Source organism: Rhea americana, unplaced genomic scaffold, assembly GCF_003343005.1.
Source record: "Rhea americana isolate MKP2758 unplaced genomic scaffold, rheAme1 scaffold_2, whole genome shotgun sequence".
In the NCBI taxonomy this organism is placed as follows: Eukaryota; Metazoa; Chordata; class Aves; order Rheiformes; family Rheidae; genus Rhea; species Rhea americana.
In genome coordinates, this window is record NW_028186149.1 from 11,819,688 (window position 1) to 11,891,776 (window position 72,089).

The window sequence follows — 72,089 nt, forward strand, 5'->3', positions numbered from 1 at the left end:
CCCTGCATTTTACCCTGCAACATCCTTAGTACCTCAACAGGTTCAGAACTGGATTGTTAAAGACTAAGGTAATATGTTTCCTTTTGATGTTATTTTTGCTGGTACCTCTCCATTGCCCTCTAAAAAGATCTGTATGAAACTTTATTCAGTATGCTGAAGTACTATTTTACTTTGGATTTAGTAGGGGATGCATATGTTGAAGACTTGCCCAAATCTGGATTTCAAACTGAGTAGCTCTTAYAAGCTTATTCAGTTTAGAGTCCCAAAAGTCATTCCATCTTAAGAACTTGTCATGATTGACATCCTGAATGCCCAACGAACCCRCCAGGAATTATCCACAGCTTCATTAGACAGCATGGTAGCATTGTTAATGTTTCACAACTTTTCTGAAAAATTAGGTATCAGCAATAGTTTCCAAAGTTGCAGTAACACATAGTTTGCCTTATTTGGCTGATAAATCAGATGGTATCTGGTGTCTCCTTTACAGAAGCAAAAGAATAGAAATGTGAAAGTAGATTGGTTATGTTTTAATGCATAAGCAGCTCTATTCACTTGACAGAAGGTTTTCATTTATGTTTAATTAAGTATCAGTGTTGTTTTTTATCATGTAAGTAATGTGAAGAGAGTGCTGATAGATAATGTTYGTTGCAATTACTGTAAGTAACTTCTTGTTTTGATATTTCACTTGCAGAGGGTGCCATGTGCTTACTTGTATTTCATCCCTTCCTCCTCCCCCCCCCCCCCAAAAAAAAGGGGGGGGGGGCAGGAAAATAGACCTTATAGTGGTATGTTTGAAAATTTACACAATCAATTGCAAATGGTCCTTCCATTTTGGCAGTYTTTTAGGTAGGGCTTAACTTGAGTGGCACTGGAAGAAAACCAGAATCTTCCCACTCTCCATGTGACTCCCATAAATAACAACTCTATTGAGGTTGCTAGCTTTAGTCTCAGATGCTCATAACTTTTTCTAAGTGAACCATTTTTGTTTTTCCAGGAGGAARAAAAGAAGGCTCTGACTAGTTATACAATTTTACCCATTTTTCTCAAAATGTTTTGAGTAAATTAAGATAATCAATAAAAATACTGTGTCTTCTAGCTCTGCCAAGTTAGAGAGATTTTTGCTTTCCAGAAATTAGAATGATCCACAGGATGTTATTGTAAGGCTTTTAACTACTGAAAATAGGAATGTCCAAAATCTTACTCTATAATTATATTTATTAATATTTATTGGCACTTTATTGGTATTTATTCATTGATAGGCTGACCAGTTACTTAGTGGGATTTCCCTCTGAATGTAACAAGGCCCACTTAATCAGATTCTGTCTTCCCTGTGATCATATGCAGTCTGAGGGGAAGGTATGCAGTGAAGTTGTTGATTATTTTGCAGCCATGCACGCTTCTGTGATTCCATACTTTTTGGCAGAGATAAGAGTTAAGGAGGAAGATAAGTTCCTCTTCTGGCAAGAGGAACTTGATAGGTTCCAATCAAAAGTAGTAGTAGTGATATCTCAAAAATCGTTCTTTCACCAGTTACTTGTTTTTCTTGGTTTGCCTTCATACATAGAAACTTACTAGTAGATGATATGAGTTCTCATCAGTCATCTCTTAATAAGCCTAAGCAGGGTAAAAAAGAAAATTGTAATTAATCTGTAGAAGGTCAGACCAAGACTCTCAAAGCTCTCGTGCTTGCCACTGTTTGATTTGGAATCAGCTAGAGTGGTTTCTTACCAGGTCTTCTGGCTATTGAGACTAAGGGGGAATTGAAGTTCAAGGTATGTAAGTGTTGAGAAGGCTTCCATTGCTGTGAACCTTTTATCTCTAAAATACCAGAAATAAAGGTCAGTGGGAAGAAAATTTGTACTGGAGAGTCAATTTTGATGGTAATATTGTTCARTACCAAATGCATTGTATTCTTTGGATCTATGCCACAAACATTTCTGTGCTTATGTTTTATGTGTTTATTAGTTACAGTAGGCAAAAGGGAAGAAAAACTGCAGGGTCAAATCTCCGTGAGTACAGCTTTGGGGAATTCTTTGAAGAACAGTGGCATAGAGAAGTCTAAACTATATATTTATTTAGGAGAGTGTGGGGTTAAATGTCAACACTCTAAGGTGACCTGTCGTGAGAAGCTGCTTTAGTGGTGTTTCACAGCATGAAATACAGTGACTTGAAGCATTAATTTTTAATTGTTGTTTGCTACCCTTTAAAAGCAAATCAGAGATAAATATGTTTACAATTACTGGATGTTCTTGTCTCTAATAAAAGAAACAACTTTAAGTTGAGTTAAGGATATTTGCARTGGTCTGCCTGTCAGATGAAAGTGTTTGTTACACTTTGGGAATGAAATATTTTTAAAATATTGTTGGACTGTGGAAAATTTGGCCTTGGTGCAGTACAGTAGAGCTAGCATTCTAGCATTATTCTAGCTAGCATTATTAGAAAGGAAATATTTGACAATTCTGCATTTTATTTAAAATTCAAACTTCTCAGAATAAAGATATTTTCTATTTTCAAGCATCTACTTTATGTGAAAAAAAGCAAAATTTGTATCTTCAGCACAGTTTGTAACTTATTTTCTGTGCTGGTAAAGGACATCAGTATTTTYTTTTGATCTTGTGAAAAATCTTTGATCATTTCTCTTTGAGAATAAAAATACAATTGCAAGGTTATGGCTTTGTGCGGCTACAGTATTAGGGAATTACACCACTTCTCCGTTGTCACTCACACTGTATGCGATACTGACATAGTGCAAGCTGCATGATTTTGTTCAGGTTTTTACAAGTAATGGTGTATTATATTCATGCTCACTTCTAAAGCTTTACTCCAAGTTCTGTGGTGTTTTCTTTATAGAATCAGGAGATTTTTATAGAACATTTGGAATCTTATTTTATAACTCTTAAATATTTTTCTTAAAATGATCTTTTGCTTCTSTGCTTGTATGGATAAATAGCATGTGAAACAACATCCAGAAGATGTACCTCATAAATAGCAGAATGGCAATGTTTCATTTTAATTGATTTTTAGAGAGAAAAGTAAATAATTTCTGTTGTCCAAATACAAATGCCAGTTAAACTACTAATAAATAAATTCACCTTACATTAAACAAACTGGATATAAATTATAATCTACAAATTAAAGCCTGTCAAAGAGGCAAATAAAAGACCTGAGTGCTTGGCTGCCAGTTCACTACCAATAGTGTCAAGCATATCACTTGGGCTTTTAGTTAGGAKGTTTATGTGATGTGGCTTGTTTTCYCTCTGAAAAATCTGAGGTACTTAGCTGTRTTTGTACAACATACTAGAGATGAAAGACTTCGAGTACTTTTAAAATTTACGGTTCTCTATCATAGTTTTGGAAACTTATAGTTTATTTGATCTTAAACCAGCAGAGGGCATTTGGTGTTCTATTTAAGTGCAGACTAATGTAAATTTTGTATATTCAATTTTTGTAATACTGGATATAGAAATTCTGTCTGTGCTATGCTTGTGATGCCTGTATATTAATACATTTACCTGTATTTGGAGCAGGGCTTACTTAGTACAGTGACTTATTTGGAGCACGTAACAAACTTTTGAAATATCTTCTTACGCTTTCCACAACTTCTTATCTTGGGGCCTGTAGTAGCCCCTCTATTTTTAAGGAATTTAGTACCAGTTTTCCATTCTGGCTCATGTGGAGGACATAGATATTTACTGATTCCATCTTTCCCCTGTTCTTTAGACTATCTAAAACTGAGCGGTCGCTGGGAGCAGAGGGGTGAGAACAGCTGGTAGCCYGTAGCCGAGCGTTGCGGGAGAGGAACGCTGGTTCGGCTCGCGATACAGGCAGAGGAGCTTGCTTCTCTGCACCGCGTGACTAAGTGTTTCGTACTTCAGTTTTCGTACTTCGCACACTCTGTGGGAGCTACTGCTCTCCTCGGATTTGCCCTCTGTCGTCTTTCATTTTATCCTTTATGAGAAAGCATTATCCCTTCCAAAAGAATAGCTTTGGTTGTGCCTTTGTGGCTATATTCCACAGTTGAACCTTAATGTCATTAATCAGGAACACTCCACTGTGGAGGAAAACAAAAGTATTAATTTAAAATATTTGGTTCAAAGTGTGAAGCAGGTGGCTTTTCTTTTTCCTCCAGMGAATAAGCCAGTGATTTAAAATGCTGACAAAGTTCCTGAAAGAGATGTTAGAGTAACTCTAGTTAGACTGGAACAGTATTTATCTTCCTGTTTTTGTCTCTTACTGCRTAATATAGGATATGATAGTCAAGTGTAGCTAATATTTATAGTCAGGAATTTCTCTTATAGTCGGGAATTTCTCTCTTACAGACTTCAGTTTTGGTCTTGGGGCTCAGCTACCCCAGCCTTCTCTAGCTAAGACTGCCTCCGCAGCAGCTGCTTAGCTGCTGGGGCCTGTGCTGTTTCTTTGAGRGACAAATTTTTAACGTCATTGTTCTGATGTGAAATGATCCAAAATGAAACAAATTGTTTTGCCTTCAACCCATTCAGATATTTAGCAAATTTCTTCATTACCTCTCAGAGAAGCTGTGAAGAGATTTCCATTTCAGGTCTACTGTAACCATAGCCAACCATGTGCAACAATATGAGTCATTTCAGGAAAATTTGCAGACAGTAAGGGCACATCTTGAGGGCATATTTAGGACCTTGCCTAGTCTGTTGCTTGCTTTTGTTTTTGCCATATTGCTTCTGTTTTTCCTGTGTTGGTGGCTGAAGCCACAGCATAAGGATACAGGTTCCTGAAGASTTTAATTCAAGTGGGCAAAGGGGTYTTTAACAGGTGAGTGCTCACAAGAGAGGAYTTTCTCATAAAGGCCGTGGTAACTGACACCTCGGTRTTAGGAGGCTACCTGTGAGATCTTGCTGGTAGTGTATCCCAAAGCTCAAGCTAGTCAGTATTTTAATAGTGTATTGACCGAAGTGCGTGTAGGGCTATGTATTGTATTGTTATGCAGGGAAGCAATTACGCAGTGGTGCGGATGTACTTGATACCATGCAGCAGTTCCTGTGGTGCATTTGCTAGACCTTCAGAAGAAATTGGGGAAGCCCTTTGAATTATGTATCCATTTATGTGAAATAAATATGTACAACTGAACAAAATAGTTTTAGTTAAGTAAAACCCCTCAGTGTCAGGTATTGCTTTGTTAGTTCCATGGCCTGATGGTGGGATTTGCGCTTGCCATCCCACTACGATCAGGCAAGGCACCCTTCTGGTTGCAGTGTTTTTGTCATTTTATATGGGGCCAGGCAGTACTTGAAAACAGCACTTGGGTTCATCTAGACGTGCTATTGCTGCAACTTAATCATCATAGTTAATAGGTCTGAAGGCAAAAAGTCTTCCACAAATATGTAAATCTTCAGAAAGAAAATAATCCAGTAGCTGTATGCATACTGGTAAATGGAAATATTTCCTAAGCCCAGTTGATAAATAGAGAGAATTGATTTCCCATATTTTTAAGGTCTTAAAACYTGTGAACAAATTTGATTATATGTCTGTTTAACAACTGTTTTGCATAACTGCTTACTCAAGTGCAAACTTTTTTTTCCTTGCTTTTTTGTTGAATATCCTTTATTGTAAGTGTGCATTTCTTCTACTTCAGGAACTTCCTAGTACTTATTGTGATGGATAACCCATTAATGCTCATTATAGATCCAAGTTATTTTGTTGCACAAATTAAGTGAACTGAAGCTTTGCTCTGCTGTGTTACAGATTGTCAGTTACTGAGGTCGTATTCTATGTTTCTCCAAAATTTAATCTTGGATTTTAATTTAAATAARTCCATACATCTGCCTGTTTCTTCCAGACCTCATTTGCCCAAAARCAAGAGCATCTTTGTTAAAACCTTGTAAGACAACTATTCTTATACATAYATAGCAAAACACACTCGCATGAATCTTAGACTGCTTTTCTTCTGCTCAGAAGTAAGAGGATTTGTACAAAGTAATTTCTGATTTCRTGTCAAACTATATTAAACTTTGCTATAAAATAACTGTGTAGAATTAGCTTTTGATCTCAAAGAGTATGAACTAAGCAGATTCTTCAGATTCTTTCTGAAGACTTCTTGTATTTGTTTATGCGCAAAGCAGCTGTTTCAAAGTTATCTTTGCTAAACTTTTGTTTTATTCTGGAGCTGTTGTGTAATCTTTATTCACATTCTGGAAATCTCTGCCTTGCAGTGTGGCCACTATTGCTTAGTCCAGAAGTGCAACATTTCCGTGCTTGCGGTTGAGGAATTATTTGAGGATCCAGGGCTACAGGAGAGAAAGTCATAAATGACTTAGATTTGAACAAGCTGTCAAGCACAGGGTGTGCTTTTGGTGGCAACTTACTTCTTTCTCTCTTGTCCTGTGGAGAAGATAGCTTGGGTGCTTAAGAACAATGTTGAGGACRGACTCTGAGCACCATCCTGAAGGAACCCAAAGAAAAGCAAGCGGGAGGCGYCCCATTAGAAAGGAGAGAGGAATACCGTTCTCTGTTCTCTGGGTGCGAAGGGCTGTCTTCTAACAAGCAGTTGGTGGTGGAAGACCTCACTTGCGATGAAAGGGGTCTGTGTCCTCTTGCTTCTCAGGACTGGATTTGGGATTACACCTATAAGCTATTTGATCTCAAAACTGCACAGAGATGTGTTGATAGAAATGAAAACTTGATTGCTGCCATGGTACATGTGAATGCAAAATTAAATTGTCTTGGATGATGAATTTAGCAAATTTTGATAAGAGAACTGAGAGGGAAAGTGAGCATTTTTAGCTTGCATATTAACAATGAGATGCTGAATGCAAGAAAGGTTTGCTGTTTCTTGGTTTTCTTTGTTTCTCTATACTCTGGTTTCTTTTTGCATATGTTCCCCTTTATGCAAGTGTTTATGCCTTTATGAACCGGTTTCGATGTCTGCTGCAGTTAAGCTTGTGTACAGTAGATGACAGTAGAGGTCTACTGAGCCCAAATAGAAACATGAGCAGTATTTCCATAGCAACAACTTCCTCTTGGCAGTACTATTTTTAGAAGTACTGCAGTCCCAGCTTTCACACTGCTCTCCGAGGCACACGCTAATAAGGGTTAACCTTTTTAGAAAAACTGTGCATGTAAAAGTACAGGAAAACTATATGGTTTTACTCTCTCCCATTTTATTAAACAGTGAAATTATTGTCTTTATTTTGCTTGTATACTTTATGAAAAAAATCTATCTTTCAAAATTTCAGGACAGACATAAAATCTGTAAGATATTAACAAATACTGCTTTTCCTTTTGTGTGTTTAAGAAAAAAAAATGCAAACTGGTGACCTAGTACTGTATGCAAAGCATATAAAAAATCAAAAGTACAYCTGCTTTTTCAAGAAGCCTTTTTCTGCCTTATTTCTACCCATAGTTCCTTCTGAAATATGTATGTCTGGCAAAACCTAATAAGAATTGTGTTTGGTCACATAATTTCTATTAAAATAATTGATTTTTAGATATTAAACAGATGCCTATATACTTTGTCTTTTTCTTTCAGCTTTCTATTACAGTTATTAAAAGAGTGTATATATTTGCTTGTGCAAGTTGTAAAACTGTAAACTATTAAATGCTTATAAATTGTGGCATTTTTGAATTCAAAATATTGTACAATGAAATTATTTTTTCCTCATATTTGCAAATGCTGTATCTTTGTCATATAACTCTCTGAAATGGTTTGACAGCATCTTTCAACTTATAAATATTTTACTGGTCAATAGTAGATTTACTAAATTCAGTCAGATCCACAAGGCTTTAAAARTGGAGGAACCTTCACTAACGTATTATTTTCTATCAAGTCATTTCTCACTCCTATTTTAATAAATAATAAAGTTGGAATTTCATTGGTGAAATAACTGAAGCATAAAGGGAAGGGATGTGCTTTATCAAGCTATATATTTTTAAAGCAAACAAATTTTTCCTTTGAATTCTAAAAAAGATTATTTTAGTATCTCCTTATCAGGCTTCTTTATTTTGTTCATAATCTATGGAAAAATAAATATGCAGAAGATATCTTGGTGTGTCTTTCTTGCTTTTGGCCAAAGGCCAGTGCTGAAAAATGGGACTTCTTTTTAAAGGCTACAAAAGATGAAGAATTCTTATTTAACTCTTGAAAAGAGTATGCTTAAAGAGGTAGGCTGAAATTTAGTTTTGTAAGTATGCAGGAAAATGCTGAATTTCAAGATCAGAATTAAGAACTGAATATTTGTTAGCTATAGGTGATCTGGAACTTATTTTACAGCATGGATCCATTTTTTTTTTTCCCCGAGATCCTGTCAAGGAATACAATGCATTGTCTTTAAAAACTCCTGCGTATTTTTGACTGTAGGATATTCATGATTAACCTTTGCTCAGTGCACGGGAGGATGTGCCCGGTTCTGACATGGGTTCTGAGGGCTTTGTTTCTGTGTGTGAAACTCAGAAGTATGGTATTAGCTCCTAGTAGTAAAATAAAAACATTTCAAGGGTATATAGGTGTACTGTCATATTTAGTGTATATCTATTTTTGTACTTCATTCAAATTCAGGGATTTTTTTGTAACTTTCTYTGAAGAAAATGTTAGATATCACATTAAAGTCATGATAATGTTTGCATTCTTTGATACACGGTTGAAGCAGAAATGTACAAATCCTACTGTTACTCATAGTTACGTGCATCCCCATGGAGTCTGTATTTTAAAGAAATGTTTTAGAGAAATGCTGCTTTGTTGTCCTGTCTATATTATTTGAGAGAAGAAGCGTACTCTCTTTCTTAGAAGTTCATCTTACAGCTTGATTGGTGTGGTGGAATTGCTTCCTAGAAATCAAGAAATGTTGTTACAGTAGAGATAACTGAAAAGGAATTGCCCACATAGCTATGTTGTTCCTGACCTTGTCTCAGCAAGAAGCTGATTTGCAAAATCCCTGCCGTGGTTGTAGAGCAGCGTTTTGTTACCTGCACCCAAGGTTGCGAGTKAACAGTCAGAAGAGTGTGAACAGTTTTGTCGCCTTCTTCAGGTTAAAGGGGACCCAGTGTTAGCCTTTTTCTGTTGCTATCATATTATGTTACTGTTTTAAGTTACCTTGTTGTAGTTTTCTTATTAACTTTTATTGAAATATTATTCACTCAAACATAATCTTACACATGAAATGCATATTCAGAGCTTAATCTGTCTCCCGCATCCCTGGTTTTTTAATGTGCTTTAAAATATTGCCAAGACTTAGGGTTTAGTGTTAAGTGAAAATAAAATTTGTCTGGAAATTGAAGTTGGAATTTCATTGTCTCGGGTAGAACAGAAATTTTGGTAATCAGTTAGGAACATTGAAACAGTTCACTTTTGCAGTGCAAGTGAACAGCTCCTTAAGGCGACTGCCCAGCTAGTTTGGATCGGCGGCGCTTGGGAGCGGCTGGGAGAGGCGCAGCGCGCCCGCCGAACCGCTGCTCGGGCTTCGCGACGGGTGCCGCATCGCATGCCGGCCTGGGGAGCTCCCCGGGCAGCTGGGGCCGTGCTGGGCACGCAGCGGGGCCGTTCTCGGCACTGCCCGGCTGCCGAGAGCCAGGGCGGACCTGGACTGCCCCTGTCTAAGGCAACTGGCTGGCTCTAGTGTCTTCAAGCACAAAGCGTTTTAGATAATACAGTAGAGTTTTTCCTTTCCCTTAAAGCTGCTCTGAAATGAGGTGTTTTCATGTGACAAAGTAAAGTTTCTTAGGCCACAGAGACTCTCTCTAGAGTTTAAAAAAAAAATCTATGAAAGTAAATGTATTCTGATCGGGTCTGATAGGATGTCAGCCTGCCTGCATAGATATGCTCACATGTACCTGATCCAGCTTTTGTAGCACTGAGTTAGTAGGGCAAGGACTGTTTCTGGTGTGGATGAAGTACAGCTGTGTTTTGCTCTTTTAGGAGAGCATACTGGGTTAACTACAGTATTAAAATGGTGACACTATGCAGCTTTCCATCAAAGGTGGCTCAGTATCTTCTTTCAGCTTGGAGTATGAGTARGATGAGCTCAAGTCTCCTTGTGTGAATCTATGTAAACGTTTAATTGTGTTTAAAGTTTTGCACACTGTTCTGAGGGGAAAGCGCTGCTRGCTGGCAAACGGAAATCCGAACACAAGCTGAGCCCCAGAACTTTGCCACTGATGGAGCGTGATCCGTTGTCGATCACTGAGCTTTTTTGGGTAACATACTGCCTATGTGGAGTTGTGTAGGACTACACAACTGTGTATATGGACATGTGTATAACAGAAAAATACTATGTCAATATATGAATGTTACACTGATTTGGAAGATTACTATCTCAGTAACATGAACAATCAGGTGAAAGCAAGCAGGAGGCTTTGCCTGTAAGTATCAGAGAAATAAGGGAGATGGATTACTTCACAGCAAATCAGTGTGGTAATATTTTGTGGTGATGTTGGGCAATACTGATCTGCTTGTCTAGGAAAGTGTGGTACTGTATATCGATACCTGAATAATAAACTGTGGGTGTGACCAATACTTACTTTCTGTGTTTTGCATGTGTGGAGGAGAACTTTCCCTGTAACAGTGTTCACTGGCAGTAATTTGTAAAACTTTGGCAATTAAAAAGAAATTCAGGTTTTCTCTTTGCATATGTTTGATAATCCCTTTTTTGATGCAGATTTTCACCTGGACCAGTTCAGTTCTTTGATCTCTGGGGATGGATATTTCTGCTTTCTGTTTTTGGCACCTAATTGAAGGGTCACAATTAGGCACTTGGGTGCATTCACAACTCTTCAGAGTGCAGTCTTGCCCACCGAGGAGTACCCACATCCCTCTATTGACCATAGAGGGCATGTAGACTTCAACTTACGCAACATGAGGTAACTTTGGTAAATTACATYGCTGAGAGCAGGGAGATGAAATAGCTCGGTTGAAGCCTAGTGAAAGACAAGACTGCTGAACTGTAAAGGAAAGGCTCAGGATGGTGGGGCAGGAGAGAGCGAAGCTGAGCATACCTTCATGGCACGGGGCTTTGTTTGCTGGGGGCAACAGCCAAGGTCAGAGAAGATGTTGAAGTCTCTTGGCAAGCTTCCCTGGATGCACAGCGACTTGCTGAGTGCTGCAGGGCCAGGCCAGAGAATCCAGAGGGGCTCTTCTCACCCTGAGCGTTTCAGAAAGATGAGGCAACAGGCAGGGAAATAGGCATACTGTTTTTGTCTAGCTATTTCTTATGTTGCTACATATAGAGTGGCACAGCATTACACTAGCATAAAGTCTGTGGTTGTATGTGATGCATAATATATCCACGGGGCCTGTTTGTGCTCTTCATAAGGCAAGCTGATCCCCAGAGCATTCCCTAGTCCTGTATTTGTAGTAACAGGAGCACCCAGCTTGCTGAGGTTTCCTGGAAGTCTGCATTGATCCTGGGACAAAGTAGGTAAAAGCGAGGGAGGCTGAAAGTAGAAAAAGAGCTGTAATGGGCTGAGACACAGGGAAGGCTGTGGCACCTTGAGCCTGCTTCTGCAGAGTAGCCTGGTCACCAAGTAGCAAGAGTGCTCAACCAGATTAGCAAAATGCAGTAAAAAATGTAAGTGTTCAGTTGGTTGGTCCCAACCTTTTGGACAGGTGCTGGAGGAAGAATTGCATCTCCAGAGCACATCAAGAGCCAGAGGGCACGGGGCTCGCTCCGGGTTCTGGGGACTGCAGCTGTGCTGAGCCTGCTGGAGGGAGGCTGCTGGCAGCAGCTCTGCAAGCCGCCGTGGTCGGGAACCTGGTGCGGTCTGTGCAGCCTGGCCCTCAGCTTTTCTGTTGCTCTGCCGCGAGCGTAGGCATTTTTGTCATCCTTTTGGGGGGGGTTCTGAAAATGCTGAGCTGTTACGAAATAGTTATGTAATGTCCAAGGAAGGCTATCAGATGACATTTGAAAACTACTCAGTGAGAAGTGTGGTGGTGAAAAATAAGAGATATCTTTAATACRTGTTGACTGTAAAATAAGAGATGGATTGGGACAAGTTATTTAAATATTAAAGATTTATGATTATTCTTAAGTAAGAAACAACATYTTTATATATATAAAAGCTAGATATGTTAGGAAACTTGCCCAATGTGTATGTTTCCATTTTTACAGAAACKAATTTCTTGTACTGCCCATCTTAAGCTTGCACAATTGTATAATTTAAAAATAGAATTTAATACTAAACACTGCTTTCAGTTTATTTCCACTATATTCTAAGCCATGAAGAATAATGCTTTCTAGATTCTTTTTACAGTTTAGAAAGATCCAAACTTCTTGCAAAAAAAAAAAAATAAAAAAAGTTTCGTACACAATTCCACAAATTTTGCAGTCAGAGCTTTTRCGTAAGCTATGTCATGAGCTGGAGACCATGATTGTGACTCTCCTTCCAGCTGCCTTTGGAGCCGGGAGAATGAATATACTATTAGAGGAGGATCTGGCGATGCTGTTCATTCTGGTAGTTCATCACTGAAAAAAACGAATTCTTTTGGTGCATCACTGGAGTTAGAAGTCAGTAAAATAAGTATAATGTAATCTTGTTTGTGTACATTAGAATTATTCAGCTGCTTTTAATCTCGTTTTTCTCAATGTAAAGGAGGAAAATAGAGTTTTTTTGCGATACTAATAGTTTCTTCAGTAGATTTTTGTGAGTAACTTCTTTGCTTGGAAAGTTGCTCTACTGAAAACACAAGATTACTAATGATTATATTGCAGCTGGTTAAGTTTTTTTTTTGTCATTATGGTAGTAGTCTATCKTAACAAGGAGAACTACAGAAAAGTTACTTTCCTTTTTTCATGTGCGGTTGTGGTAAACTAAAAAAGAATCTGGCTTCTGATCTTTATTTCTGACCAAGTTGCTTATTTTTTAATRTAAAATGTATTTTTAATATAAAATGTGAAGTAAATGTTAAAAAATTGTAAAAGCATGCACTAAAGCAAATTTTGCAGCTTTGTAAATAACTATCTTCAGTTGACATGGAGAGACTTTTGACAGTATAAAACAGTATATTATAGAGCTTTTCTTAACAGGAAGTAGAAGAGAGTAGTGGTTAGAAAACACTGCAGACAGGAAGTCTGACRCATGCATCGCTCCTAGTGTCTCTGAGTTCAGCTCCTTTAGGATATCTTCTCTTTGCTTTTCCAAGTAGCYGGTGTGTATAGATGGCAGCTCCAAAGGAGATCCCGTGCAACCAGTGCATAGGGACAGCTACGGCACTACAGAGACTGGAAGGTTTTGCTAATCGGCTTTTCCATAGGCATTCGAAGGGTGGTGCCCATGAACAGAGAGCGGCTCTAGAAAATGAGAGCCATCATTTCTCTGAACTTGCTGTCATATGGGACAAATCAAGTAAGTAGRGTTTTTTGTTTTCTAGATATTTTCTCTTCAGTTTGCATACCAAGTGAAGATCTTGTATATTTATACTTGGATACAAATACTGAGCTGTGATACATTCCAGAGGCAATTTTACAATTTAATACCTAAAGGTGTTAATTTGAAGAAAAACATACTGCATCATGCAGGGGGGAGAGTGGTGCTATTTCAGAGGACTAGGTGGCTGGCAGGAGAATTTAGTCCTGGTCCCTTCTTTTCTGTTAAAGCACCGTTGGCTTGTTTAGACAAGGTTTCCCCTCACCCCCACATAATTTTTTCCTTATAAATTATTTCCTTTCTTTTCAAATTAAATCTGCTCATTCAGCAGAAACAGAAAACACTTTAAAAGTTGTAGTGTTTAAACTTTGAAATGAGCAGACGTTGCTGCACGGATTAGACTTCCAATTATAGGACTCTTCATGGTTTGTCATTTTCTTTTGAGTRATACTTCAAAATGTGCTATATTGTGGTAAACTGCATAAAATTGTGTTCGATTTTAACTATTATGTATTAATTTAGGATGGAAATGCTGATTATCATTAGTTTTGATTTCTTAATTTGCCAACCATTTACGATATGTATGACTTAAAACCTTTCATGGTTGCATTTTGGGTAATAGAAGTGATAGGTTTCAAAAATACCACCACGTAAGTAAATTGTCATTTGATCTTTTTCTTCTTTTTAAACGGTGCATTATTTTGCAAGTCARTTATTGTCTCTGTGGTTAAATATTCATTTTAAAATGTTACAATATGATAATTGATGATAATTTTGTGATAATTTCAGATTCATTGATGGGCTTGGAATAACATAATTATTTCTGTTGGAAATAGGCCTGTAATGGTAACAGCAGTGTTACCATGAAGGAAGACAATGTTAATCTGTCTTGCTACTTTCAATTTAAAATATTACATGAGTGGGAACTGAATCTGTTCTCAGAGGAGATGCCAGTAAACATGGAAGCAAAATGTTAATGCGTTGACCTAAAATAGATTAAATCTAGGTCTCCCAAATGAGGTGGAAAAGGATAGACTAGACTTGTTGGGGAGAGAAATAACGAAAGTGCGTGAATTGTGAGCCTCCTCTTCTCCAAAATATTTTCGAGTCAGTAAAAACAGACATAGGCTTGTTTATTTAGAAGCTCTTTTTATGTAAGTAGCTATCTGAAAAAAACAGCAACACTGAAGCATTTTCATTTATTTAATACAAAGAAAAGATGGTGTTGACCTACTGACATGCACAAATTGTGACCTCTTTGTTTACAAGTCTCTATTTTTTTTCCCTCTATTTAAAGCAAGCTTCCTTGTATGACGTGTTTTGGTGAGGAAATGGAATGTCATATCTTTTGTTGATAAACATGGTGAAAATGCTCGTTCTATGAATGCTATTTTAAGTAGTTACTAAGCACAGTGTTTGCATATAATATTTTTCTGAGCAAAAGTTAGTGAGATGATAGCTGAATTTTGGTTGATTGTGTGAGTTTGGGTTTAGGATGAAAATCTGAATACTTACCCTGAATCTTTGCTCACAATACTTTGCTCCTAGTTATCTCAATGATAATATTTATTTAAAGAAAAAGAAGTAATGTAGGTACCCGTGGACTAAGTCTACATTTCAAGATTCTCATTTCACTACCACTTGAGCTCAAGGAGTGGTAGAGAAGATAGGGAGTATAGCGATGGTAACATTTTTGTGTACTACTGACTCATATTTAGCAAAACACAGCATCCGTGGAAATTTTGTTTTCAGAAAGCAGAAATGAAAGAGAAATAGTTATTTTCTTACCTAACAGTTAAATGTTACGGAATTTGCATCAGGTCATAGAATTCAGGCCACAGATTAAATATATAGGAAGCTTAATGAATAAGCAGTGTTTTAAAAACATGCTGTTGTCTTGCAAGGATATCTGACTATATCACAGCTCTTCTGCCTATATAATTGCAACTTTTAAAATGTTCTTGTTAGGTTTTATGTGAGGCTAAATAGCAGAAGTTTATTTGAAGCAAAAGTACTCTTTAATTCCCCAAAGAAGTTTGGGAAATGACTTCTCAGATTCCTTTTTTTTTTTATTTTATTTTGAAGTGGAATTCATTTGGAAAGAAAGTCAATATATTAACACCTTTGACTATAATGAAATGTTGTAATAGGTCTGTGACTATGTATGTCCCATCCAGAGCAGTTACTGCTGAAGCCACAGCTTTGTTGAAGTGGAAGGAGMTGCTTCATGTTGGGTGGACTTTTTCTGGTTTGCTTTCAATGTTGTCTGTCATCTCGTGTTGTGGGTTAGCTTAGTTTGTCATGTGTTCCAAGGCTGTGGGGTTTTTCAGTGGTTGATTTTGAAATTTATTTCACATCTTTGCTTCCTTATTTTGATACATAAAACAGATCGTTTCTAACATGCATTGGATTCCTGGTAATGTGTGAAACCAAGTGAATTTATTTTGAAAAAATTTTACAATCTAATGGGTCAGAAGTGGCTCAGGATACCCCAGGCCTTTGAATTTATTCTAAAAAGTTGACTGAGTGCATATGTAATTGAACAGCTTAAACTGGTAATCAGGTCAATTGTGCTGCACAGCCAAAGGAAGAAAGGGATATATGGTGTTAGTCATCAGAACTGTACGTTTCCTTCTTAGTTTTGCGTGTCTTGAATATGATCAGCTGCAAATATATGAAGCCTGTGTGGGTGGGATTTTTTTATTATTATTTTATTAGTTGCTTGTTATTTGGAGGATTGAGGAGGAAAAGGAAAGGGGAATGAGGCTGCTTGGTTTTCAATGGAGCGACAGTAAGATCAGCATGGATCTTCCTTTCCTTTATTCTTAAACTGATGCTTATGTTTTCCAAGTCTCTGGAAAATGCAAAAACATGCTAACAACTTGGATAACCAAAATGATCGGGAGACCACTATTGCATTTATTTAAGTACTCGTAGTCTCTGAATTGCAAATGGATGGATGATGAATAGKCAGAGGAATGTTATTTGGTCTCTGAGTGATTGAACATAATACTAAATATACTTTCAAATATTGTGGAATGTCTTGTGGAGATTTAGCTGAATAATTACTAGATATATGTATGTATGGAGAAAAATATATCTGAAATATCAAATAATATACAGAATACGTTGTGTGAATTCATTAAAGCTTTAGAATAACTACTAGTTGGGTACAAGTCAACAGATAATTCTGGTCTAGGGTTGCCATGGAAACAACCAGTGCTTGATATAATTGAGAACATCTTAAAACCTCCTGGTGTTTGCATGCTTTTTTCCCCCTGCCATTTTGAGTTGCTTTAGACGTGAATAGGTAATGTTGGTCAGAACAGAAGTAGTTAACGAGCAAAGCCAGATATCCGTGTCCTGAATATTGATTCTGGTTTACTACTCGTATCTTGTATTTCATAGTTTTTTTTTGTGCCACAGTGAGTTCTTAAGGAAGAGAAGCTCTTTGGATTCTGTGTGCTCTCTGCTTCCAGTTAGGGTGTATAAGGGTATTTAAAGATAGAAGCACTGATTTTGTAGAGATGAATATACTTCATCAACTCTTGGATTAATATTAGAAACAATATGTTTCTGAAAATTAGCTTTTCAACATGAATGGTAAGTCTTTTCTATTACCTTTGACACTATTTTTTGTTTCGTCTTCAATCAGAAAAAAATAAACCTAGTTTCCCCCTCTTCTCTGTATAGTAGACAAATGCATTTGTTGATAGCTGATCTCTTTGTTTTTGTAATTGACTTAGTATGGATTTCTATTAAAAATTACTAGTCTGAAAGATGCACAGTTTTGTATTAATCATTGTTTCCTTTGCATAATGGGTGTTTAGTATTTAAAATTGTATTTTAAAGCTTTATTTTGGAAATAACTCTTCCAAGTCATTAAATAAGGCACAAAATCTGAGACTGAAAAATTTTACAATTGAATACTGTATTACTGTACTGTATCAGTTTACTTTAAAAATTTCCTTTGGCACCCATTATAGGTATTTTTTGTGAATTGACACAAATCAAACAGGCCTTCTCGAATTATTTTAATAATTACCTACATATTCTGAGTTGGCTTTTATTATTTTATTTTATTATTATTCATCTGATTTGATTTCTTTTTCTATGCTTTTTTTTAATTCCTTCTAAATGGTGAGATAGCAGAATAATTGAGGTCATTCATGGAAGGGTGGTGGGAAATCTCTTTTAAAATGAGGTATTATAATAGAACCAGTAAACTTATCAGGCAGGTATTTGCTTTCCAAAAAACCATGTCCACTTTGAATCTAATGGAATAATGAAATAGTTTTTCTAATTTGGAATATCCTTGAAAGTCATATCTAAATATATAAACAATATACTTTTTTTTAGTAACAGATGTCCTTTGAAAATCATTTGCCAAAAGCCCATATCAGTTTTGAAATGATGCCTTTTTGTTTCAAGCAGGTAGTCTGGAGCTTTGTAAAATGACAGAAGAGGATTTGAGGTTGCTTTAGATGAAGAAAAAAATACACAGTTAATTTATGCAGGGGGTTTTGTGTGTGTGTATGTTGGGTGTGTATATAAGATTTTGTTTTATCCTACAAGGACTATTTTTACTAACATTTCACTTCTGTGCATGACATAAGTGAGAGAAGTCATCCCACCACTTTATCTAATATCAGTTTATAATGTGCTTATCTAATAGAAGTGTTTTGAGGTCATCTTCACTGAAATGAAGTATGTTGCTGTCACTTCTTTGGTGATTGAAAGTACGATAACATACAAATATCGAAACTGGTCAATTGTATCAATCAAAAGACATGATTTCAGAACTTTGTGTGCAAATACGAAGGTTTATTGTGTCATGACTGCTTAAAACAAACCTAAACGCAGGCAGTCCTTGGAAGCGCTGGTCCAGCTGTCCTCTTTGTGTATCGTCACCTTGGTCTCGCGTGGATGCCAAAGCTTAGGCAGCCGCACGGCGAGCTGGTCGGGGRCCGGTCTGGCGTTGGTCTGGCATCGCGGGGGCTCCCAGGTGCCGGTCGGAGCGCGCAGAAGGGGAGAGGCGGGAGCTGGACCTCCCCTGCTCACAGCAGCCTCTGCCTTTAAAGTGAGCGTGACACTACAGCCTCGCTGTGCTTCCTCAGCATCACGTGCTCCCGCCGCTCTGCGCGTGACGAGGGCCAGAGTTGGGCCCCGAAGTCTCTCTGTTTCTCACCAGTCGCCCTCTTGGATTTTGCCTTGCCTTTCTCTCTGTTCTTTTATAGCTAGATTGCAGCTTCTGCAGAAATTAGATGGTGGGAGTTGGCTRTATCAGTTTCAAATTTTGCTGCCTGGATAGTTTATTTTTCTTGTATTCTGTTATGATTGAGTCATTTTAAGCAAATAAATTTCTCACAAAAACTAAGTGAAAAAAAATGCAGGTTGTTCTCCTTTCTTTTTCTCCCTGGGGCTTTATTCAACAATATGAGTGTAGTTTTTTTTTTCTTGCCCTCCAGGCTTGCAGCTTCATTAAAATAAATAATAATAATAGTAATAGCTGCAGCTTCTGCCAAGTGTCCATTCCCAATCAGAATAATTCACAAATCAAAAGAGTATTTTTTACAAAGGAAAGGTGAATCTCTACTGCTCTATTAATGAGAATTAGACTATCTTACCACCCTAAAAATTGAAAAGAACTTTTGCTTTTCAATGCCTCTTTGTGGTTGTCTTCACAGCAGCGGTATTGTACCCTTTAGGGGACAAAGTCAGGTGCTGTCCTTGTGAAAGGTTGTCAAGATGCAGGTGAAACCTTAGAAGTCATACATTGTTTTCAATTGGAAATATGATTGTTTTGCCAGCATTTTTTCATGAAGGCCAGATGTGTAAGCGTTTCATTAAAGACATAATAAAAAGCTGTTTGCGTCTCACAGACTCAGTTTTGGGGGTTTCCATGTGGTTTTAGTTGTGTTGTTTTGTTTTAAACAGAATATTCTTTAACAGATAAAACTGGAAGGCCACATAGCTTGCTAACATTCACAACTTTCAGTTTTAAATGGTTTGGTTCTGGTAGATCTTCTATTCACTAGTAACTCCTAGTAACATCAGATTATTATTTGGGCTAGTGCTTTCAAATCCAAAAAAAAAAAAAATTGTGGAGTAATCTGTAAGTTCCCACTCTGAGTACAAGGTAGCAGTTGCCAAATGCATGTGGATAACTGGAGCTGCATGAGGAAAGCAAGGAGTGATGCTAATAGACTCAGCTGAATTATTGTGAGTAATAAAGTGAGTAATAAAGAGACATCATAGCAAAACTGAGGGGAGAGTCAAGCTTGCAGTTCTGCATAAGACGTAACAGAGGAACGACAGGACTTAAATATGAAGGTGTCTCGAAGTTGAAGACCTAGTGTTTTTCTGAGTGAAGCTGGAAGATGAAAATGTAGAGAATGGAACAAGATTGCATGTCTCATGAGAAAAAAAATGATTTTCAGCATTTGAGGTAAATGATAAGTTGGACAAGAACTTTAGAAGTATTGCTTGTCAACACTGGTAGTAAGAGTGGTATTTATTTTCCTTGTGATACACTCAGTTGCTGTGAAGGACTTCAAGAAGCATCTTATTTCCACTGCTGAGAGGACTGTAGAAAGTGGAAGGATGGCATGGCATGTCCAGATGCCTCAGCTAGACGTCTTCCTAAATAGTGCTCATGGGATTAAAGGCTTTTTCCTCTGAAAAATTCCCTGATAGCATTACCAGTTAGCTTCTGACAATGATTAAGATCATTTTTTAGGTGTTGAGCTGGGTCATCTTTTGTCCTGTTTCCTCATTTGAAATGTAACATTTGAAAAAAGTAAAGGCAGCAAGAGTTGGTCTGCTTTGATGTTCCACTTAAAATGCACATACATAGTGAAGAGCCATGAAGGTGTACAGTTTGGAGTATAAGCAAAGAACAAGTTAAAGAGATTTGGGTTACTTCTGATGGAAAGGGCATCTATGTAGTGTGTTGTAATTGTTCACCTGTGTTCAACTGTGACATAGTCTAGTCTGCTGCATTTCAAAAGTGGCTTTTACCAGAAAGATTGTTTTTTTTTTGTTTTTTTTTTAATGTGCCAAATTGTTTACATAGTTATTTGTTGCTTAGTTCCTTTAAGAGTTAAAATCACTGCTAGTATTACCATTGCAGGCCAAAGTTCACAACATGGGTTTCACATCTTTAATTACTGATGTTCTTCAGGGCAATTTTGTAACCTGAATCCTGTTTTTGGAGTTCTTCTCTATCCTCATCTCTAACAGATGCAATAGCTCATTAAGAACTTGTGCTTGCTTTTTTGTTTTTGTTTGGTTTTTGTTTTTTAATTTCTTTTCAGGGTTTATAACTCAATTCTGTGCAAGTTCTGTGTCCACCTGTTACCAAAATAAGCACCGGCTTTAACCTGCCTTTCTCTAAAGGGCCATTTGTTATCAAAATGGATAGTAAATATTCTTACCTATTTTTTGCTTGCCCTAGTCCTGTGGCAAACCAAAGCTTGTTGTTCACTTGATGTATTGAATTGTGAAACACTTATTTACATCAGACTTCCTCCTTCAGGAAGTCAGTCTCTCTGCTATTTAAGGTTATAAATGAACTTCTACAACTTGGCTAGTTACTGTAGGCAACCCATTCCTGTAAATATTGATRATGTGCTCTGTGTGAGATATTTGTGTTGTGACGTGTCAGATTCGACTCTTAAAATGAGATGAGAGGCTGTGTCGCTGCCCTAGGCGGCCAGCTGTGAGGAGGCAGCTTACTGGTTCCAGCGCAAGCATGTGGGAATTGTGCAGTTGTGATAACGTCGGGGCGCAGGCCAAGGAGTTCTGTAGGAAGCCGTCTTAGAAATGGATGCAGTTAAAGCAAGATTGTTTTTACACGTTGTTTACTGTAAATAAAATCCAAGAAGGATATATACAGGGACTTATCTAATATTATTCAGACTCCTTGTAGGAAATGCATGAAAAAAAAAAAGCAACACGAGTTGCTCATTTCTAGTCTTCCTTAAATTGCATCCATGTGGTCAGCAATCCCTGAAGGTGCTTAGTGTGGAGTATAGGAAGGAAAACAGTTTAATAAAACTTGGGTTGCTTCTCAAGAAAAGAGTATTTATGCATGAGTCTATGTAGTACTGTGAGAGCCATTGCATGCTTGCAGGAAATCTGTTGGTGAATATGCAGATCAATGCCCTGCAGATTCTTGCTTCCAGTTTCTAATAATCTAACCCTAAAACATACCCTCAGTGATAGTAGGCCAGTAATATGCTATCCTGTTTTGTCACTGAATTTTTAAGAGGCAAGGTGGGGGCAGTAATACAGAGAAGAAAGTTACTGCTGGCTTGTTAACCAGTGTCTCATAGCGCAGAGGGATGGATGGCCTCGCTAGAGGAAACCTTGTAGAAGGTTCGGTGAACGTTTTGCTTTTGCTATGTGCTATTGACTGTAAGAGAAAAAAATAATCTGATTTGTTCTTATATTTAGCTGATAGAATTTGCTAACAGCCTTCACGCAGGAGTGTAGCTATAGTTACAAGGAATCTTATAGTAATGCCCTAGAAAATTTTGTTCTTGGAACTCATTCTTAAAATTTATTCCTTTTTTCACATGGTTGCCATGGAAATACATGCACTGCAGAAACAGAGGTGTTTAAAATTACAAAAGAAAATTTAAAACTGTGGGAGAATTGTGAAAACTAATACTTGTTATATTTCACACAGGAAGTCTTCAACATGAGAATCTGTGGCAGTTGAGACGTTTTAGATTACTTGCTGCGTGAAATTCAGCTAGAGCTGTGGAGGCTGTTACTGCACAGATGAAGCTTAATTCTTAATTACCCACAAAACCCATCAACATATGATAATTGAGAATTCTATATGTTAACATTTCTTCACATAACCTTTTATGTATGATGCAACTTTCTATATAGGGAGCATTAAGTATTACATTTGTAAGTAATTGTATTAAACTTACTGTATTAATTTTAAGCTGATAGAATGAACTGTTCTGAATTGAAGAATAATAACTTAAAATAAGAATTATTGTATAGGAGTATTTTCAGTAGCCCAGTGCAGTACTTTCATGGCCGTGTTACACAAGGCTAAGCTGGCACTGCTTCAGAAAAGGAGCAGTTCTGCCTGGCCCCGTGYGTTTGCCTGTTTCCACCTCACGTTGTCCTCTCCCTCACCCCAGCAGCAGCATTCATGTGATGAACTGGGAATTGGTTTGGATTAAGACTAGTTTTCTTTTTCCTTTCTTGCTTCTCTGCATTAGGTTTTAATCTGGCTCAATTCCCTGACCTGCTTTGGCAATCAGCCACAAAGGCGCTTTTGCTCTTTCAAGGAAGGTCACGATACAGAGACAGGAACAGACGACTGTGGAAGGACAGGATTGCTTTTTTGGGGAGCAGTTATTTGTACTAGCCCATATTGAACATGGAACTGCAGCCTAACAAATCAAATTGCTACTTCGTGGACTTTTAAGCCTCAAAGCATGTTGACTGTTGCAAGAAAGGAAGCAGATTTATGAATGCGTAGTGTCTAGCRGTCTGGAGTAATTCCCTTCAAAGCACACTTCAAGGACAGGAGAAAGGTACTGCAGAGACCCCTTTCCTTAAGGCAAAGCTTAGTTAACATATYCCAGAACTAACTGGATGCCAGCTGTGTTACTAGAGAACTGGAAGAAAAAATATCTACGGTAACCACAGAGAGAGAGAGTGCTAATGATCCCCTCATTTGGAAGGGAGGTTTAGGCAGGAAAGAGAGACATGCCACCGTGAAGGACCGTGTGAACACGTGCAGCTATTCGCTTTGTCTGCAATAAGAAAGTCTTGTATATTATCAGTAAATTAGGATTTGAATAATAAACCTCAATCGGTTCATACCTTTTTCTTTTTTTAGCAGAGAAGAAGAGAGTCTTTATATAACAGAAAAATGTAGCATTYATCTGTGTGTTTCTTGGGGGGAAGGGGTCACTTTTCTCTTTTTATGAAGTATATTCATCTGTAAATYTTGATGAGGCTTGATTCTAGATTCTTTTTTAAAATGAGAAGTTTGGGGGTTTTTTTTAAATCTCACCTGTATATTCTTTTTATAATCATCTATTTTTAATTTGAATTCTTAATGGTGGATAATGGTTGAAGCATATATGCAAGTATGTGAGTATGAGCAGGTACCATTGAGCAGAGCTAGGAAGACTTGATTGTGTTTATGACTGAGTAATTATTAATGTACTACATTGAATATATTTTAGTGAGTTTTCAGGGATTCACACTTTAAACACRCACAGTAAACAGATGCATGTTAAGAAATACTTCAGCTTTTCTTAATTTGCACCTTAGAAGTAATAGCCTGTAATGCTGAAAAATAAAAATAATAATAAAAAAGAATTCTCCACAGAGAGTTCTTAACTGCTGCAAATAYGCCCTTGTAGGATGGACAAAATACTGTCTAGCTCAAAAGTTCAAAATTGTGGACAAGATTAAAATAAAATTTTACCTACCTTCTAGATCTTGAGTTCTAAAATAGAAGTCTTCTCATCCATTATCATCGCACATTGRAAGTTAATTCCTAGGTTTTTTGTTTTTTGCTTTTTTGTTTTATTTTTAAAGCTCAAGGAAGATTCTTACCCACTGCAGCTGGTTAGGAGTTTGCTCTACTACTACATCATCAGTTTTTGTAGTCATTAACATTTAAACAGAAATACAAGATCAAAACCTCGCTGTTAAAGTGAAAAAAAATATAATAATAATAGATCAGATTCTAGATTGCGGCAGAGTCTATCGATTTTGCCTATCTGACTCTCCTGCTGTTAGAACAGGAACAAGATAAAATTATCAGAGGTCAGTTTTTCACCGCAGAGCCAGTGYGTTTCACTGCCGTGTTAAAAAAGCGTCACCTGGGCGGGAACCAGGCTTCAGACTGCATTAGCCTCCCCTGTCTCCCTGTTTGTTTTGTGGGAAACGCAGCAGTTCGCTCTTTTCGATGGTCTGCTGCAATGATACTATTTTTGTTTCAGTTTAAAAATGTTTTCTAGCTAACAATGTTAACTGGAACTCAAGYTACTTCCTTGAGTATACAGTAATGTTTCATTCTCAGCCCTCTTCATTTTTAAATGCTGAACCGGATTGAGAAATGTCAGTGTAAGTCACAAGATAAGAAATGTGCAAAAGAGAAACTTAAATACATTTAAGAGAACAGGTGAACAATATAAGAATGAGCCTTGGAGCTTAGAGCCACGTTCTCCCTCGCTTCTGACACAYGGTGGAGTAACTGCAGTATTCACTGAGACAGCTAAATACACCTTAAGGCTGTAAATAGTACATGTTTTTATAAAAATGAAATACACAAATATATTTACCAGAATCTCTTTGTACATCCTCCTTTTTTTCCATTAAATTAAATTTGGAGATTTAATTAAATAGTCYGTTTAATTCCAGATTTCAAGTGATTATATTACAGTTTTGGAACTGAAACTGAACTGTATTTTGATAAAGGGCATTTTAAATACCAAGCAGAGACTGGCATTTAGCAAGGCAGATGGGGGTTTGTAGTGGTGCCCAGTGTTTAGTCTTAATCAGTTTAGTTCTTGCTTTTTTGCCATGAGTGCTGTCCAAATACTTCCCCCCCACTCCAAAAAATACACACACACACGCGCAAAAAAACTGGATTTCTGGCTCTTGTGGGAGATGTGCTTGGGAATAACAAATACAGTGCGCATGTGAGGTGGGAGAAAAGCAAAGTAATTCATGTTACCTGTGCAGGGCTGCTCCCTCTGCAAGACCTTTCCCATGTTAAGTGTGCCTCCACTGCAGCAAGGCCTGAACCCTGCAGCTATGCTGGGATTCACTCGCTCTGAAAGTGTGTTAGGCTGGAGTACTCTCTGTAATAATCACGTACGCTATTTTTGTTAACTTGTTTTTATAATCTTGCTAACTTTTCGTGTAAATGCTAACCCATATAACAATAAAACAAAACTATTGTATGGTTATATTAATAACAAAGCTCTGTTTGCCACACATCTCTTTTCAGAGCAGAGCAACAGGTGTAATCAACAAGGATGTATTTTTTTTTTTTTAATACCTCTTTGTATGCTAGCTTTACTGAGGAACCGCAGGATCTGGAGTTGAGGTTTAAGCTGTGGGCTTCCACCTGTYAGAGAGGAAGCGAGGAGCAGTGATCCCTCCAACCTGGAAGTGCTAGCCTTGAGTTCCAGGGTTTTTTTGGCAGGGGGAGGGTTCACCCTTTCCCTCCCAGGGTGCTCTTTTGAGCTCATTTTCATTACACTGTGACCACATGGGTTTAGTTGCGTGCAAAATCAGGTTTGTCTGAACAGGAGCTTTTGGCCAGTAACGGTCAAGATAGGTAACAAATTCTGTGTAATGGAGTTGCAGTGGGTGTTTCCAGGACTGTCCTGACTCTTAGTGGGTGGGCTGAGTAATTCAAGTGGCAAGATTTTATTACATATTTTACATATTTCTGTCCTGCTCTTTACTGCCCTTAAAATCTCTGTTGGTATGCTTTCCTGCTTATCACCATTTTCCCCTTTGAGTGCAGCTCTCCTTAGGCCAAGTCTCGCATCGTCCGTGATACCCAAGGGAGCATCTCACATACTCCTTGCCCAGCTGCATGTGCACCTGTAGATTTCTTTTTACTAAACTTTTACCTGAAACAGGCAGTGGTATTAAAAAAAAAAAAAAAAAAAAAAAAAGTTATTTTAAGACTTTCACTTTTAACTCCCAACCTGTTTTCTTAAGACCTTTTCCTGAATCTCCCCAGATTTCCTACTACGTGCTTTGGGTGTTTGCATTTCATAAACTTGCTTCTGCTGCTGGTGATTCTTCTTGCTGGCCATGAGAAGAGAGGTCAGTGGTGTGTGTTTGTGCGTTGCCAGTCCTGGCACCTTCATGCGGCCTCAGCTGTGGCAGCTGGGTGCTTGCTGACCCCTCCAGTGGCCCTCCTTGTGCCAGGGGTGCTATTGCTGCTCTGCCCTCTGCTGTCAACAGCTTGCTTTCTTGGGCAACAACTTTTCCTCCTTTAGTTTCAACCTTCTTCACTCCAACTCTACTGTATCGTGGAAACCAGGCTGGAGAGCATCTGTTTGCTGATCTCCGCATGCACTCCTCGCATCATCATCATCTTCATGCTGCTCAGCCATACGAGTGATTCTTCGTTCTTCAGTGCTTATGGGAATCTGTATACCAAGATCTGTTTCCTGGGTTCTTTTTTTAAAGTCTCACTAAATTAAATCATTCGTTTACGACAAACATAAAGTTTTCAAGAATGTATTCCAGCTTGCATACAGTAACTTCGCTGGGGAGGGTTAGTCTTTCCCAAGGGACTTTGCTCTGTTGCGTAACGGGTCTAGAATTTGATTGTGAATTATTTTGAAGATTGCTTACCATTTCTGAGCTAGCTACCACATGCTATGCAATCTGTCACATGCTGTCTTTGGAACAAAGTGATAAGCTGTTGGAAAATCACCTGGTTACAGGTTTTATTGTGATCCAGCATGGTGCGATGAAGATAGCTATAGTTTTGTTAACAGCAATTCCACAGATATTTGTTGCTTGGAATAGACGCATTATTAAAGAGGACAGCTTAATCTCTCTTGAGGTTTTGTAAACTGTGTTTATTTCTGTGATACATCATCCTTTTTCATACTGAATTTAGCTGCTTCTTTTTTTTCTCTTTTCATTTGGTACTTTCTGCTCAACTGTTCTGTGATTATTTAGCATGAGTCATTCTGTCTGTGTGGGAAAGGTCTGCTTTACTCTGGAGTTGGCTTCTGAGTGGGGAGGGGAAAGAGGGGGGAATATATTTGTGTTTTCTATGTGTTTGTTGTGGAAATGCATAAAACTTTTTTTTCTCTTTCTTTTCTTCTCTTCATCATCTCATCTGTGTGGGTGAATGTTCCTGCAAACCTTTGGGGAACCTATAGAGACCTTTGGTATGCTCATTCTTTCATTAGAGCCCAAAGTCACAGATACTAGCAACAGTTTAAAGACCAGAAGAGCCAACAGAAGTCACATCTTAACATAGTGGCTAAAAAATGTGCACTTGGGGAAAACTTTTAAGTCATCATTTAATGCTTCTTTGGGTCATCACAGTGATGCTAGCAACCACTACCAACCAGTTAGCATAAATTTTTTATCTATACCCAAAAAGTAGGTATAAAATGTTATCTTGTAGCAAGAGCGGATGTTTGGAGATTCGGATGTAATTTTCAAAAGCATCTGTCCTTTTTCAGATTCGAAGTCCCATTTTCAGAATGGGACTTCAGTGCACAGTTGCCTAAATTGGCTGGTACCAGGCTTTAGGAGCCAAGGGGACTTCTGAAAATGAGAGCTAGGCTTCCAGGACGCTTACAGGTTACAGGTTTCTTTAAAACTTTGAGCCCTTTTTCATTGAGGAGAGAATGTAATTACTCTAACATACATCACAGAATGTGAAGTGTTTTTTAAGATGGAGATTTTAGCAATAAAAAAAATATGCCTTGAGGTAGATTTATTTTGAAAATACATGTTCAGTGCTGCTTTGGAAGAAAATGGACAAAAGTAGAGCAAGGTAGAAGATCTGTGTTCTTCTTGATGTTATAAAAGTTTTTTTTCTCTTACTTCAACAATTTGAGTATTTCCAGCTGGATTCCATTTTTTTTCATAAACAGCATTCTTTATCCCCTAATCAGAACAGAGACGGAGATGATTACATGTAAATGGTGTAGTATATTTGCAATTAGATTTCAGTGTAAAAGATGTGGAAATTTAAAATATTTTTTTCATTTGAACAATGGAAGTTGCATGAGGGATATTTAAGACTGAAAATGTACTGGAATAACATGATTATTCTTTGTATACTCAGGGGAAAAAATGAAACAAAATTATTTCATGTTTTTGTTGTGCTCTACAGTGTTAAAGCAAAGTTAATGCTCTTATCTAAGCTACAGCTGCTTAAGTTTGAAGGCTCAGCTTTTTGTGAGTCTTAATGATCATCTTAATTTTTATCATGTCATTTAGATAATGTTCATGTTACTTTGACAGAAACTAATTTTTAAAAAGCCATAGCAAAGTCATGATCTCTCTTCTCCTAGTGGAAGAGGGACCATCAGTCATTACTTTGGCCACTCTTAGGTTCTCTTTTTGTAGTAGGAAATTATTTCATGCCATAGGAAATCCTACTCTTTTCTAAAATGGGAATCACTAAAAGTCATTAAATGAGTAACCTCTGCAATTTAAAAACAATATAAATATTTTTCCCACTTGGGATAAATGTATCAAACTTTATACTGATTATTGCCTAAATCCTGATAACTCTCAGTGCATTTTCATATCAATCCTGATAACTCTCGGTGCATTTTCATATCAATTTAAAATAATTCCTTTGATGTAAACTGTGTTTTCTTAGTCCATGTATCCCTAAGTTAGAGGTAATAAATATGTTCCTCATCTCTGATATTGCTTCTTTCTCTATAACTAAAATTGCTGACTGGGTATTATATTTTAAACATAAATAAATATATTTTAAACAATTCTACCATAACTTCTGACAGTTTTTCTGAAATTGCCCTTGTACTGATACTTCTCCATCAGAGCCCATGACAGTCGGAGCCATAAAACTCCCTTGAGTATTTTGCTACAGTTGAGTACCTCGTCCCCTAGCACAGTCAGAAAAGCAAAGCAAAAAAATTCATGACTGGAGCCTGCTCCTGGGCTTCTGTTGTTTTCAGCGCTACTGAAGCTGTACCACTACTAAGGCAGTGACCCAGGAATTTTTCAGAAGTCTTCTCTGTAGACAGAAGTCTTCTCTGAGAAGAGAAGCACTAAAATACTCCAATTCATCAGATAATTGTTTACAACCAGTCATAAAGCTAAATTTCGTGAGCATCAGAAGCTAAAACGCAGTTACTAAAACATTTATTTCTAGACTTTGCCTGGAATAATCTTAGCATGTTTCTGAATATTTTTAGAAATTGCTTATGGTGAAATATAGTCCAGAAAATCCAACATTATTAATGTTATATTATGTGAAATGATTCAGAGAATGCACAACTGGTATGATGTTTTATTCTCAATTTTGTGACTCTTTCAAAATCACAGCAATGCCTGAAACCCTTTCGTTTATGACTGTGCATTAAGTAATCTACACTGACCTGCTTGATAATCGGTATTCAAAAAAAAATAGAACTATTGAAAGATTATCTGAATAAAATATATTGTGCACATTTTAAACAGCCATTGCTATTATTTCATTGCTATAATCTCAATGCAAAATTAATATTAAAAGTATTTGTTCTTTGACTGTGGGCATATCTAATGTTCAGTGTTGTTGTAGCCCTTTGTTTTGTCTTTGCTTGCAGTAATGCTGTGCGTATGGTACCTGAGCTTGCAAACAGCCTTTAAATAAAGGTGATGGTTGGAAAAAGCAATGAGAACAACATAATGATCAATCTGTTATAAGAAAAAGTAACTCCTAATGAAAAAAAAAAAGTCTCTCTTTGTGCCATGGTGATTTATAAATGTCATTTATCCTTTTAAGAAAGTTATATCACCTTAAAGCCTGCTTGCATGTACAGTTTTGTGAGTTATTAGAGTTGAAGTAGTTTAATTTGTGTAGAGTGACATAGTTAGTCCAAAAAGCTTAGACATTACCTTGAGACATTGTAGACGTTTTAGAGACATTGATGCTCACCTTCATGAAGAATGAAGTTGATGAAGTTTGTATAATTTGTTAAAGAAGCAACTCCATCATATCCATGAAGTACATTAATAAGAATGTAATTTTTTGTGTATTTTCAGTGAAAGAGTTCCTAGCCAAAGCCAAAGAAGATTTTTTAAGAAAATGGGAGAGTCCCCCTCAGGTATAAAACATTTAAGCATTCAGTAATTTCCTCTGTTGCAATTTTTTTTTTAAATAATATATTATCAGTCTGTGATGAACAAGACAGAAAGCTAAGTTAAGTTTCATTCAATTTTCAAGAGAGTTTCCATTTTGAATGTCTGTGTTGTCACCGAAGTTATGATCAGCAAAGATTCATATTTCTTATCTTGATTTGAACCAGGAGCTGGTGAAATAGTCATACTGAACAACAACTTGCCTGTACCCAGAACGATGTTTACAGTCAGCCTGACAAGGCTCAAAATTTATTGATATGTTTCAGCTGAGTCTATAATACTAAGTTTTGGCAAATCTGTAATTTACCTTGCTAATAATTGCCTGATAGTATTAAGGAGGAGTCTACCACACGGRSTGTGAGGACAGGTTAAGGAACTTGTGAGAGGGAAATATTTAAAAATCTGAACTTTTTTTTAAATCAGTGCTTGAAATGCTATAGTAATGAGTAGTTGGGAAAATTTACTTAATGATGTGATGTGTAAACAACTTGTATGTATTTGTCTCTAGAACTTGGTTTAAGGATGTTGCAGGCTCTGAAATGCTTATTTGTGATTATTTATCTGTATGTTAAATTCTTGAGCTATTTACAGCTAAATTCTTATGAAGCATGTATCATCTTTGTTGATGAATTACAGTATTGCAGAATTACCTTTTCTGTTTTAATCAGTATAGTATCAAATCTCTTACTAAAATTTTATAGGCATGAAATTACATTAACATTGCAGTTGGCTCTAGGTTCTCATCTGTGATAAATGCAATTTTACCCAACCCTTTTTCATAAATGATAACATTGCATGTAGTTAAAATTGTCTTTGGGGTACTAGTTTATAAATAATATCATTATATCCTTCTACATATAGAACACTGCTGGCCTAGATGATTTTGAGAGGCAAAAAACTCTTGGAACAGGATCATTCGGGAGAGTTATGTTGGTGAAACATAAATCCACAGAACAGTATTATGCTATGAAGATACTGGACAAACAGAAGGTTGGTGTAATTTATAGCGTTTTTTTTTTGGTGCAAGTGGTAGTTTTAGAAGCAGAATGTGTAGAGTTTGCAAATGTGCATCTGATCTGACAAAAAATGTTRTATCGTTCTTTTTTTCTGTGCTGCCACAGTGAACCTTTCCTGCTTTTGTGGTGCTTTTTGTTTGGCCTTTGAGTTTCTTTGATTTTGTAATGTGTCGTATTTTTTTTCCTCGCTGCTGGGAATTTTAATTCATTTTCTTTGTTTTTATTCAACAAATGAACTGACTGCTTCTGTGGGAGCTGATGAACTTAGGAAAAAGGCTTTGTGGGTCCATGTATWTGTGTTTACTGCTATTTTGGATTATTGAGGCCACAAGAAAGCACTATTAGAATTTGTTGAATGAGCTAGGATGAATTTTCCTGCCATTGTTACTTTGCTGCACTTGCAGCACAGTAGAATGGATACATATAGGAACATAAGACCAAAGCAAATAAAATAGAGAAAGCATTATCTTTTAATCTTAAAAAGCAGGTAAACCGCTCAAGTTGAAAATTAACTTATTAACTACATATTTATAAGTTTGATGCAGACAAAAGTCTGGTAACTGTGGCTAAATTGTGTGTTACGTTTATTGTATTTTTGTTTATTGCACTTGGATGATAGTCTTATTTTAAACAGTTGACTTTCTTTTTTAGCCAGCATATTCAGTAAGTTGAGTTGTGTACAATTTTTACCACAGCTAGTAGCATTAATGACAGGTAAGAGGCTATGGTGAGTAGTGTCCTAGGCATTAATAAAATACCAGTTAAATTCTTTGTTTAGGTTTTGTAAGCTGGCCTGCATATTCTTTAGCAGAAAGTGTTGGTTTTTTGTCTTTTGGTTTTTTTTTTACACTGTTAGCACATGACTCAAGAATTTTGGAAGACTATTTGAATCTGGAGTTCTAAAAATTTTCATTTRTGAACTGTAATTTAACAAATACTGGTTGCTTGAATCATTGCTTTTCCATTCTCTATCCAATAGGGTATTAATTTTTTGTATGCACAAGTACTTAATATTCCTGTTGCATCTATAGTGATTGCTTAGATAGCAAAAGATCCTCAATTTCTTTTTAGAATTGTTCTTCTCTTTCCCTCAATGTGCATTAATGGCTGTTTAGAAAGAGAAAAGAATCACAGAATCATGTCACCACAGCAATGCACATATCTTGGGAGGCCTCAGAGCAAACAGCTATCACACGGTAGATACTAGCTATGTTGAAGACTGAAATGCTGCAGTCTGAATCTGTATTGTTACTCCACTCCATTTTTTTTCCTGAAAGTGTATTACTCTTTTAGTTAAGTAAGCAGTGTCATTAGAAGTTTAAATTTTAAATAGAATAGAATTTTGGAATAAGTACACAGTTAAGAAATTTATTTAGTTTTTAATAGTTTTGACAAGTTTTTCTGAAGTGCGTTATTAACTCAGTTTCTTAGGTCCTCAACATAACTTTTCTTACTTTATAGGGCACTTATCTGAATAAATATATTGTGCACATTTTAAACAGCCATTGCTATTATTTCATTGCTATAATCTCAATGCAAAATTAATATTAAAAGTATTTGTTCTTTGACTGTGGGCRTATCTAATGTTCAGTGTTGTTGTAGTGTTGTTTTACRTAACAAGTTAAGTTAAAAATCATATTACGAAAATACTGATCTGGCAAAGTGGGCTTTAAAAATCAGAAAAGGTTAAAATGAAATTAACAGCACTGCATTGATTTGAACTCTTGCACTCATGCATTTTGACCTTCCTGAGTAACGTTATATAACGGAGCCGTAGGCAGCAGCTTAATCAAAGCAGTTTCCCTGAGTGGCCGTTCCAGTATTCCTTAAACGTGATTCTTCAGCAGCTTTGTCTCACTTGCTGTCCTTCTGTACAAGGAGTGGTCTGGTGTCCTGGACCTGGAATAACGTGCTGTGTGATTACAGACTCCTTTAAAAGCGTAAGACAAAAAGCCAAAATAAATTTGTCTATTCAACATCTATTCTGGCATTTTTTGACTTTGCAAATCTTATTTTTTGCAACTTTAGCTTTCTCCTGTGGCAATATTTTCTAACTCCTATTTTAAAAGGCAGAAAATACCAAATTAGCTTTAAAAGGAGTGCCAGCATACTACAGCTGCAAGACTGACAGTCCAGGCCGTTTAGGCCGTGTCGCCTGCACTTTTCGTGGTGTGGCTGATCGAATCCTGACAGAAGCTGGGTCAAAAGCAAGGAGTGATGAACGTCCCACTGCTGCAGGGAGAACTCACTGCCAAATTTCATTTTTAAACMTTTTTTCTTTGAACTGTTTTTCAGGGGTGGCTGAGTCTTTCAGTGGAACAATTTAGGAGATGGTGTTATTCTTCAGAAAACTGCCATAAAAATAGTCAGATTTAAAATATGGGCTATATGTTTTATGATGTTAATTAAACTCATTGCTCAGTCTAAAATAAATTGGAACGCTATAGCTATAATATCTGGTGAAAACAAAACTCACAGTCTTCTATTAGAAAATGAGATGCGTTTTCATGCTGAGCAGATGTCTGAAGTGTTTGTTTAAATAATGCATTGCAAGCACTTTTTCAACTCACTTTGGCTGACATATATTCATATCTATAGATGTGTATATTATAAATGTATGCATGTATTAACTTCAGTTAATTTATTAGTAAATGGTTATCACAATTTCTACAATTTGGATACGACAGAAAATATGGAGATGTTTGAAATTAAGASAACGTGAGGAACTGCCTATAACTTTTTCATTTACATTCTACTAGAAACAAGAGACAGTGTGTCAAGCTTTAAAACCACGTAAACAGTGACATATTTTCCTGTCTGTTTAGTTTAGGGAGGATGTCCGTGCATGCCGGTTACGAGGCTGGGTTTGCYGCAGTGCTGGGGTTGGGACCCGGCTCTTAGGCGCCCGCAGGCCCTGTGCTGCGGCAGCCCTGGCCGCGGGCCCCGCGCTGCAGYGCGGCCGCAGGGACCAGCGCGGGGGGCCGAGGGCGCCTCCGTCCCCAAAGCCACGGCTGGCCCTCACGCAGCCGCTGAGGAAGCGGGACGTGCCCGTGCCAACGAGCCTCATCGCAGGGTTTGCCTGTCTGCTGGCTCTCAGTGAGGTTTAACTAAGAGCCTGGCATGGGGGAAAGAAATGTCTCTTTAGCCTAGCTAGCACATCCTTGGGATTCTTGGAAATAGCCCAGATTTGCTTGAGCATTCATTCTTCCCTTCCTCCCTGTTTTTGGAGTTGCTGTGTTGCTGTTCTAGTTTATCTTAGGAGACTATAGAGGAGGTCCAGCTGCTGTATTACAAACAGGAAAAAAATCTTAGTGCTGTTTTATCGGAGGAAAGTTTACTTTCTCTTTTTAATTGTGAGAACTGTTCTTTGGCCTTTATTTCCTGTCAGTCATTCCCTGAAAAARTACACGGCTATATTTCTCTTTCAAAAGAGTCTACCAGTTTCAGCAGCTACATTCTCTGGRGGATTCACTAGTTGGTGATCGTAAAGGAAGGATCTGTCTAGAATCACATTAAAATAAGATGTTAAGCCTGAATGCAAAACGGATGGGCCAGTTCTGCGTCCCTTTCTTATCCGATCTTATCCTCGGTTCATCAGGGTATGAAAAAATAAAAAGAAATGCAGCGTATGTCGATGTAGCCGGCAGCGCTGTGCGTAGGGTTGTTACTCCTTCCTTTGCCTGCCTTTGTTTAGCCCGTCTGTAAGGTAGTGCTGCTTGGCGAGTTTCGKTACGGAATTGCTTTTGGAAAGAAAACTTGGTTAACCAAAGCTCAGACATATATAGGTACTACCTTTTGTCCCTAAAAGAGAGTTAATTTTAAACACAGTTTCAGTCAGGGTTGGTATATCTTGCCAATCTGTCATTTATAGCTGTTAGATTTGATTTCCAGATACCAAAAACCAATGACTTGTTTTGATCAGCCTCGTAGATTTTCTTGTCTCTTCTATTCAAAGTTTTTTTTAAAAAAAAAAATAACAAAACCACCTTGGGTCTCCTGCCACTCTCAAAATAAGATATAGATAAAATGGGTGATAGAGATTAAGTAAAATGGAGGAAAAAAAAGAAATTACGGAACTGATTACGACAAGAAACTAAATTCTTAATTGCTGAGGAAGAGCAGTGATCAGAATTCTGCTACTTGCCCATGGTAGCTTAGCATTCTAATGAATACCAAGGAAAAAGTAGTATATCATTTCTTTCCTTTTTTTTTTCCTCCCACGTAGAGAATTCCTAATTAAATGTCTGACATGGTTTTCTGTGTTCTTAGCAAAAGGTCCAAAGATCAAATCAATTTTATTGCACTATCATCTTGCTGTAGAAGCATTTCCATAAGGAAAGCAAGTAGTTCTTAAGAGTATGTAAAGAAATATTTTCCTAACTGATTCTTTTACTCTGTATGGTGAAAAAGACTATTCCTAGAGTCACGTGCAAACCATATTCCAGGAGTACAACTCTTGAGAATGTTGTTAGACTTTTTAATATTTTCTTAGTGCTGTTATTAAAGCGGTAAACCTAAAGTTTTTTAGCTCTCTGTAGAGTTAAGAGCTTACCTTCAAGTAATTGAATTACACTGAAAATTTAATAAAAATTTATAAAATACCACGGTTAAAGTGAAGATTGTGTTTTCCTTTTCTAGGTTGTAAAACTGAAACAAATAGAACACACGCTGAATGAAAAGAGAATATTACAAGCAGTGAACTTTCCTTTCCTTGTAAGACTGGAGTATTCTTTTAAGGTAATCATTATTTTGAAAGTAGTTGTTTGAGTTTCAGGGAGATGCATGCTCAAACTTTGGCATAATACGTTAACTGGACGATACAACAATTTCACAGAAATTGAGCAAGAATTCAATCAATAATTTATTTAACATCCTTTAGAAATGGTTAATGCAAAATTAATTTTCCTATCCATTATAGGTTATATAAAAATACTTTATCCTTTGTGTCTCATCTGGAAAACATTATGACATGTCTCTAAAAATTCATGCTTTGGGATGCTGCTTCTTCAAACCCTCTCTTGTGCTTCTTCAAACCCTCTCTTGAAGAGCACTGTGAATTTATAACTACTGAGGAAAATAACATCCTAATCTGCCATAACTAAATCTGGAGTTCATGAGTCAGTTATTCCTCATAGCTTTCTGGAGGATTGCGTCTGCTCTGGCTGCACTTCAGGAGGCCTCACCTGGAGCAGTGGTGGATGAGCCCTGACAAATCTTGTGCAGGAAGTTACCAACACCAGTTTTCTTTCTCTGTTGGAGGTTACAGTCTCCACACAAAAGCTGGCAGAGCAGAACACGTGTTCACACTCTCTCTGGTTTAATGAAAAYTCGTGTGTTAGCTTAAGATACTGGTAAAGACAGTGTTAGATTAAGATACAGGAGTTTGTGCTGAAACAGCTGAGGGGCTGGCATGTATTCTCCTACACTGATTATGCTGGTAACTTCAGAGGGMTGAAATTCCGCTGGAGTTTGGTAACGTTTTATATTGCCACAACATCTTATTTTGTCTTCAGAACTYACAGGTCGCTGCCCCCGTGCGATTTAGGTTAGATGCCTTATTTTAGACAGCATACCCTTATGTGACTGCATGAATGTTGTCATCATTGGCTTAATCTGAGGGGAAAAAACAAAACCCAAAGTGCATTTCTGACACATACGGTTCAATTTTGAAATATACTGCAGAGATTTGAAAGACTAAAGGGAACATCTGAGAAATAAATTTTACTATCTTGATGATTTGATGATATCATAAATTACTTCTCTTCAAGTTATTTAACTACTGAGGCTTCTTAGCAGTTTAAATTGTATGCACTTGAGTGGATGTGCCTGCATGGATGTACATGCATATGTGTGGGTATGAGTATGTGCTCACATTTGGATCAGTTATGGGTCAGAATCTCTGGAATAGCTGGCGTCTCTGCTGTATCCTAGAATGACTGCCAAGATCTGTGCGCCAAAACTTTTTGGGGAACTAGTTGAGATGCACCAATTGTCATGMATCTTTCAAAGTTCCTGCATGCACACCAGATGCACACACCATCTCACCAGATGCTAATCAGGATATCTTCAAAACAGAACCTAAACACTCAAAGRTTTTCCATGTTTTGGAGGAAATTGRTTGTTGTAYAGCAGAGAGCTTTTAGGCAGTATTCTAGCTTTGAGAGAAACTGAAGAATATACTTTATGGTTTGTGAGATAAATATCTCACRWSACAYGAGACATTTGACAATCTTAATGACCATCTTAACCAGGAAGGAAAGAWCTTTGAGATTAGCTTCTATTTTCAAGACAGTGTGCACTAATTAATCTGTAAAGAACTTGAGTATTTTGCTAATTAACAGTGATATGTGTCCTCCAAATTTACATAAAAATATGGATTTGTTAAGATTAGATTATTCCTTTTATCAAGTCAAGTGTGCCTACACTTTTTCAAGAATTTCTACCTGTGTTACTTTATATTTGTTAAGGTAGTTAAATGCCTAAAATCTTTCATTCTTTAATAAAACATACTGGGCTTCAACACTRTTTCAAAGAGATTATAGAATATCCAATATATCATATGTATTTACTTGCTTCCTTAGGATAATTCTAATTTATACATGGTAATGGAGTATGTCCCTGGTGGTGAAATGTTTTCACATCTAAGAAGAATCGGAAGGTTCAGGTAAGAGTCTTAATGATATTATTCCTTTAAAAAGGATTTACATTGCTAATTTCTGAGGGGAAAGAGGGTTTCATAAAACTGAAGTAATGAAACTGAAAAAAAWTTTAAGGGGTAAGTGCTTTTAATTTTGCCCTTTCTGAATGGACTAAAATAATCAGGCAGTGGAAAACTTGTAATYACTTTTATTACTCTTCAGTTAGTTAATGGTGATCTTTCATGACCTATGCAAGATACAATCGTGGAATTCATATTCATAGTCGCTGAAATTGATTACAGTTTCTAAAATTAAAAATTTGATTTGGTAAGTTTTATGTTGTGGAATACACTCACCTTGATTTGCACAAGGGATAAAAAAGAAAAACTTAAGAAACTAGATTTAGAAAATAAATATTTTAACTACAAAATGCTCACTATATGCTTTGTGTGTATGTGTGTATGTTACACAGTAAAGGAAACGGTTGAAAAATATTTAGATATTCCGTCCATGACAATTGTGTGGTTAACTCAGTACCTGAGTATAGTGTGGGGATACTTAATATTGTTTTACTTCTTTGCAGTGAACCACATGCACGATTTTATGCAGCTCAGATAGTGCTAACATTTGAGTACCTCCATTCATTAGACCTCATCTACAGAGATCTAAAGCCTGAGAATCTTTTAATTGATCAGCAAGGATACATCCAGGTATGATATTCTTCATATATTTAGAGAGAGAAGCCTTGTCTTTTGTTGTACACTAGGTAATTCTAGCAAATCTGTTTAAAATAAAGGTCTGTTGAAGYTGGTTGGCATGTTAGCTTATATTCAGGGAACATTAAAATGCCCCATGGCTTAATAACTGTTGAAATTCTTGGATTGAACTTTCTCTGACTAAAATTAAGCATGTTTGGTGAAGATGTCTACATTTGAGCAGGTTGTCAGGATTTCCCTCATGGTTTGTGGAGAGAAGCACGCATCTGTGTAGCTCTGTTCATCTGACCTATTTTACACATCAGCTTTGGAAAGAGGTGAAGAGTGTCCTGGGTAGCCTGGGATGACCARCTTAGATGCTGACATCTATAGTGTAGTACCTAATTTCAGTCAAATGACTCTCACCCTCGGAAGGTCTTAACCTTCTCAGGARGTCTGGAGTAAGAGCTGAGTTGAGCAGAAAAAGGAAATTTCCCTGTGCAAGGAGCCCGAGTATTACATGAGCAGAATCACTCCAGATGATAGTCACAAGTAGAGAAGCCAGGCAGCGAAAAGCACAGGCAAGCACTGCCACRTGACTTTGAGAAAAAGCTAAGGAGGGAGGCTTTTGGAGAAAGGTACTGGATCTCTGAGCAAAGGGCTCTCTGCCTTCATATGGTATTTTTTTTTTAACTTAATAAATTAAAAATTTTAAAAATATTTTGTTTGGGGAAACGAAGGTTTGTATGCATTCTTAATAGATGCACAGGAGCATAATAAAGAAAAACCTGTTTCTGATCAATTTTCTTTGAAAGAAACAACCTGCAAATCCTCARATATAGATAGATGTATTAACCTCATACAGTACAACTATCAGAATCAAATTGCAAGACATAATTTCAAGAAAACTCCCCTAAGGCATCATTTGCATATGCCTTTGGTATGTTAGCTCTGCAGTCCTTCAAACAATGGAAAGGAAAATTACTATTTAGGCAATTTTGAGACATCAGCCCTGTGATTGAAATTTTTAAAACAAAAAACCTCGATGCTTTTTATCCACTCATGACCTGAAAGTACAACTAGAACTACAAATGATTAAGGGTAGTTTTCTATTGGAATAAGAAAAAGGATTATTTGCAACTAGTATGCTTTCAGTGAGTTTTCCATGTGACAGATTTGCAAAAAGGTTATGTATTAATAATCTCATGCTGATGATCTTGAAATGGAAAAAATAGCTTCTAGATTAACGTGTGTGATCTTTTAACTGGCAACACATCCCATCTTGGGGGGATGGTGAGAACAGTTGAAGTTGTGGCATGTTTACTTACTTGAAATTCMCAGTCATCTTCCACATGACAAAATGCCTTTGTGGTACAGTTAAGCGTGTATCTTTCCTTTTGCAGCTTTTTGCTTTTTGAAATAGTTTTTACTGAGTAATGCTTGAGGAACTTGTATGTGTGGTGAGCAAGTGACTTCATGTGGAGCTCGGTTATGGAATAGTTAAAAGTAGGGGGGGTTGTTTGTTTTTTTGTTTGTTCACGTGATACATTCTCTGAATGTAGTAATTGGCAAGGTACTGCGTATTTTGTACTCGTGCTGAAAACTAGAAAACTTGTTCTGAAAGACTTAGTAAATATTAATGTCTGTGTAGACACCTATGTTCAGTAATGTTCTGATCGTTCTCTGGTTGCTGTTTTTACACTGATTTGCACTGTACCTGGTGCTAGTTTGTCTACACTGCTGTTCAAGACTCGGGAGATGAAATCTACCTGTCCAAATTCAGATGTCTTCAAAGTAGTGTCTGTATTACCTGTATTATAATTATTTATCTAAATTCTCTGTATTACTAGTGGAAAGAAACATGTAACTCCAGGGCATGATTCATTTTTCCTAGTATGAATAGCTAAGATCAGATGARTCACATTCTAGAAGTTTCTGATTCTTTCCATTGACTAGGAGAGTCTGGATTATGATTAGAAATGTAGACATTCACAATATGGATATGTCAAATCAAGGGAAATCAATTCAACTCTTGGTGATAGGATGATTTTTCCCCTTTTAAATATTCTAGTTTGCAGCCTTGTTCACTCTCTTTGCATTTACTTGCGCCTGAAGGCAGCAGGTAGCTTGTGTTGTGCAGTGGGTACCATGCCTTATGTGCTCCATACCAGATGTGTGCAGTGGTCTCCTTTTCCTCGTCTTCTGGAAAGAAGTGAAAGTAACGAAACCTTAAAGGTGAAATGTTGCTGATGAAACACTTCTGTCATCATCACTAAACTGGCTGGTCAAGTTGAATGTTTCCTAAGCTAAAATGAAATATATGGGAGTTGTTTACAAGAAAGCAGAGTACCAAGACTGGACTTTTCAATAATCACATGTGCGCGAGAYCTGCCCATATTATGAGATGCTGGACAGGATTCTGTCTCAGGATYGTGAAGGACATTTTGAAGGACTCAGAAGACAATATAGAGGATTTAAGATTAACTGTAAATCCGAGAGTGAAAGTATGTCTGCAGATTAGGTGTCTTCATTATGCAAGACAACTCGGCAAGTAAGGGAGGACCAAGAACTCCTTACGATGGACCTGGAAACACAGTGCTCCTGCCTCATGATTGGACTTGCATCTTTTAAATCCTATATTCAGTCAGCTAGTAGCACTAGCTGAGTGCTATGGAGGATGTTGGTAAGCATCWTTTGGCATTTATGTATGTAGTTGATATTAACAGTATGATAAAGACTGGCTATTTATTTTTATTATTTTTCCCCCCCCAGGTTCATACTGGATTCTGCTTGGTAGTCTGTTTGAATCCTGCACCTCTCTGAATATGCTCAAAATCTCAATTATAAGAGAGAGCATTTCAAAATTGCAATGCCTTGAATGACTTCTGGTTTACAGCATCTTCACATGACACCTCCTGATCTTCCTTTTAGTTCCTATGTTCTCAAAATGACAAACAGAAAGGTGCTATACAACAACAAGCACTCTGAAATGTCTTGCGGTCTTTATACAGTGGAAGCCCTTCTTCCTTCATTGTGCCCTGCCTTTTTCCTTGCCAAAGTCAAACAGAATAATTCATAATAAACRTTTTTATTGAGAGAAGTGGGAAGCATTAATTTTTTAATTCCTAACTGTAAAATAAAATTGCATTCAGAACAAAATAAAAGTATAGGAGGAATAGAAATAATTTTGTTAATGCAGTTGGGGAGTACTGTGAATGTGTAGTTATTCATAACTTCCTGCAGGATTGCTGACTCTTCAGCATGCAGCAATACATCTTTGTGAGGATGGGCAAACTACTACTGACAATACATCCGACAGGTGGTCTTCCCACATGAGGTTAGCTATTTGCCACTACTGACCAAAGACGGGCTTTTGTATTCATATATTGATACGGAAGCTCCAATTTGATTTTTGTAGAAGCTCCATATTTTTCTCTTTGAATTTTGAAGCCATTTCTGTCTATCCCATGTGTGCAGTGTGTTCTTCTCACATAGACATATGTGAGATAATCATAAACGCAGAAATGATTCAGTGTTGACTGAAGCAGGTCTATATTGTGAGCTTGTCACCCTCTCCGTTTAGTCGCAGGCTTGATTGCTGCTGTTTCTGCAAAAACTTCAATGAAAGCCGGCTTGTTTTGAATTTGGCTTGTTTAACTGTGATTATGTGACATAAGTGTGTCAGAGACRTCAGCCCAGGTTATTGCATAATTAGCAATGGTTGTTGTTGTGGTACAGTGCGTTTTCCTAGCGAATGGTTTGAAAATGATACCAAGAACAAAAGAAATGGATCCTGAAACAAGCATAAACTTTATAGCTTGAAYTCAGTCCCAGATTTCACTTATATTCTGCTGGTTTTCATATGTATTATGCAGTATGGTACGTGAAAAATTCTACAGAGGATGATGAGATAGTATGGAAAGTACTGAGAACTTTTTCCAGAAAACATCATGGTTGGAAKGAAGAATTTATAATGGACAAGAACTTGCTATTTGTGAATACAATTACTTCTTAATTTGCCAGGAAGCATTACTTTACTTCATAACACTTCCCTGGAAGATATCCCCACTTTTCAGATAAACAAGTTGGACTCTGGCGATGCTGTCGAAGATACTCAGAACCAGAAGTTCCTGGAAGACCTCTATTCTGTTGTCTAATTCCCACAGTAATTTTCCATGTAAACTTTATACACTTACGCAATAAAATTTTCCAAATTTACAAGACACACTGGTATCTTGACCCTCTTTATGATCCATTTGTTTGTCAGTTAAAGGAGAAGATAAATATCTTGTTCACATTCTTCAAGCTTTTAGCAATATAAACATTGAAAAGCATAAGAAAAAAAATAATATAACTACAGTACATAGACAAATAAGACATAGTTCCCACTGATTTTTTTTTTTTTTTTTTTTTTTTGAATTATAAATAGCAGCTTACGTGACCTAGGGAATACCTGGTTTGCATTATTTGTTTATTTGTTTTATCATGAGAAACCTTTAACAAATTTCATCTGAATTCAAATATCAGAAAATTGGCTACATAAGATGCATCTAAGTGTATGATAACATACAATCTGAGAGACAGGTTATTTCTCTGTATAAATTTGCTTTCTGAATTATTATATTTTATTTTTTAGTTTCTCAGTAAAAACATAACTACAGTCATTTCCTTTTTTTTCTGATGCCAGGTCACAGACTTCGGCTTTGCAAAAAGAGTAAAAGGAAGAACTTGGACGTTATGTGGAACTCCAGAATACCTGGCACCTGAAATAATTCTCAGCAAGGTACTCTTTCAGTTTTGTGAGTGATAATTGCCTTGTTCAGGCCATGCATTCTTATACAGCTGACAATTATCAGCAAACTATTAAACTCTGAGGGATAAACAATTGCTGATACTTCTGAAAATCAAMTCTTAACTAATCAACTCTTACTGAAGTATACCAAATAGAATTGATGCAAGTATTTTCTAGTATACTAAAAATAACCCCACAGCAGGGGGTTTTATACAACAATACAGAACTCTGTATGCTTGCCAATAACTTGTGAAGGAAAACAGGCTTTAAAGAAACTGCAGTTAGATTATTTAATTAGCATCCTTATCATAACAACAGGTCAGAATGGTCATATTCTGAAGTGGTAACAGATAGAACAGAGCTCCAGAGATAACAAGAACTGCATATTGGATGAATCAGAAATAATTAGGTAATTAATTGCAAGAGTTTTAAAGCACTGTGCATGAAATTGAATATGAAAAAGTATGGTTTTGAGCATAAAGTACATGCAGTCTAAGCTTACATCTGTTTGTATATAATACTTSCACTAAGATGTTTGAACAAAAAAATCTTATTGTAATATAGCTCTTGAGTTGCAACTCTTCATGATTTGCAAAGGAAAAACATCTTTACAGATTATGGAATTACTTCTGATATTATGTTAATTTGTGCATTTAATATATGGTTGAATTAAATGCCCTTTGCAATTCCTTAGAAGTAAATAGAAAGTACTTTTACTTGAGGAGAAAATGTTGATTATTTGCAGCTTTTGGAGTTGAATTACCTTTGACCTTATTCAACTAAAGCAGAAGAAAAAACTGTAGTGTTTCTACTACCATTTTTCTGAAGTACATTCTTCAGAAAAGGCTGGAGGGGAGTTGTTTTTTTGTTGTTGTTTTTACGCTGAGTTTGATAAAAGATCTTAGGGAAGGAAGCWGTGCTTTCACATGTGTAATTGCTGGGGTTGGATTTTTTTTTTTGTTGTTGTTGTTTCTGTTGTTTTTTTTCCCTTTTTACTGTTAAATAGGATTTACTCAATGACTTTATGCTCAGACTTTTTAAGATCAGATCATAAATGGATCAACAACAGCTAATTAACTAGATTTTTAAGCTCACATAGATGACTAATTTACCAAAAATGAAAACTTCAGTGTACTGATACATGAATAATCAATTAAAAAGATGATAGTATGCGGTATAGGAAGTATTCTTATGTTTAATGATGTTTCTTTAAGCTTTGGAAAAAGTTTTAATAGTTCTGTAACAAGACTATTTGAAGAAAGAATTGTGCTCATCTCTGTGACATAGGGTGCCTTGTCACACCTGTGTGAAGACATTGCTGAAATTCAGCACAGCAATATGCACAAAATCTTTTAGGATTACTAGTGAGTTAAGTTTTAAGTATATAAGCTGCTGGCWTTTGAGAGCTTCAATTTGTTTTGAGCTAGACGGTAAGTTCTRTATTAAACAGGCAAGAATATATTTATATTTCTTCTATTTTACAAATATATTGGAAATCTTAAACTAAGTTAAAAATGATGATACTAATAGWAGTATTTCTCATTTTTATCCCAGGGTTACAACAAGGCAGTGGATTGGTGGGCATTAGGAGTGTTAATTTATGAAATGGCAGCTGGATATCCCCCGTTCTTTGCAGATCAGCCTATTCAGATTTATGAGAAGATTGTGTCTGGCAAGGTGAGTGAAGTCTCCATATGTTTCTGAAAATGCAATTATTTTATTTCTCATTGTCTTTGCAGAACCTGGTTTATTTTGTTTTGTTTATATTTGTGCGTGGAGTTGATGCATAATTCACTGGTTGCTAGGTACTGAGCAATTTGGACAAAGTTTGGGAAAAATTACTAACATATTATTTGAGTATAGACATTGTTACTGTAATAATAAACTTGATGTTCTAAAAATCTGGACGCTTACTGCTTTTACTGTTCCAACAACTATTTATGTACATATTTAATTTACCTGGCTATTTTCTTTATTGAAACATTTTTGCAACTTTTGAGAAGCTCTGAAAAATTTCTGTGATGCATAGCAGATTTCTGTAACTCTGCAAAAACAAAGTACTGTAGTTCAAGACATGTCTAATGTTCTATCCAACWTTTGCTGTTATATAAAATTGTTTAAAATGTTTTTTTTTGCAGTTTTTCCCTTTTATTCTTCAGACAATCTCTTAATGTGCTAAAGCATGGTAGTGTGGTGATTCTGTTGTGTCTCCTGCTAACYGCTGTCTCTTGTGTCTTTTTGCTCACTTGATTTGTTGCAGTTCTCTTCCTTGCTCCTGCATAGGCCTGCGCCTCACCACAGTGCTTTTGTAGCCCTGATGGAGGGAAGTGCTGTAGTGGGCACTGTGGTAGAATGCAATGCGATTCCTTTATAAGACCTTATTTAAGTGAAGAAGGCCTTCGTGTGGATGCTCGTAAATCCCCTTTCATAGAGGAGGCATGGTTGCTTCAGTTCCTTGAACGAGTGAAGCTTTTTTCTATAAGCTTAAACCAGTAGTGATGTGGCAAAACAGAACTATGACGGGGGAAAAAAAAAAAAAAGGAGGAGGGGAGGGGAATGTATGCATTTCTCTGATATGTGTTTTCTTAAGTGAGAGTTATTTTGAGATGTAAAAAGGAGGAAGCTAAAAATGGGTTWATTYMWKRRGRAMYTTTTTTTTTTTTTTTTTGAAATTACACAGGATASCAGAAATGAACTTGTTATGCAAGCCTGATAAAATTAGAAGAAAAATTAGGCTTTAGCTACATAAGGAGTTACTATTCAGTTAGCTTGGAATGTGAGTTTACAACACACAAAGTGCTTTATGGGAATTCCTCTTGTCAAACACTCTTCTCAAAAGAGGTAGAATAGTTTCTCTTAGGAAGCTCATGGACACTTTATTCATATAGCTTCTGTGCTGTAAATACCTAATCAACTGTGCAGTATCTTCCTACATCAACAGCTTTGTGGGAGAAATGTGAAGAAAAGCAAGGAATGACATCAAGAAAAGGAAGGCTTGAACTGAAGCTCTAAGGTGTAGAGGGACACCTTCGAGGGAGAGGGTGGGAAGGCTACCTCTGGAGTCGGTCAGAAAAAGGCTGGGAAAAGCAGGAAATAAGACCAGTCTGTTGTCCCTTGGCAAATGACACCTTGTTCGTGTCTTGTTGGTGTCAGTGGCTAAGACTATGCTAAATGTTAAACTTTTTTATTTTAGAGTAGCTATGAATACAATATCTAATGAAGTTACATTGAGTAAGGGCTCTGTGATTTGGCAGAACCTAACTGTCTTGCAGTTCGGTGTGATTGTTTCATTGAAATTCATCTAATGACTCATTGCTGTAAACACTAAATCAAAATAATTGGATTAGAATTATAAAACCAATGATCAAATTTAAACTGGAAAATAGGTGTGCAAAAGCACATAAACTTTTTGTATAGTCCTTGACAGGTCAGGTAGTATTTTCTGTTTGTGGGAACTGTATAGCCAGCTAGTTATGTCCTTCAGTAAATTAGGAAAGTTATCATTAGTAGAGGGGAAGAAATAGCTGGAGTATTGATTTTAAAGAGGCCTGAAAGCATGTTTAGTTTTCTTTTCTCAGTCTACATAAAATTTTGCTAGGTCATTAAATACAAATTTATTTTCTTTGCCATCATTGTTTCTGCCCAAAAGCAACATATTTCATTCTAGTACATTCAGCTGTAACTGAAGTGTTCATGAAATGAGACTGTGCATCGTGTACAGTGCAGTGTTTGTATTCTTTTTTTAATGAATTGAGGAGCAGAGTACTAGGAGATGTCATATTTGCCTCCAGTTTGTTTCTGACTTGGGCTTTGTTGTTGCCGAGGCAAAATGATTCAATTAATGAAGTATCTGGTTGTACATTTAAGGAACATTAATGATCTTTTATATGGAATAAATAGGAAATTAATATGAAATTTGGAAGAAAGGTAGTTAATATATGTGATACTGTCTTGATTGTATGATCACATGAACAGCTGACCTATATTAACATTTTCCATTTGCTTATCTGTGCTGTAAATAAACTACTTACAACTATCTAGTCACAGCAATCTAAATGTTTCTTGCAGAATGCAATGAAATAATGCTGAAAGAAAAGCAGGAACAATGTAAAAATAATAATAATTTTTAAAAAGTTGTAAATGTATCTTTGGAGAGTTACATTTCAGTATTCAGTTAGTGTACATCAGTATACCTTATTAACAGTTTTTCTTCTGGTCTATCTGTAGCAAAAAAGTAAAAGCAGTGCAACAATTATAAGAGATTTAGATAATTTTACTTTACAGCCTACTTCCTTAGTCAGGGAGAAAGGAACAACTGATATTCTCAGGAAAATGCAAGAAGCAGCAAAATATGAGCAGTAACAGAACAGAAATAGATAAGAGGAGAAAAAAAGAAGTGGTAAATACAGTATTAAACTATGAATAGGTTTCACTCAGTGATCTTATCTGTTAAGCTAAGCCAGTTCCTAGCCAACTGTGTCCAGTTCATTCATCTCATAATGAAACTGGAAGACAAGTATATTTCGGAAGTGRTGGAGTTTCAAGCCATGCTCTTGTTATTGAGCATGGAATGACTGTCCCAGGGTTGGTTGTTAGGGGCTGCGGGGGAGCATGAGGGAGGTTAAGTTGCTTTAGATGTTTTTAGAAGGAACTTGTAAGACTATGATCCTTCATCTGTCTCCATGAATGTATGGAAATTCATTTGCTGAGATGCATTTTTAACTAAAGTAACAATTTGTTTTTTAAATGAACTCAAATTTTATCTTCTAAAAAATTATTTCTCATCTAAAGAAAAAAAAAGTTGACTTTTTTTGCAGTGGTATCTAATTTGATTTGTGTTCTTACTATTGATCATCTAATCTTTTTTCACCAAGTCCGAAGATGGAGGGTTGTAGAAACAGCATTAAACTCAGTTTCTGGAAAATCTTACATTCAGTTCACAGCTAGCAGTTTATTTCCTTTATAACCTAAGTCAGTCATTTAATCTACCTCGTGCACTTAGTTTCCTACTTAAAAAACATAATTACTGTTTCCTTACCACTCAGCTGTCTAGGTATAATATTCACTGAACACTGTTTCTCATGTATTACTACAACTATAAAGGCATATATAACCTTGACAGATAAATTTAAGCAGTGTCCTTGATTATCAGGTTTTTTTTATTTCATGTTATATTTTTATTTTAAATAATTTTATATTCTGCTTTTATTTCACAACTGACCAGCTGAACATAGCAAGTATCAAATACTGAGAACTATGCACATGACAAATAAAACTTTTTGGCTGCTTTCTTCCCCTTTCTGCATTCTCCATTTTCAAATGCTGTCGGCAGATCTTTTGCTAAGTAATTATATCACATGGATCATCTTCAACTATTTCTTAGACAGTTTAGAATGAATTCTGTTGGCAAATAAAATTTGTTTGCATGCTGTGTTCAAAGTGTTGTGTTATTTAGCTAAAGAGTCTTGACATTGGTGTATTCATTTATCAGAAACAGATTACAGTATAGCATAAAGTTCCAGATTGAATTTTCATGTATGATTGCAGAATGTAGACTTACTTCAGTGTGTGCATGTGTGTATACGCACTATACTGCGCTGTGTGTGTGTGTGTACATATATGTGTATAAATACACATATACATATGTATGCATACATATATACAAAATCTTAAAATTTGATCTTAGTTGAGAATGACTTGAGATTTGTTGGTGAGATACAATTTTGTCAAAATTAAATTTGTCCTTTACATCATTAAAGTACCTGAAGTGAGGGTGTCGGGGGACAGAGACAAACTCTTTTCAGTTGTCCCGTGTGACAGGACAAGAGGCAATGGGCAGAAGTTGAAGCACAGGAAGTTCTGCCTGAACATGAGGAGGAATTTCTTCACTGTGAGAGTGACGGAGCACTGGCACAGGTTGCCCAGAGAGGTKGTGGAGTCTCCTTCTCTGGAGATATTCAAGGCCTGCCTGGATGCAGTCCTGTCTAACATGCTCTAGGTGACCCTGCTGAGCAGGGGGGCTGGACTAGATGATCTCCAGAGGTCCCTTCCAACCTTACTGATTCTATGATTACATTATAGTAATACTTTTCCCACTATTCAATCAGATTTAGAAACTTTCACTTCAAGAAATGAAAGACAGATAAGGTGGTAGCATTGATTAAAGGATGTGTGGAACAGAAATGCCTATGCGTTATAATCATATCTCTTTTTCTGCATTCCTACCTGATGTGTACTTAGAAGAAGAACAGAAGATGGCCCCAATGTTTCCTGTGGCATGAACGTTCTACCTCACAGAAGAATCAGATTTATATATTGTTTTAATGTTGTGGATATGTGTTTTCAGGTACGGTTCCCATCACACTTCAGTTCAGACCTGAAGGATCTTCTAAGAAATTTACTCCAGGTAGATTTGACCAAACGATACGGAAATCTCAAGAATGGTGTAAATGATATAAAGAACCACAAGTGGTTTGCAACTACAGATTGGATTGCCATTTATCAGAGAAAGGTAAGACATCTTTGTATCAAAACTGTTACAGATTTCTGGAGAAGAAGTCAAACCTGTTTTTCTAATTATTTTGCTTATTTTTCCTTTCCTAAATCTGTCACCTTAATTAAACTAATAAACTTAATTTTAAACTAATAAGCACCTTAACTAAATACATGAAAGTACCTTAAATTGGAGACTCTGAAGAATATATATTGATTGACTTAATACCAACAACAAACTTATTCAACATTTGTGTACTTTCCTGTTCAGTTAACACATGTTCTGCTGTGGTCTGTTTCCCAACTATCTCAGAATGAGCCATCTTTTGCCTCCTTGCTTTCTGTTTAATCCCTGCTGTAATGGGATCATGAATATTCCTCCGCAGCAGAGAGGAATCTGTTTACCCTTCCAGCTAGAGTCAGACTGCTTCAGTGAGGAGACCTTCTAGCCAAAGCTGGAGCTTTTCCTTTTCTGCTGGAGAGGTGTGCACCTTCACTGTTGCTCTTGCTTTGTCTGGGACTGGGACAGCACTCAGATGTAGAGGTCCTCAACTACGCTTTGAGTGCGGCTCCATAAGCTGTGGAAACACCAAGAGCCCTGCTGAATGCTGGTTTTGGAGAATGATTTTCTAGACCTGCTTGRCCAGCCCGAATTGTAGTGGATTTTTTTTGTTTGTTTTGTTTTTWAAAAAAGRARTCTGTGCCTACTCTCTGCATTGAACTTTAGACGTGCGTAGGAATGAAAGCAACAGGGAGAATTGGGAGTATTCTCAGAGCGTGAGCAGCCACTAAGAAATTAGAGAGAAGCACATTAGCATCTGCCAGGACAAGTGAAGCAGAGATGAGAGGAGAGGCTAGGGGAAGAGATGAGGATGATTACAATTCTGTCTAGGTCTGTCTTCCAGCAGCTCTTGAGCTTCCTCTCCCTCTGAAGGTAGAGCCRTAGTTAAATAACTGTAGATTATGAGTTGCCAGAGATGGATACTAAGGAAATTATTTGTTCTCTTAAGTGCAACCTCTAAACATTGGTTTTGTTTTTAAATAGACAGCAATAAAAGACTAAAATAACTTTAGTGGTGCTATCCCAGAAAGTTCAGGTGGATAAATATTTTTTTTTTTTACCTAGGTATTGGTAAAGATGTTAGTCAAGTGATAATATTTTAAGGAACTGATTTACATTGTTGAAATGCTAGCAGTCTTGACTATAGAGGCATGAACTTGCTGCTGTAATGGAAGCATTTTAAAGGCCAAACCTAAACACTAACAATAGTTTATAAAAAGAAACTGGTTGTTTGGCTACACAAATTCACAGTACAGTTGTTGCAGTATTCACTAATGTATTAATTACTAGAAGACAGGGTACTATTAACACATCTTGTATTCTTTGTAATAAGTACAGWCATTTTAAGAAAAGATTCTCCATTGCAGAAGTGTAATTATCTGTTCTTTCTTAATGCCTGTTTACAAGACATTTTTCTGTGCAATGAGTTTTATTCCCTAGTATGCCTTTTTGTGGTAACCTGGCCCCATAATATCAAATCATATGTTTTAATTCTGCATTAAGTATTTTCTACAGCAATGCACTAGCAGTGCTAAGAATTATTTTTATAGAAAGAAGAAATATTTTAAAATGTAAACCAGTASTACAGTCAGAATAGCTATTACTAGTTTTAAAGGATTGTGAGAGCTAATGCCGAGTTATTTTTAAACTATTAATTAAAAGGAACAAATACTGTCTTACAAGGGATCTAAAACAACAGTGTCTATTATAATATAAGAGATTGTAGAAAGACAGCAATAAGCTTATGTTTTATTCCAGCTTTTACTATGACATTTTCTTATTTTCCTGAAAAAGTCTAGTTTGTAAAGTAAAAGCAGTTCCTTGGCAGGTAACATGAATAGTACTRTTATGCTACAGTCATAAGTGATAGTCAGTTACTTCATATTTCAGATAAGAAAAATTCAGATGATTATTTTCTTTGTGTGTTTGTGRTAGCTCTTTATTTAAATATGGCCTGATAATGTGGTTGTACTTCAGGCCAGGCAGATACTTCCCTTAGAAACCAGTATTATCTCCTATCATCGCYTTTTAGTGATTTCCTCAGTGAAGATAACAGGAAAAAGTTTGTGAAATGTCAAAAAAAATAACTGTCTGAGGTGCCTCATTTGAACTGGTTTTAAAATTTGGGCTCTGAATAAGCTATTTCCTGTGCTCTGAGTTTTGTTGATAGAGAATAATTGAAAATTAATTTCAGAAAACATAAAAATAGAATTTAGATAATGGTAAATAAAAATGTTTGGTTTTGTATGCTAGATTTGTACATAGTCTGTGTATACAGTAAATATAGTTCACCTAAATGCAAATTTTATTTCTGGATCAAAAGAATATACACCTAACAATTGTAACACAGTCTGTAAATACAGAAARTTAATGTTTCTTGTGCCTGTATAATGTTACCGCCCAGATTCAGCAGAGTTTGAGCCATGTTAGTGTGTGCTGTACCTGTTTTATTTTACTGATTTTATTTATTTATTTTTTTTCCCCCACAACCTCCACTCAGTAGTGTACCGGGAGCACCGTGCCATTGCGCGGTGGGACGGGGGCCCCGTGCGCCGGCCGGCCGGGGCCCCAGCAGCCCCGCTTCTGTCTGCCCCACGGGCGCCTGGCGCAGGCGCTCCTCGGGGAGTCCCACGGAAAGATTGCTGTGTGATTACTTCACATTTCCCAGTTTTTGCAGGGTTAAATTTGCATTGCCTCAAAGGATCTTGAATTTTGCATGCCCTAAAGGCAGGTGATGGGGCTCTGGGAGGGAGGAACACGGGATGCGCGTCCTGCCCTGGTCCGCAGCGCAGCATCTCCCCATCTCGTGCGCTCCAGGCTCTCGGTCCCTTCCGCGCCATCCGTGTGGCGTATCCCCTCCCATCGGCCCGAGCCTGCTCAGCCCCTCTTCCAGCAAGCCCCTTGGAGCTTTATGCGGTGCTGGTGGATTGGATGGGTTAAAATTTTATTTGATATTAGTTGAAAGTGAAATTTAGTAGTCACAACCTGTTTTCTAGGATGGCTTTCCGGTGTTCACGTGTTGATAGGGTGTTTTTTTGGAGGCTTTTTCCTGACTGTATAGCGACGCCATAAGCTGTCAACCTATAAATGTTTAGGTATGCTTCTATGCAGACCTGTAACTTCATGTCATCTTCAGTTGAACTTCCAAAATGAATAGAAGTGGGCATGCATTAATTGGGTCAGAAGGATTGAAACTTAAATCACAGCTAGATCTATGGATTTTATTTTATTTTTTTTTTTAAGGTCAGCAGATTCCATCACCTTTAAGAAGCAGCACTAAACAGAATCTTGGAAAATTCCTGGTTCTGATACCTAAATGGGCGTTTCCTACAACCATACAGTTCACAAAAATGCACTGAATCTCAAGGCTAATTGAGTAGATTTGTGGATTTTAAAGGATATGCAGTCAGCTCTTCCCAGCAGGGGTTTGAAGGGTTTCCCCACCATTAATTATAGCTGCCCTGGTTTTCCATGGCAGTCATTTAGCCACCCCCTTCAAGTCATCTCTCCCTCTTTGTGGACTGGTTTCGAGGAGTCTTTTCTCTCTCACTTAAACAGTTAAGTCCTAGGAGGAGCTTTGTAGGAGATGCAGAACAAATTATGTTTTTAATTTGTGTTAGATCAGTTAATATTTGCAAATAGAGGAGAATTGTTACATATGAGGAGGGGGGATGTGGGTTCCAAAGTGCCCTGAGATTTTGGTTAGTGTTGGTCATAACAAATCCACTTCTCTGCATACATGATGGCTCCTGTGCGATCGATTCTGTTACAGGCAGGCCTCAGYACACAGCTGATGAGCTGAGAGAGGAGGATCTTTTCATGGAGTCATTTGTTTTTTTTTCTTTTTTGGGTTTTTTTTTTCAGTCTGAAAGGATTTTTATCATCCAGTGAGAGAAAAGGATTAAATTACAGGTGCTGGGAACTAGGAACTGGGAGGGAGAGAACTCAGCTATGTTCCAAAGTGCAAGTAATTTTTTATTTCTTATTCATCAGTGAGATATTAGTCTTTTTTAACTTATATGCACACACTTAGGCCTGCATCTTCTAGGCTGGTTTTAATTATGTGCCAAAACTGTAAGCCAGTTTACTTTAATATCAAGAGTAAGCTTTTTTGGTGGGATTTGAGACATAGTAGGGATTTTGTTATGCTCATTTTCACACTAAATCTGAAGGTATTAGACTGATAACTTTTCATTGCTGCTTCTTCCAAATACAGGTAGAAGCTCCATTCATACCAAAGTGCAGAGGCCCTGGAGATACCAGCAACTTTGATGACTATGAAGAAGAAGATATTCGTGTGTCTCTAACAGAAAAATGTGCAAAAGAATTTGCTGATTTTTAGTAAGGAGTAAGAGGACAAGATGACATCAGGGCTCACATTGGGATCTTTGCACTCTGTTAACAGATGAGGTGGAGCTGAGACCGTCATATGTCAAAACAGTTACCTAGTTACTTCATTCCACAAAGCTGACTGAGGTCTTTATTGCCATCTTCCATGTGTGCGGTTTGCACCAACCCTTCTAACTAGGCACAATTAAGCAAGCACTGTTTGTGCAGTAACACAGAATGCTAGACCACTTTCCTACTTAACTTTGGTTTCTGTCGTTCCTTTGTTTCTGTGTATTGTTCATTTTCCCCCTTTAAAATGAAGTAGTTTTTTACCCAAGAATGCTCCATTTTATTTTGAATAATGTATTTTTTGTGCGAGTGAAATGGAAGGTGTTGCGGCTAGTGTGATTTAGACTGAAGTGAAAGATAATTGTTGCTTCTAGTCTGTGCCAGCCAATAATTCTTGTCTGTCTTGTGTCTGATGCTACAATTTATAATAATTTTTTTAGTAGCTCAGACTAAATCTAGCCAACATTTTTAGCATTTTTGAAGGTAGTATTTATCGCCATATAAATGTCTGCTAAATTAACTTTAAAACATTTCTTCCTGGAGACTGACCAAAATCAGTAGAATCAATTGGACGGCTTAAGTAGGGGACAGTAGCTAGACCCCGTGCCTTGGTTTTCTAAATCCCTGCAGTTTTTGTCACTGCCTCCTTCCTTTGTATTCCCCACCTAGGCAGTAGGTAAATTACCATAGCCAGACTGTACCATGGAGAGCTTACAGTCTCATGAGAGGGAATAATTCCACCTGGTCTGGACTTTGGACCATGTTTAACCAAGTCAACTTACCAGCATCTCAGTTGGCAGGTATTAAATGGCTTTTTTAAAAACGAGAACCTTAAACTCTTAAAGGAAGTTTTGGTCAGTATTGTAGAGAATTAATCATTTTGATTCACTTTTTTTTTTTTTTAATGCCAATGTTGGGGCTCCCAAAGTATTCCTTGCTTCAAGCCTTTTTAATAATAAATAAAAATAATAAATAAAAAGGCATCTGTTTCAAAAAAATAAAAATCAAAATGTGCTCTGCCATTAGCGATGAAAAAACAAACGGTTTAGCAAATGCAAACTCATGTTATGGATGCATTGCTGGATGAACACAGTTATTTTTTGTTAGCTGTTTAAGAATAAAAGAGGTTATTGCCAAGTTTTTATTCTGGTATACTATATTAGTAAACTGAAGATGGAGTACTGCTACAATCATTTTCTGTTTAATTACAGCACTTCATTCACAAGGAAAAGAGACAAAGTTTAAAAACTGCCACAGCTGGGTTTATTTTAGTTGCATTGTGTCTTTATTTCTAACCTACTTTTTTCAGTCGAACAGAATGTATTGGTCACGCAGGTATAAGTATTTGGGCTTAATTAACATTTTGTATACTCTCACCAACTGACTTAAAAGATACTGCTACCATGTGCTAGCTTTGGGCACTTTTACACATTTATTTCAACGTTAATAATCAGTGGCTCAGCACTTTTTTGGGGGTTGCTTTTAAACTTACTCATAGTAGTTTTATTTGTACACTTGATTCTGGCTATCTCAGTGACCTGTCTTAAAACAGCACATCTAAACAGTTTAAACTCGACTCGTATTTTATGATCAACTTACATGCATACAAGGATGAATTGTTTTTAATAAAACTGAGCTATATTGATACATAGCCACTGTATCTGTTTGAATGTCAGTGAAAATAAACCGCTGACATTACTTCCTTTTAGTCTGTATGACACTCCTTTAAGAAAAGCCTTTGTAGACATTTTACAAAACAATATGAAGTGTAACATCCAACATTCTGTATGTTTAGGTTGTTGAGCATTTTTGCACAACGTCATTAGGAGGCTGACACTGAATGCAGTCTTTGTCCACCCATATTTACATATGTGCGAGAAAAGTATAAGATACTTTGCTGTAGCAAATTTTATGTAACAAAGATATATCGTCACATTAATAAATTTAAAGAAATCCTTTGTATGAAAATGTTAAAATCTTTTGTATTTCATTTAGACCAAGGACATGCTGTTGTATGCTAGCTGTATGCGATAAATTCTACAGTAACTTTGTTGTCGTTTATGAACTTTAAAAGATTTTAATAAATGCTGGAGATCACAATTTGATTCTGTTATGATTTTAATTTTCAATCATTACATTTATAATATTCAGAGATTTTCTGTTTTGTAAAATACTGTAATCATTCATCTTGTGTGTACAATAAGACAAAAGTCTAGGAAATTGGTTCTGATGTGTGTGTCTGTTATCCAGATTAAATTTTACATGGGCATAAGTGGAAAAGTCATCTTAATTCCATGATATTATGCAATTTTTTAATTTTATGAAATCCTGTTAGAAAGTAAAATTCTTTTCCAATATGGCATAATAGACTTCAGTATGGAAATGAGATTGTATTTTGGAAAAGGAGAGGAAGTGTGCAGTTTCCAAGGCATTAGTGAGTACATTTGATAATGTGAGTATTATTCAACCCTCTCATTTAAACACAATCATAAAAATATAACTACAGAATATTATGTTACTTGTATTTAATTTCAAAAATCCTTTTCACAATATGGAAAATTGTATATCTATGACAGTAGAGGCTTGTTAATTTTACACATTTGAGGAATTCAGTGTTGAACTATATGGTATATTTTAATTGTACTCTAGTTGTATGTAACTTTCATTTCCAACATAAAGGATTGTATCTCATTAAGTAAATTGCTTTTTTATTATCTTGTCAGTTGCATTAAAACCCTTATTTTTAAATCCTTTAAAGTATTTTACTAATTTTTGCAAATAATTAGATGTTTTTAAGTGCTGCAATAGTGTGCAATATAGTAAACATTTATATACAGAAGTGCAAATTAAATTATGTACAACACTGCATGAAATATTGTGCTGCTTCTTTGTGAATCAGAATGTTGTATGATAATTTGTTGCATTCCACCATACACTGCAAATAGAGTATGAAAGCAAGATGAAAAGATGAAATCTGTACTGCACGTAATAGTTGGGACCCATTAAGCTTCACACTAACTAGGGTGTTTGAAGAACGTGGTATAGATTAAAGGCACTGTGAGAAGTCTGTAAGTTGGACTTAGACAATCAAGAGAAAATAAGATGATCATTATCTGCAATAACATTTGTCTTCATATTTTCACATTCAGACTTACTGCTTTTTATTAAAGATAATTGCCTGTTTTTAAATTGTCTGCAGATCCCTGCTGTACAAACCTTGTGCTGTGTCTCATTGTGCTGTGAAACAACTGATAGAAGTAAAGACTGTTAATAGTCTTGGCATTGTCTGTCTTGAGGCTTTTTCTGCAAGTGGTGTTCGGAGAGGCTTTGATATCTGCTGTCTGTAACGCAGCTCCTCCTTTTCCTGCCATGCGATCAGGGCTTCAGCCTCTTTGCTTACGCTGTTGTATGCCTACTGACTGTCGTTTTGTGTTTTACTTGGTTTCATAGTATAAATGCTATATTATATTTAAAGACTTTTGTACTTTTTCTAAAGATGATCTAAGCAACTGCAAAGAATTTTTCTCCAGTTTTGACCACAATTCCTGTGCAAACACAGCATGTCAAGCAGCAGATGTGAAGCTGTCATTCAGATCTGTTGTTCTTATGTCTTGCCACACTTACAGAGGAGAAACTGGTAAAATGATGATTCCATTCTCAAACTGGGATGTGGATAGCTGATCTGGATGTTTGATCAAAGGGAAAAGGGAAAAAAATCAATTGCTAGCATTGCTATACAAGGGAGTCTTGCATGACATTCTAAAAATGTTTTGATTTGACAGCTTGAGCAATCAGCTGATTTAAGGTTTCTGACATAAGGGGTAAAATATAAGGGTCCAATGTCAGGCTGGGCAATGGTTGTTTCCAGCAGGAGGGCTGGCAGTTCCACAAGGATGTGTAAATGCCCGTAGATAGTAAACGCTTCTTTTCATATATGAGAGTTAGGTGAAAGATGGGGGGGGGGATTTTTTTGGTTTTAATGAGGACAAGATAGCTGTCTCAGGGTGAGATAACGCTCTCTGAAGATAGCTTCCCTTTCCCATTTTAGAGGTTGAGAGTGAATGAATAAAGGGCTGAATTAAACTTGAGGGCTGTTAACATTTCTACCCTTTGCTGGGGTTTTTTCTTTCTTCTTTTCTGGACTCCAAAAAAGGTACGTCTGCCTGAAAGAAACTTGCGTATCTTCAAAATGCAGTATATTCTTATGATTCACTGCTCCAGAAAGCTCCTACTGAAGTGGCCTTAACAGGAACCTAAGGATGCTGTGAAATCATTTGGATGAGTTCCCAAAACATTATTTCTAAGCTAGTAAAATTATTTTTAAAAACTTACAATCTGGATGTCCTGTTCCCTCTGTCAGAGAGTCAAATACAAATTATTTGCAAAAATAATTTCTAAAAATTGTGTTTACTTGGCTCTTTAAATTTCAAAGGCAACGTATTTGTGATGTACATTTGCATTAGCTCGTGGTTGGTGAAGCATGTCAGAAAAAACTTGCACGTCCCTTATTAGTGCACAGCAGTAAGATTTTGATAGATAACACAGTAACTAGGTACTAGCAATCGAGCATCTAATTTCAAATTCTGCTCTTTGCRTTGAGAAACAGCCTGAGAATGTCTAAGGACAAAACAGAGAAAACGGTCTAACACACGGACACGGTTGCTGCACAAAAGCTTTCTTTAGGACGTAACGTTCTGTTTGGAAGAAGCCGAGAGGCCAGCGATCTGCTCCCAAACATAAACGGCCACAGTAGCAGATGTTCTCCTTTGCTGGGAGACAAAGGTCAGACGCTTTTCCTCCTTTGCCTTCGCTTCCAAGATCCTGTGGAAGATTCAGCAGGACACAGTCTCAGGTACGTTTACTCCAATGGAGAAAATTTTAACGCTTGGTGTGTGGTGCAATATGACTTTCTATGACAGTGTCCAGTCAATTAAAAAAAAAATTAAGAATACTGTTGATTATAGCAACAAAGAGAAAACAGGAATGATGGAAAAGCTTGGTGTATTCCTTCTCCTCACCCCCCACCCTTCCCAATATTTGATGCAGGAGGTAAATAAGTTTTACTGCATCAGCAGTAACTCGGCAGGTCATTTAATGCTCGTTCCAGCTGACACACGTAACATAAGCCTGTTGATTGAAGAGTCAGCAATGCAACGTAGGAACATGTTGGATACTTTCACAGACTTGAGTGTCTGCAATAGGTCACTTAAAATCAAGAATTTTTAAGTAAAGGTGAGGTTGAGGACTGATGCTGTACTGTTTTTTTGCCATACTGGTTTCCAGTGAGGCCATTTAGCTTTGCCAAGTCAGTACTTTTTCATTTAATGGAAATCATTCCTACTTAATGCTACATGTAGAGAAATGTTTAGGTGAAAGGAGCAGCAGGTTTTTAGGTGAGTGGCGAGCGGGATACCTCTGATTTCTCCAKGCTTTCTTCAAGACCCTCCTGCCTATGCCAGTGTGGTGGCTATCGAAATGTTGGTGATAAGAAATTAAAATAAAGCAATTTACCTTACTAAAAACTTGGGCTCAGATAGTATCCTTTACAATATTGATGGATTCAGAGACAGAGCTATTTCCACCACCTTTGTACCTTGTCAGAAACACGCAGAGCCTACTGTAAAATCTACTTGTGGTAGCCTGGTTTAAATCACGGGTCTTTGATTTTTAGATGTCTTTTGTTCATGTACACAAAAAGCACCTGAGAGGCTGGATCTTTCTCCTTTCTCAGAAAAAGTTAACTTTATATCCAAAACTAGAGGCTTTTTTCAATTGCTTTCTTTGCTGTAAGATTTTAAATATTAAAAAATGGTGAAATTAAAGCATTTGTATTATGTAAACATCTTGTAAATAGAGAATATTTTAAATGACTTACAAAGTAACTGCATCCTATAGTGTATATATCCTTTCTAAATATTCTGATAAACCTTTGTGGAAAGGAATCTTGTATAACTTAAATGCATTCAATAATCCTACTCCTATCTTAACCCCCTCTTTAGAAAGATGCTATCACGATTTTGTGTGTGCTTTTCACTTTCCTTGTGTCACTCTAGRAATTTATTCCTTTTCTTTACCACTGCTCTCTGGTTATCATTAACCTTTTGAAATTCTTCTGCCATCGTGATAATATAATTAAAAAAATAACTTTTCTTTTACAGTTAGCAGTGTATCAGGTTTGCAGAGCTGTATTGCAAGAACTATTTTMTATTGAATTTTCCTTGTTGTGTATCTATATTGATACCTAGGATCTGTATATAGTTATGTAGGTAATTGTCAGTTCAGCAAAATGAATGCTTGATTAGAAAATCCTTTCAGTTTCTTTCTTTATAGTTTCTACTTGATGTGTTGTGTAAAGCAGCAATCTGAGAGTCAGGACTCTAATGACAGGAGGAGATGCTTTACTTAGCCAAGGGGTTACCTATCTGACAGGCACATTAACTGATGATATTAAGCATGTTAAAGTTGTCAGTTCATAGGAATTAGTTGTGCAAGATGTGACACTGTAATCAATATTCAGTCATTTCTCAAATGTAAAATATCTCCCCTCTTTTTTTTTCCTGTCACCATAGTTTAGYATGTGTCCCCAGTAAGTATGTTCCCTTCATTCCCCATCTATCTCAGGATGTATTAAGAAGTTTACATCTGGCAGTGTTGCTTACTGGTGGGTAAAAAACTAAGGGGCGAGCTGAATGGGTCACCTTAATAAAAATATTATGTTGCATCAGATACTGATGGAAGAATCAGTGTCAAGTCTATATGATATAAGGGGAACATGTGTATATCGTAAGAATATAGTTGGTTAATGTTAGTACGTTAGTTCGCATCAGGAGTGCACTTCTGAGGTAAAACTCGCAGTCATTACCAGTTACTGTGGATGTAACTGACTGGTCTTGGAATTTATGAACCAGATTCCTTTTGGATGAAATTAAACTGGAGGTTGTGCTCCAGAAGGGCATCTAAGGTACTTCAAATGCTACTGGGCAGTCTGTCCATTGGGTCAGACTAGGGCTAATGCAAGATAAACACCCTGAAACATGTMATGTATGTGGACATTGGGTCAGTGATACTGTTTTGCTTTATAATTCCACTCCTGTGAGGCTATACTGCTTGCTAATGGAGACATAGCTGCACAGCTCTGCTTGCCCCAGCAAGCTTTTCTTTAAGAAAAGAGAGAGGGAGAGGGGAAGAGAGACAGGAGGAGAGGGAGGGGGGGGGGAGAGAGAGAGAGAGGGAGGAGCAGTTACACCCTCTTATATTTAATGGGGCCATAATCCAAATATATTTTGCTGCTTTTTATCGTGGTAACTGAAGAAATGAAATCCTATCGTGCTGTCATTGGTACATTTGATGTACCCACCACAAAGGCAATTTACACAAGATATGAATGCTCTTCCTGCTTCCAAGATCAGGATGACACTGTGGAAAGGTTTCTCACAGCCTTTAATGCCTTAGAATACCTCAGTGCTGTGTCGCAGAGCTCTGTAACACCCCAGGTAAACCTAGCCAGAAATGCATGGTGCATTTGAGACTGCTGCTGCCAGATTCTGCAGTCCAGCACACGTAAGGTGCCTGAGGAGGCAGCTATAGATGGCACAGTGGTGAATATGTCGGGGTGGCAGCAGCCACGGGGAGGTCTGCCAACTCCATAGGCAAGGCCATGTTCAGTGCCATAGGACCTCGCTGTTCATAGTTGGAAGAGCCTGTCTGTTATCACGAAATACTCTGTAAGAATGAACTCTTATTGGATTAGCCAAGTTTGAAGAACTGCAGCTTTCCTAAATGCAGCTAGTGATTACATGAAATCCATCTTCAGGTAATACAACAACAACAACAAAAAAAAACCTATCCTAGTAACAGTGTGTGGCTCAGCCCTTCTTTATGGGACTGTTCACCACAGTGTGACGGAGAGGAACACTATTTCATTTGTGCCACTTTCAGTCCTTACAGCCCAAAGGAGAGTTGTCTCATTGATTTACAGTGAAGATCGTGAAGTCCTATTTACAGATGATGAATATCTCAAGCAAGACATCGCTCATTTACAGTACAGTGTGAACCATTTCAGATGAGATGGAATATAATACAGTCAGATGCCTTCACSTTCCTGCTCTGGTAAGTCCATCATTGCACATACCTCCCTAACTTTTTGAATCAACAGAAGTAAACTTGCAGTTGCCATCATAAGATGTAGGAATTTGTTGAACTTAAGTGAACAAGTCAGTTCAGTTTTTCTGATTACRTGCTCTCACACATTGGTCAAGGAAATGCATTTCCTTCTTGAGGTCTTGAGTGAAAATTCAAGCATGTTCACTCCTTGCTATCAACAGAAAAACGGGTTTATGGAGACTTTACCAGAGAGTGTGTATTTCCATCAGGCCAGATTGCAGACATCAAAACTGTGCAGATGGCTTTTATTTAAACAAATGAAAATGTCACACAGGAAGAAATTTGAGCATGAAGGAAATGATTTGGTTCTGTAACAGGAGACTATACGGAAGTGAACAGCTAACATTTGCTGTGGGCTAATGGATGGAGTGTTGGGGAACAGACAGTATGAATGTAGAAATGGAAATCTGGACAACAATTTCGGTTTATATATACATACACACACACACACACACACATATCTACATACACACATACACACACATAGCACGTATGTAGTATAATATATACCTTATATAGTACGTATTATATATATAGTATATACTATATATAATAATATTTTGTATATATAATATGTCTCAGGAAAGCCCCTCATTTCCTTCCTTATTTATTCTGTTGTATCTATTCTGAGCAAATGAAATCTTAAGTTTAAGAAGCTGCTTTTAGCAGGAAGCTATCAAGTGTGACTAGTTAATTATTCATATATGTGAAATGTAAAATAGGCAAGGAATGTTATATCACCATTTAGTAACTAAGGGCTGGAATTCTCTTCTCTGTGCACAGCATATAGTTTTGAACTCTTTGGGAAAACTTTATTTGCATCAAGCAGTCTACTCGCTGTCCTGCCCGGGCTTTGGCAGAGGGCAATTCCAGATCAATCTCTGTCTGTTTCAAACTGTTTGAGCATTGTTTCCTGTGTCTTATATTTCTGGACTGGGACTTTTTTGAAGCTGTCATAGTGCTAACTCTGTTAGCAGGAGCAGAGAGGTACTCCATAAGGCCAAATCCACCCATACCTTCTTCATTTGAGAAAGGTATTTTGTAGCCTGGCTGTCAGGTGCAAAGTACATTACCTGCTAAGAGAATTGTAGAAAATACTGGGGAAAAAAATAACTCCTAGCGGTAATATAAATTAGTTAGTCTTTTTTTTTCGTATAAACCACACAAGGAAACATCATTTGAAATATCAAAACGAATGCCTTTCTACTCTTTCTACACCAAACAAGTTCAGTAGCTCTTCTTGAGCAAGTACTGCTACCCAAGTTTATGTTTTGGGGCTTTGGTAGTATTACGTCCAAAGTTATTAAACTGGTCTTACTTCTGCCACTGCTTATTAACTAGCAAAACTCAACTCTGACTTCTCTTGAGCTTTGTTATTATGCTCTAAATTACTTCAAAAACCTGTAAACTAAAATGAATCATGGGTCCACCTTACACTGGCCTCTCTGTAACAAAATGCCGCAATTGCATTCGTTTGCCAGTAGATGGCATATTTGTATGGTGTGGTTCAGTATATGTAAGAAACAGCTACAGTACTGTAGAGCTTGTATGCTGTGTAGTACTCTGTAGCTTTTGCCTTTAAATACTTTTATAAATAATTGTTAATTAATTCTTGTAGTTCTTTTTTTTACTGTTTTTGTATCAGTTTTTAATACAACTATAAAAGAAGTGCTTGACACTAATTTGAACAGAAGCATTTTTTCATACTATGTACAGAAGTTGCACTAAAAAATCCCTAACTGATAAATCCTGTTTTAATTAGAGGCTAGGATCAATTTTCTTCTATTTTAATAACACACTATCCATTTATGTACTATGYGTACTTGAAAGTTCAGAAAACTAGGGAGTTTAACCAAAACCAAAGACTTCTTGTGAAAAATTCATTGAAAAGTGCCTCTAAGCTGGATGATTAAATAGATAGATAGATAGAGAGGATATATATCTTCTAGAGAGTTGGATGGTGATCAAATTTAGGTGCAGCTCTATCTGGTTATATAACTATAGCAATAGTGTTTACAGGCAAAATTTGTTGTCCAGTATTTTTCTGAATGATGTGACCACAAGAGCAACTGTAAAGAAGGTAAAATGTTAGAGTAAATGTGTTATTGAGAGCATCTCTGATCAAAGCCATATCAGCCAATTCACAGCTGAGCATTTTTCATTTTTGATTTCCTTTTCACATTAGGACAGGACAAATGTATACATTTTTAGAAGTTCATGTCATTTATAAACTTACTGCATAACTTTTGAATGTCACATCTGATCATGCTCATGTTTGAACATGTGTTTGGTTTTTTGTTTTATATCAAAGGACAGACAAGAGAGGAAACAAGGTTGCCTTCTAATGTGTAACTGGAACATTTACCCAGCTGTGAGAATGGTTCCTTTCTTGAAATCAAGGTGCTGCTTTTTTGCAATCACTGTTTGCCAAGCCACACATGCATCCTTTGATCTTCCGTATCTCCACCTAACGTGTAGGGTTGTCATGTTTTCTTTTTGTTTCCTCATAGTCCAATGTCTATGGAGCTAGGTGAGAGCGAAGAGAGAGTCCATAGACGTCCCTGACACCAGTGTCTCAGAATTGCAGAAAATACCTTTCAACGTTGCTTTCTATGCGCTGAGGAGCAGCATCCTCTCTAGCTGATCAATAGGATAAACACATTATTCTGGTCTTCCACACTCAGTATTGACTCTGGCTATATCAGGTTATATCAAAACTGTAATCTATTAAGAAGATGCCAGGGGGTACTAGGACATGCTTTACAAATCTTGCAAATCAGGATGTTTCTGAAGCAGGCTAATGCTGCCTGCAGTGTACTGGACATTTGGTGGGAAAACTTAATCACCCTAGGAAATCACTGAATGATCCACCTGAATATCAATGAAATATGATTGCTTTAGCTGTTCACCCTCATATATGGCAAAAGCTAACAAAGCTGCAGATCTTTTAAGGGCTTACGTCTGTCCAAGTGTTGTGCAAAGCTCTGTGCATACTCAGAATATTTCTTTAGAAGAAAACCATAAAGGGATTGACTGTTTCAGATGGACTTCTGCTACCAGGATGAGCCTCATTGCCTCTTTTCCTTACTGAAACTATACAAGGTCCTGTATCTTATTGATTTCGACTTCTAAGTCAAAGCATCTTGACGGGAAAGTGATACAAGAATGTTTCAATAATGCTTTTAAGGGAAAATCTACAGCACTTGGAAAGCCTGTGTTAGGATCCAGGAGAAATTTTAGCAAGCACATATGGAAAAGGCTCTTAATGAATGTCTCCAGGTTGAAAACAAAGAAGAGCTAAACCCAAATGGTCTGGAGCATTTTGCTGCTGAAAGATGGCTACTGAGGAAAATAAATGTCTGTCCTACCTATGGCAAAAATTGGGTATAAATTAGAATCTTTAGGAATAAGACCTCTTTCTATCATGAATTATTTTGGGTTGTCCCTCCAGGAAGTATTTTCCAGCTTGTGAATCGAGTACCTGTGGCAGGTGTTCTCTCTACCCAAGTGGGGTCTCTTCTGCTTCGTGGAAAGATGCTCCATGACTACTGTGCAGACTTGTAGGTGTATGTGCTTTCACAGGGTATTTTACTGGCTCAGTTCTGAAGTACAGTGTCCAGGGAAGTAAAAGCTCATATGCAAGACTGGCCAGATACCTGCAGTAAATTTTGCAGTCAGGCTTGTCTTGTTATTAAAGGGATGGCAGCCTTTCCACTGCAAACATTATCTTGAGAATGAGAAGGATCAACAGAAGTGCGTGGAGCTGACTAAGACCACTGCAGGGGAAAACTGTCCAGCAGGAATCTTATGTTTCTGCTTCCGTTGCAGCTAATGGATTTGTAACTTACATTGTCAGTACTAGTCACCAAGTGAATTATTCGGTCTCCTTTGTTTCAGAATTAGGATTTTAATGGTTTTCTGGTGATTATTCATTATTGATTATGGTGTTGCTGCTCAAAAAGCCACCAAAGCATTGTTGATAGCCAGAAGGAGGAGTCCGTAAGATCAGTCTCGGCTGGGATCATTCCTCTTAGAACACATAACTTACCAGCAAAGTGAAGAAAAACCTAGCACCAATATGTTGATGGAGTCTTTAAAATATAGATGAAATTTCTGATTGCTTTTATTGACTGTTTCTCCTCCTGCCTATCACTAGTTTTGTGGTTTTGTGTGTACAAGCATGTTGAACATTTTCATTCGCTTCATTTCATATAGTCAAGCTGCTACCTTTTCAGATTTCCCACAAATTTAACAGCTATTTCACTGGGTTATCTCTGACCTATATTTATATAAAAGATTTTATTAAGCTGTATTCTGTTTTACACTGTTGGTCTCTCATACAAATATTTTTAAAAACTTCTTGCTACATTATCACTAGCTAGGCAAATAGCAGTTCTTACTGGTAGTATGGGCAGAATAAATTGTACAATTTATGAATTGTACAAATACAATTTTTTGAAATATAAGTTTAAGATAACTAGGGTTTAAATCTGGACAGTAGCTTTATTAAATATGGGACAAATTACCATAATAACAACGAGCAGAGCAAAGTAAGTAGGGCAGGAAATTCTAAGTGAAGTGGATATAATTCAAATGCAAGGAAGATTTGCTTAAGTAGTTCAGTCTGGGAAACCACAGGAAAAAAGAGCAGAAACCTATCGCTGCCCTTGCATTGTAGTAAGTTTCTGTACACATTCATTTTTAGCCTGATATGAAGAATGTGCAATTCTGGTCATTTTATTGGAGATTCATATGTTCTCAAAGAGACTAAATATTGCTTGTTGTTTGAAAAGGATCTTAACATACTAAAGACAGGCATTTGAAGAATGGGCTCATAAACTGCGAGGACAGAGTTAAAAAGCTCTAACTCAGTGAAGGGACAAGCCTTTTATAATGCTGCATCACACAGCAGCCAGCGGGAGCACAGTTTCCGAGAGAGAAGCCAGTTGTAAATCCCCCAAAGCGCAGCTAGTGGAAGTGCGAGACCTTTATTAGAAAGCACCCAAAAGCCAATACTCCTTGTCCATCTCTAAGAATGCTCCAGTTCAATATAGTAACAAAACCAGTACAAAACAGGAAAAGCAGACTATGTAACTTAACACAATTGTCTAATTCAACCTCCTCCTACCCATTATTTTTCTTTTACAATTTAAAGACCTGTAAAAAGGAGGTTCTTACTGATGCCTGCTCAACTTTGTTTCCATTGAAATTCATGTGATGTGAATAAAAACAATCAACAAGTTCTGAGGGACCCTCCACCAAGCCAAAACGGGGGCTGTGCCCTCCTGTCAATTACTGTCCTGTCAGTCAGCCCCAGTGACGCTCCTCCCCACCAGCCTTGCAGCAAGGGGAGCTGTGTTGCTGATTCAGCACTCTGCACCTGCAGAGCTTTTAACCCTCTGATTCTAAACGACAGAGCTCTTGCAAGACTTCCTGCACCCTTATGGGATCTTTTTATTATTATTATTATTTTAAAAAAAAACACACATTGTAAGAATCTACCCAATTCACTGCATGGAATATAAATTGAGGCTGACTGGCCCTTGTGCTATGACTTAGTACTTAAACATGCATTTAATTAAGTGCTCTAGAAATGAAACAAGTCACTCTACTGTTTTCTTGCACAGGTTTTCTGCCTACCTTCCCCCCACACCTCCTTTACACCATTGCTGGCTTTGGCCTTTTGGCTAGGCTTTATACAGAATTTCAGAGCAATGTCACAGTGCTCAGTCATGCAGAAAACCCTGGCAGGTTAGAAAGGGACCGTGAAGAAGATGCAGCACAGCTTTCAGGTGAYCTTTCTTGCCAACAGAGGAATCTGAGTGATAAGCTTTGTTGCTGGATTCAGTCAGAGGACTGGAGTATCTTGCTGGGAACACCCTCCAAGAAAGCCCAGGGAGGGAAGAAAGAGCAGCAGGACAATCAATATTTAGCTGTTGATGCTACAGATCAAGGTAAGTGGCAAAATTCCTTTCAAACGAACTGGAAAGAAAGTAGGAACTGGAGCTTTGTCCCCAGCTGAGGAAGGAGAGTTTGCCGGGAACAGAGAAGGGTGTTGGAAAGACATGATCGGGGCCAGTAGCAGGGATTTCTCATCTTTCTGGGTGTTCAGCAGTTGGCAGTGACTGTGAAAGAAGATGACYCTGGGCTATTCACTGATCTCAGGATGACTAAATGCTTCCAGTGCAATATGGGTGTGATAAAAGACAAGGGCAGTCTGGACCCAAGGGGTATTTAGAGCTGAGAGTGCAGGAGGGCACGTGGTACTTGTAAGACCCTAGGGTGCAGCTCCAAACATCTGCTCCTGAAAGGTCAATTTACAGGAAAGAGGAATGGGGAATGAGTTCAGGGAGTGGAGAGCTTATATCACAAAGAGAATGTAAAAGCGCTAAGATCATTCAAATAACTCAGTCTATAAAAGCATGTAAATACTAGACAAATGGAGAGGAAACAATTATTACAATATTACTACAAGAACAAATAGGTATAAACAGTCTYTATATTTTCCAGTTGTAAAGTAGAAGTTCTTGACCACCAGTAAAGGGGACTTGATTTGGCCTTTCTGACTGGAGAAGTGGGGTAAGAATTCTTGCAGGCTCAAGATCAGCTCTAGATAACGATGCAACAGCAACTGCATGACATGTTTGTCTGTGACAGCAGGAGATCAAACTCCGTAGCCCGGAAGGTCCCTTTTTAGTCCTGTACTCATAGGAAGGAAATGATGCGAAGAACTTTTTAGGTAAATGTTGTTACTAAKAGTTTGGAAATAGCTATAAATTAATTCAATTTGGGGGCAAACTCTCATCATGAACCAGTGTCAGCGTCAAGCTCCAGTCAACATCCTGTGATAGGAGTGACTTAAAAAGACATAATCCTCCCTCCCCAAACCACTGAATCCCCAGTGATTTCTTCAGCGCCCAGTGGCTCTGACTCCCCTGTGGTGCTGCACTTGAAGAGGAGCTGGGAATTTTTGTCTTCTAATGGCGCTCAGGTGAAATCTTTCCGCCCTCTTTGGCTACCGCTCCTCAGGAGTGAACGGGGCCCATGAGGAGAACCAGCGCGAGCAGCCGAAATGTCTCCCTGGACAGACACCTCAGCACAATCCCGCGCTCCTAGAGCCAAAGCGCCTCCCAGCGTTTATTCCACGCTCCTAACTATTTCAGTGGGCAGGAGCGACTAGCTCGTTTTAAAAGTCCCGTCGGGGGCTCCTCACAACCAGCGCCCTTGAGACGAGGCGAGCCGCCCTGGGCACGGCCCTGCCGCCCCCGCACTACAGCTCCCAGCACGCCCCGCGGCTGCCACGCCGGCTGCCATTGGCGGGGGGAGGCGGCCCGGGGCGGGGCCGCGCGCGGGCGGGGCGCCCCGCCCCCTGCGGCCGGCCGTTACTGCCGCCGCCCGCGCAGAGCGGCGCCCCGCGGGCGCGCGACCYCCTCTCAGCGGCGTCCTCTCAGCCTCCGGCGCCCGCCATGTGAGGATCTAGGACTTGCTTTTGCCTCGAGCATGACTCTAAAACATTCGTTCGTTACTSACAAAAAAATAGAATATATTTTTATAAATCAATATAACCCGTTCTACTATATAAAGCTTGTCTCTTTAGGCAGAGGAGCTTAGGTAGGAAAACAAAATTACAGAGGAAAAAGTGCTATATTGTGCTGTTACTTGACTTTCCATGTCAAAGTGTATTTATCCATGTTTTTACCCAGGACGTGGGAAGAAGAAAGGTGTTTGCCTTTATCTTGCTCACAGAGAGCTGAATTCTAGTGTCTTGCTGTTCAGCTGGCAGGATGCTACGCCTCCCTTTGCCTTGTGCAGTGTGTTTCATCTTCACATACTGCTGTTACTTTAGGGACAAAGAAAACTTGTCAGTAGAAAATTGGCATTTTCTAATACTCAGAAATGATCCATTARTGTCCAGAATCTGCACTGATTTCTACATGTTTCATCTTTAGTAATAGAAGAAATTCAGGAAYATCCGGGGTTGATCCCTCAAACTGGATTTCCAAGCTTGGGTTTCAGTTTGTTCCTTGCACAACCTGAGAAATCCTTTTTGCCAGAAGCAGGATGCAAATAGTCAGAAGTCTATGTCACTTTCCTGCTTTATCTCTCTGCAGACATAATCTCATTCTAATTGAATGACCTTATTGCAAAACTGAATGAAAATACAARCTATAGATCATACTCCACATTGAAGTTTTCCACAGCTCATTTTCTTAAAATTTCTATCTCTACTGTTCCAAGATCTTTTAGAAAGAATGCACATACTGTATGAGCCTTATTTTAAATACTCTRAGGATTAATTGGAGAACATGATGGAAGGAATGAGCGAGTGTGAGTAAAATAGCTGGCTTATATTTGTATCCTCAAATGTCAGTTCATTACCAAAGTTAGAAACCAGCTGATGCAGAAAATTCAGTATGTCCTCATTTAGGCTATTTATTTCTGGAGAAACAAAAAAGAATTTCCKTGTGCAGCTTATTTTACAGCATGTTTTGGGATGTTAAGTAAAGAGGATTTTCTTTAGTGTGCATCTGCATTTGTTTATCTGCATTTATTTAAAATCCAAAGCAGTGAAGACTCCCACTGCCATCAGTTATCAGCACTCGTATTTAATGCATGTTCAAATTGTATTATTTGCATTTTTCTGTGAGCTTTGGTTATTCATTTACCAGCATGTAAGTTAGGCAAAATGAAATAATCAGTGAAGCCTTGTCAACAGTCCYCTTTGCACAAAACTACACTTTTTCCTGCAATTTTAGTGTTTGTAACTTAAGAGTTTGAGTTAGGAGCTTGGTCACTTCAACCTCTGTTCTCAAGACAGGTAGCAGTCCTGTAAATGCTTCTATCATTGTGCAGCCAGGATGTGTAAGCTGCTTGTAGTGTGAGACAGCTATGCAGTGCCTGGGACAGCCCTGCACCGCATACTCCTCCTGCCAGTGCCAGCTGTGGGAGCTGTTTCCTGAAGTCATGACTTTCCTGCAGAAATGAGGCTGAGGTCACTAGCTCATTTGGTATGAATCCCCAAGTAGGTAGTTATGTCTCCCTGAGATGGCTAACCTGGTCTCACATTGAACTAGAAGGGTGTAATTTTGAGTGGTTTGTCTTAGAAATACTTCTGTAAGTTACACATTCCACCAATCTGTACTAATTCAGGCTATTAAGGATGCCTAAAAGGAGCATTACAGTCCCTCTGAACTGTGACTAAGACACAGAAGGGAAGTTTGCAAAGCATTTGTGCAGAGAGAACAGGATGTGTTATTTGTTACTGTTTAATTTTCCTACTGCTAATGGCATATTACCTACATAATGGTTTTGTACAATTAGAAAATGTCTTAAATCAATGGAAAATTGGAAGTAGTAATTTAAAAAAGTTTAATACAGAAAGGGGGGAGGAGGGAGGAGAAATTGCTGGAGAAAACTGCCAAAATTTGTTTTAATCCGCAATGACTACATTTTTTTCTGGGTGGGCCAGACTTCACGGGTGCTGTGAGTTGTACCTCAGTGTAAAAGACAACCCATGGATATCTGGGAGCCTATTTGTGAAATAAGATATAACGCTTATGTGAATAAGAGCCATAATCCGTCCCGGGGAATTGCTGTCTCCATCTCCTCTTTGTGTGGTCCCTGCTGTGGCACAGCTGTGGTGCCCTT

The 72,089-nt window shown here is 37.4% G+C and overlaps 1 protein-coding gene across 1 annotated transcript; it reads left to right on the forward strand.

Moving 5' to 3' along the window:
• Window positions 1–13,095: 13,095 nt before the first annotated feature.
• Window positions 13,096–57,467, forward strand: PRKACB (protein kinase cAMP-activated catalytic subunit beta). Its single transcript, XM_085303489.1, has 10 exons — window positions 13,096–13,305; window positions 30,091–30,152; window positions 31,048–31,176; window positions 35,841–35,939; window positions 37,784–37,866; window positions 38,424–38,550; window positions 43,223–43,318; window positions 44,882–45,004; window positions 49,674–49,838; window positions 54,097–57,467. The coding sequence occupies exons 1-10, from the start codon at window positions 13,119–13,121 to the stop codon at window positions 54,220–54,222; spliced, it is 1,197 nt and encodes a 398-aa protein (XP_085159615.1). The 5' UTR covers window positions 13,096–13,118; the 3' UTR covers window positions 54,223–57,467.
• Window positions 57,468–72,089: the final 14,622 nt, after the last annotated feature.

Bases quoted from the DNA above. Each gene is read 5' to 3' on its own strand.
- PRKACB (XM_085303489.1), top strand. From the start codon at position 13,119: ATGGCAGCTCCAAAGGAGATCCCGTGCAACCAGTGCATAGGGACAGCT. The intron at 38,551-43,222 runs GTATGATATTCT...TTCTGATGCCAG, and splicing joins ATCAGCAAGGATACATCCAG to GTCACAGACTTCGGCTTTGC. The intron at 43,319-44,881 runs GTACTCTTTCAG...TTTTTATCCCAG, and splicing joins CTGAAATAATTCTCAGCAAG to GGTTACAACAAGGCAGTGGA.